We start from the raw sequence: 72,089 nt of genomic DNA on the forward strand, positions 1-72,089 counted from the left end.
ATGGAAACCATACTGGAACATTCATCTCTCCCAGGGTTTCCTCCAGCAAAATGATTTGGAATGGTTTTTAAATGTCTTCCCTGGAGAAGGAGTCCCAAAAGGCTTCTTCTAGACTAAACCTTTGGCTCTTCTTGGCACAATGCCTACAGTGGTCAGGCCCTGGGAAATGCTGAGGATCTCAGCAGGGGAGATACAACTCAAGACAGAGGCCCAGTTCCAGGCCCATCGTGACTCCAAATTTGTTTCTACGCTGGCCTTAGCACTGAGAATGGCCAGTCCCCTGACTCTGCTGTGGACAATGAAAGAGCTGTGTCATTCATTTATGAAGCTGCTATTCCCCTATCCTCAATGCCCATTTATATCTGTAATAATGGAAGTTGGATTTGGAGAGTACCAGCTCCTTCACTAAACTGCTGTATGATCAGGGATAAGTTACATAGTTCCATGAATGTTGATCTTCTCACCCAGAAAATTGGGTCATTTTTATCTATGTCACTTTATCTATGTCACTGGATTGGTTATTGCTTTATCTATGTCAATGAATTGATTATTGAAAGAAATACAACTAATTTCAAGGCAAATGTTTTAGACTCTGAAATGTCTGAAACAAACTAGACAATTTGGATTCAAATCTTGTTTCCACAGCTGTGCATCCTTAAGAAAGTTTACTTTCCCTCTGAGCATTCAATTTTACCATCTGTAACATGGGAATAATTTCTTATAAAATTATTAGAATTAAATTATATAATATATGCATGTCCTATCAGAAAGCCAAAACCTAGTTTACTACGTAAGCATTATTTCCTGCAGTCTCTTCTTAATTCTATCATGTCTTCAATGCTTACTCTCTCAGTTCTACCAAGCAGCATTTTGTAATTTATGTTTTTGGTACTTTTGATATTGTTGGACACATGAATGGAATTTTTCTAGCATAACTCTCACCTCTCTGAGATCTAGGGTTATATTCCCACACCTCTCACTCATTTATTTATTTATTTATTTATTCAACAAAATATTATTGAGAACCTACTAGATCCTAGACCGTGTGCCAGGCCCATGAGATATAATTACAACTTAAACTCCATCTTGGTCACTTACATCCCAGTGCTCAAGTTCTAACTTGGAAGACAGGCAAATTCAAAAAGTAACAAGTAGGCAATAAAATCAAGAATAAGGTTCTATTGGAAATAAAGCTAGATGGGATTAGTTCTTCCTACCAGGATTAGGATGGTTCCGCTAGGTCATTTGATCAGGGCTGTGAATGTACTGGCAGGCAAAGAGGAAATACGGTATCCTAGGCCCAGAAAAAAAGATGGTTCAAGGGCATGAGCACATATGACCTATTCAGGAGGGGTTGGACAGCTGACTCTGGCAAAAGTAAAGGGAATATAAGAAAGAATGGCTGCAAAAGTTGAGTAGGAAACTATATTTTAATGGACCAGTTGAAAATTAATAGAACCTTAACAAGGGAGATAACTGTAGTAACTACTCATTAATTCGTCCATTCATTCATTCCATTTTTGTTAAGGTCTACTATGCATCAAATGCTCTGCTACGTGCTAAGGACTTCAAAAGCTACAGCGCATGGGAGGAGAGGGCTGTTAAATAATCAACCACTCAACTAAATACTTTCAGTGAGGAGAAGGCGGTTGATGAGATACAGTGCAAGTGGGCAGCAGTGAGGGGCTTGGTTGGGATTAAGTACTTCCGGGCAATTAGGGGTGATAAGACTCACAGGCTGCGAGTGTATCCAAAGCCAGCAGATTTCGATTGGTCCTGGCAGTGAGCCAGGATTTCAACAACACTCCCCTAAGGAAGGGACCATGTGCAATAAAGAGGCATGGTCCCCATGTCATATAGCCTTTCTCAGGACAAACTGATGACCCAGGGCTCATGGTGCCATCGTTGGGCACTAGGAAGTGTCTTTTGCTGTGAGCTTGCACAATTTTCAATGGACAGACACTTTTTACCACTATTTGTCCTGTTTTATAGGATCCTCAACTCTTTGCCCCCAAAGTAGATTATATCCCAAGGAAACCAGACACCCTGTCTAACGAACCCTTCATCTCAACATTTTTAAAATGTTTTTCTCTCCAGCCCCCTGCCAATTCTAATCATGATTGGTATTTCTTTGTTACCAGGACTTTGTCAACCAACATTACTTTGGAAATATTTCTTAAAATTTACTTTTTTATTTTTAATATTTGAGTCTTTTTAGATTTCACACTTATTCTAAACTTCTAACTAACCCTTATGTGAGTTAGCGGACTCACTGGAAGAAAAGGTACACATATTTTTTTTTGAAGACGGACTAGCTTTAAAACGGAAGGCTCTAGTTTTAATGGTATTACTGGGGCCTCTAAAAATAAACATGCCACATAAATGTAAACTTCTAATCATAGTTTTTCATGGGGGAGCACACAGCAAAGACAACTTGAAGATAGTTCAGCTTTTCAGAAGGAGTTCTTGCCAGGCTGGATTTGGTTTCAAGAATATTGGTTCTCCAGTCTGTCCACACATGTCCAAAGCCTACATCTGGTGGGGGCCCAGCTTAGATATAAACACATCCATGAGGACTTTTCTGATAACCTTAGCCAGAAATGCTTTCTCCTAGCCAAACTTTTGTTCCTTTCATTTATACCTTCCTCACACATAACCAGGTGAGGGCACATCTATCTCCCCACCTGGCCAACGAGTGTCTTGAAAAAGGGGACTGTAGCCCTAGCTAGTGTGGCTCAGTTGGTTGAGAATTATCCGTGAACCTAAAGGTTGCTAGTTGGATTCCCGGTCAGGACACATGCCTGGGATGTAGGTTTAATCTGTATCGGGGTGCATGCAGGGGGCAGCCAATTGATGTGTGCGTGTGTTTTTCTCTCTCCCCCCTCTCCCTTTATCTCTCTGTCTCTCTAAAGTCATTAAAAAAATACTTAAAACAAGAAAAAAGAGGGGCTGTTGCTGTGTTAGCTTTGTATTTTCCACAACAGAGCCCCCAACAACCCCGTAAGGAGGGTCTCAGAACTACTCACCTTTTGCAGGTGAAGATGTTAGAGCATGGAGGCATTAGGTAACTTCCTTCCTCAGTGCTAGAACTGAGCCCCAGGGGGTCTACTTCGAGGAGAGGCTCATATCTTTGGTGCCACTTTGCCTCTTACCTAGCACAGTGGAAGTTCATAAACACACAGTGAATTTAGTTGGCCCCAGAGCATGGCAGTGACTGTGTATTGGTTTAGACAGAAGAAAATAGAAGGTGAATTCCGGCCTCACAAGTGCCTTGTGGTGGGCTTAAGAGAATGAGGGTCTTCATTCCAAGACTCCAGTGACCTCCTTGCTGTGATGTGTCCTCTAAGTACCACAGTGCTCCCAGGAGCATGACACCCTCTGACCAGTGGTCATATAACCACTGTCTCCTATAATGTCCATCCAGCTGCTTGAGGACTCCCCGAGGGACAGGCTGTGAGGACAGGTGGGCCTCTCGGAAGGGAATGGATACACACTTAAGCAGTTGGCAGAGATGTGTGTTTTCCATTCCCTTTATTAACTCCCAATGACTTCCATTATAAAAATGAAGATGCATCCCCATGGGATCAAACATTTGGCCCCACTACTAGACAAAAATGACCTGTACAAAGGAAACAAATCTTTCCAATCAGCTGTTTAAAAGAAAGATGGTAATGGATGAGAAAGACCCGAAGGAAGAATGGGAATGATCTTCAGAGAGCAATGGTGAACTACATAAAACATTAAGCAGGAAAAAATACCTTTTAGGAAACGAAAAGGAGCTGAAGCCAATGTGGACATTCATTTATTCATTTACTTTTTCACCCATTTATTCATTTATTCAATGTGTACCACTGTTGTGTGCTGCATGCACTCTGTTCCATACTCACAAGGAAAAGGCAATCTAGAAGAGGCTCAGGGAGTGACATGTAGAAGACTGTACTCGGGTGATGTGGGGGCGCTATGACAGCTTCTAGCATCAGCATTGAGGGGCAGCACAGGAGGGACTCTGGAATAGGATGTGTGGGCAGGAATCCTGTCCTATAGCTGACCAACTGTTACCCTGAGCAAGGCACTCAACTTCATTCTACCTCCATTTCCCCTTCTATAAAGTAGGAACTAGTCTCTGAAACAAAAAGGTTATTATAAGGATTAAATGAATTAATATTGGTACATCAGTTGAAAATGAAATATACATACAGTTCTACCACTTATTACCTGTAAAATATTGGAGGGAAATTCAGCTTATTCATCTATAAAATGGGTAAATTACACACCTCAAGATTAAATATATGAAAATCATATAATACACACACACACACACACACATACACACACACACACACACATACATGCACACTAGAGGCCTGGAGCAAAGATTTGTGTACTGGTGGGGTCCCTTGGCCTGGGATGCAGGGATAGGAGTCAAACCAGCTCTCCGACATTCCCCACTGGGTCATGGATTGTGAGAAGGCACAGGCCAGGCATAGGGACCCCACCATTGCATGATTGGGGATGGGGAGGGACCTCTGGAGTACTCCAGGGTGTGTCTGACCTGTCTTGCCCAGTCCGGAGCCAGATCCTAGCAGCAAGCTAACCTAGCAATCAGAGCATCTGCCTCCTGGTGGTCAGTGCACGTCATAGTGACTGGTCGAATGGTTTGACACTTAGCATATTAGGCATATATGTACAAGATAAATATACAAAGTACTTGAGAGTACAGTTTACCCAGAAATACTCAGAAATACACACACACACACACACACACACACACACACACACAGTGAGTGGCCAGATTATTATGCTTTCAGAGATCATAATAATCTGGCCACTCAGGGTATAACCAGTCATTGTGGCTTGAGATGAGAGGACCAGGACACTCACATACAGAGATTAGGGGGAAGAGCAATCTGGTGGGAAGTTCATGAGGTCAGTAAGGGCATGTGAGGGTGACAGGAAGTATTGACAGGAAAACATGCAGGTTGGGAATTGGAGTTTGAGAATGGAGTTTGTTATAGATTTGGGGGTTACCTGGAGTTGGATAGAGGACAGGGAGGTCACCTAGACTGCACAAATGGAGTGAGGAGCAATGGTTGATTAAGAATGGAATTTTGGTTTCTCAAAAAAATTAGAAGATGCAAGTAAAGGAAAGATTGCCATGAGGACCTTGAGGAAAAGGTCAGCAAAGGGGAGCCGGGATTCTGCAAGGAATAGGAGACCTCAGAGGATGGTGGGATAGGCACGGCCATGTCCTGCAGCCTGGAGAAGTGGACACTCAGCCAGCAGCCAAGGGAGGTGCGCAGGGTTTGTTACATCTGTGCTATGATCGCGGGACTTTAAGACACTTAGTGGTCATTGTGAGATTATTGCTGTCCCGCAGCATCTCATGTCCTGAAAGTCATTCACATTCTGCTCATAGCAAGTCCTTCCTTTATAGTTTGCTACAAGCTCTCTCTCTCATCTTGTCTGGGCCTCAACCCGGGGACCAAGCAGCACTGGGATCACTATGGCCCATTTACAGATGAGGAGGAAATAGGTTCACAGGGTTAAACACTGTCAGAGGCCCAGCAGATTTATTGACATCGTGCAACATACTTGCTGTTCCCTACCTGACCCTGACCTTGGAGAATTGTGTCTTCTGAGATATATTTGCAGAAATTATGTTTTGCAAGGTCTTGAAGGGGCATTTTGAATCCACATGACCCATGACATATGGGGAGTTAACTTCTTTAAATCCTTTGGCAACTGAATAAAGAAATGCATGGGGACTAAACCAGGTATTAAAGCATTTCACAATGGTGGACAGCAGCAGGAAGAAACACACCCCTATGTGTCATTACATCCCACCCGCTCCCCCACCCCCACCAGACAGAGCCACCAGGCTGAGCCTCCAGGGATGGCCAGGTCAGCAGGCTGCACATGCTCCCTCCCCTGTGGGGGATGCATTTCTTACATCCAGTGGGACAAGGACTCAAGCCCCTCTCCTGGATTCATATATGGCTCCTGCCAACTTAGGACCTCAGCTCTGACTCTGGGTCCCTTCCTCCTGTAGTTCAGTCGGACTTTCTTATTTCTAAAGGCAGCAGCTTCCCTACAGTGTAGAGACACAGGATGTCATAACTCAGTGGCCAAACAGCAGTAGCCGCCAACGAGGGGAGGAAGGAATGAAACGGTGCTGGGTGACTGAGCTGAATCAGGATGAAGGGTGACAGGTGCAAAAGCAGCTGCATTGGGTGTCCACTTAGCACCTCATGTTTAAAATCTAGTGTGTGCACAAAGGAGGTGGAATTTGGAACCTGGAAAATCAGAGCAGTGGTGTGGAAGGAGCTGGATCCTTACTAGACAGAGACGGTCAATACGTAGACAGGGTGGCTCCCACAGGACCTAGAGTGCTGAGCAGTAAACCGAGGCTGAGAACTTGTGATGAATGATGCCCATATAAAGATAAAAGATGCAAGGATTTGCAGGGCGCACACCCATACCCATGTGGAAACCTCCAGGAATCTGGCAGTAGACTCCTTTCACATTCCACAGGTTGGTGGGCCTGCAAGCTGGCTCAGGTCAGGATGAATGAATATGACCTTGTAGCCAGGACTCAGACTGGAGGAGCCAGGAGCTAGGAGGCAGGACCCCAGAGAGGTGCAGGGACTGGAGTTGGAGTTGTTCAAGTCTCCAGAGAGGGCCCAGTGTCCTGGTCTAAGATGTCCTGGAAGGGGGCCAGCAGTCCCTGCTGGTAACTCCCAGTTCAGTGTGTTAAGATGTGTCAAATTATCTTGGTCCTGTTCTCAGAATCTTTAAATTAACAAGGCAGACATTTGGCTGACTATGGCTTTGAGCACTTAAATTATGTTATAGAATTATATTATTTTCCCATAAGATTTTGAGTTTCAGATAGCTTGATTCATTTTTCAAATACATTTATATGTACATGTATAAATATTTATACATATAGCATATCCTATATAATAAAGAGCTAATATGCTAATTAGGCCAAACAGCAGAACAACTGTCCAGACAACCTTCTGGACGAAGCTGGGGCTGTGAGGGTTGGCCAAGGCTGCAAGGGGCTGCAAGGGCCAGCCGAGGCAGCCAATGCTGTGAGGGCCGAGCCACTTGCACGAATTTTGTGCATCGGGCCTCTAGTGTTTATATATATATCATATAGATAAGTTATATATATATATATAACTTAATTTTCAAAATTTGAACACTGAATTTTCAAAAATTGAACACAGTCATGGAACCAGCACCCAAATCCAACTCTACAGTACCCCAGTACCCCAGAGGTCCCTATAAAGCTTAACTCTTAATTTAAAAGAAAATTGCATCTTAGAAACTCAGCCAACACCCCAAATACCATTCTGATTTAGGCTGAAAACAAATCAGGAAATACTAACCAATATGTGGGCTCCCACTCTCCTGTTTGCTTTCTGTCCAGATCTATTCCACAGAGGGAGTTACACCAAGTCTCCAACTTGCCAGCAAGGTCCATGCAGGTTCACTCTGAGTGCACCAAGTGGACCCAGAGCCCTTGGCCGTGGCTGTTCTGTGAAGCCGAACGTTTTCACGCTGACAGCCAGTCTGAAGTTGAGGCTAGCCACAAGATGGTAACTACACCCAGAATGGTCACAGGATAGTGGAGGAAGCAGGGCATCTTTTTAGGTCTCTACTAATTAGTAAATCTCACCACCTCCAGCCAAGTTCACCCACAAAGCTTTTCTTCCCCAACAGACTGAACCGCAGCTCCTTACATCGCCCTCCTGTGTGGTCCTGGTCAATTCTGGCTGTGGTCTGTAGTCTACCAAGTTTATGATTTACTGCCTTAAAACAGTTACTGAATTCACACTCTCCCCCTCCCTCTCCTCTTCTTCTTCTTCATCTAAAATCAATAAACATATCCTTGGGTGAGGATTCAATGATAAGAAATGGTTATGAATATTGAATGTGTTTTAGTTTAGAGCCACCAGAAGCAGTTCTGAGATAGAGATTTAGCAAATGAGTTATTAAGGAAGCTCTCTCAAGTAGAAACTGTAAGGGTTTGAGGAGAGCAACACGAAGCAGGAGAAGGTACCAGGCAAAGATGTGGATTCAGCTGAAGGCTTGTCTCAGCCTGATGCCACAGACATCTCTGCAGCCCGGACATCCCACAGAAAGTATGCACCTGGAGTCAAGGGCCTCAGGTTTCTCTTCCCCCTCTAGTACTTGGCCATTGGCTGCTAACCATCTTCTTGGGGGGTTGTAGCTTCCCAGCATTTTTGGGTGAGACAGCTCCTGATCTCAGAGTAATTGTCTAAAGAAGCATCCAGCCATGAGTCACTGCCACCCAGAGAGCAGGACACCAACTCAGAAGAAGATCTGAGCAGGACACCAAGAGCATCTACTACAATTTGGAAAGAGATCGTTGTCCTGGACATGTGAACTAGATTTGGAAAACCACCTCGCCTATGTGTATGAAGCAACACAGAAGGGTTGTTTATTCAATCAACAAGTATTTATTGGATGAGAACTACGATCCTGGTAATGAGATGGATGCTGGGGGCTTACGGGTAATAACAATCAGGTGTGGGATCCATGCACCAAAGGAGCTTACACTTCAACTCTGGAAACAGACATTAAGCAAATGCTCCCTCAAGTAAACGTAAATGATAACTGTGGGGGGGGGGGGGCGTGCTGTGAAGGGAAAATGATGTAAAGAGAGGGGTTTGATAGACTGGGCTTCCCTAAAGCAGTGACACCGAGCAGAAGTCTGAAGCAAGAGTTGGGGCTTTCTAGGTGCGGGAATGGGGTTCATCTAGAAGGAGGAGGGGCATCAGGCAGGAACGCAGTCTTCCCTTGGGTCCAGCTGCAGGGAAGGCTTCTGTTTGGAGATTAGTCCCTGAGGCTCACGAAGTGGGATGGCTCCTGGAGGCCAGAGGAGTGCAGGAAAGAGGAAGCAAGGCAAGTTATCCTGGCTCCTCAGAGAACAATGCTTAGAAGGCAAGCCAGCTCTTCTCTATTTCCACTGATATTCTAGAGATCTCTATTTTGAAAACAACACTATTTTTAAGCTCTTCATGTTTTCTAAGATTGGTTATTTTCTGTTTTTCTTTGAAGCTCAGAAAAGTGGTCTTTGAAAATATCTGACTGATTTAGCTGCGCCAGGGAACAGAGGGGTGTGTCTTTACTAAATCCTGAAGCTAAAGGAGTGGGAGTGATAGGTTTCTATATATATACACATGGGTGTGTAGGATGCATAAAAATGTGTGTGATCCTGTGAGCACTTGTACATGAGCGTGTGTGTGTGTGTGTGTGTGTGTGTGTGTGTGTGTGACCAGGGTTGGGAAATGAAGAATGGAGGTGGGGGAGGATAGTGGACAAGCAAGCAGTGGAGGGAGGAGGAGGAGGGGAAGTGCTCATTGCTGCTGCTCAGCCCATTATTAAAGAGAAACAACATTCCCAGCAGGAGGCAGAAGGGCAATAAAACCAGTGGCTCCACAATTTATGATGCTAACTGAGATTCCATAGTTTGAAGTGAGACTATCCCCTGAGCATCAAGGTCAACAAGCCGGCAATGCCCAGGCTCCCCAAGAGCTCCCCTGTGCCCACCTATTAATCAGCCCATTGCTGGAAATGCACCAATGAGCTCTGCTCTGGGAACATCATTAATAAGCAGGGACAAGCCAAATTGCTAAGAATTCCAGAATAAGGGCAGGGAGGCAAGGAAAAAAAATATTTATATACACATATGTGCATGTTTGCGTAGGGGGTGTAGCCCATTATGTAGATGGAGTCATCTATTACAGAGGTCATATATAAGTGTGTCTATTCATGTTCCCTATATTTTATATTATATGAGGAATGTTTGAGCTTTAGAACCTTGCCAGATGAAATTAGAGCAATTGTTCTTCTGCAGAGACTTTGGGAAATTAATGAGGTCCGCATGCAGAGCCATGAGAAAATAGAAAAAAAAAAATTTTAAGTGCCCAGTTTCCAAAAATACAGCAGCCACAATCCCAGAGAGAGCGATCACTTCAGTGGCCAATCCAGAGGCCCATCAGTGGTACCAGCATATCTTTTAGGTTATTGCAGTTCTGAATGGAGTTTTAATCAGCTGAGCCCAGCCTGGGTGCCTAGAGCCTGCAGGCAAAGGGCATTTTCCTACAAATCCTCGGGAAACCATCTCCTCTGCTGTACCTAATGGATCCACTCTCTCTCTAGCTCCATCCTAGAGAGCAGAGCTTCCCTTTATTTTGTGTTTAGGGAAGAAGGCAGTAATAGGGAAGAAACCTGTGAGGTCTAAACCCCAAAGAGCATTGTCTTTGTACTAAGGTTTTAATATTGTCTGGGAGTTTGGACCCCAAGTTGGAAACCTTAACCCCAAAAATGTGTTTCTGTTTTAATGTTCTATCGTCAACACTTTTCCTGGAGTCTCTGTTTCCATCAGAGACCACCCTGAAAAGAAATTCTGTGTTACTTTTGTCACTTTCCAAGCCCCGCGGGACAAGTCTTTGGCCAATATGGCGACCTCCCATTCTGATGGCTTTGCTCAGAGAATGCAGGGGGGTGGGGAGAGGAGAGCCCTGGGTCCCCGCCTGATCAGATGAGCCAGCTGGTCTCAAACAAAACCACTGCTGGCTTGCTTCCTTCCCATGCTCTAGTCTTTGTCTCCAGTTTGGAACAGGAAGGGTTTTTTGTCAGCAATCACCCCCAAAGGGTGTTTTCCTATTGCTTAACAGACCTCAGAAACAGAAATGTTGTCTGTTTTCCCACTTCTTTAGCTCCAAGCAGCCCTGTCTTCTGTTTGGGAGAAATCTAGGGAATTTATGATATGTGGTGCTTAGTCTGAACAATAGAATATGGCTCTAGGGTAGAATTTTAAGGGTCTATTCTTCCTAACAATGTAAGGCAGGGCCTGTATTCTTTTGCATCTTTGTGTATGAAGTTTATATATGGGGGGATATTGTTTTAACTGCCATTTATTGAGCATGTACTATGTGCCATCATTATATTAAGTATTTACTTCCATCCTACAATAGCCTTTGATGAAATGGAAAATCAAAGAGCAATTTTTCAGGATCCCAGAATTGATGAGTGCAAGAGTTGGGGTATTAATCCGTGTGTGTCTGCTCCAGTACAGATTCTGTGTCCCCATGAATCCTGATCCACAGTCATCAAATAGCGGAACTTTCCAGAAAATAGACATGAACTCAAGCAAGACAAGGTTTTTTGTTCTGTGTTTCTGTGTGATAAAAAGATGGAAGAGAGGGAGCTTCCTCCTTCTACTCCAGTCTTTGCAGAAGGTCATCAACCTCTTCCTTGAGCAAACTCAGAAGGCACCCACTGAACTACCAAGGATGGAATTCATTCATTCCATTATCTCCCTGGGCAGGAGCCATCGCCTGCGTGGGAGGAAGGCAACTGGAGGACCAAAGACAACTTCCATGCTCAGTACATAGCCCAAGACCGCATGCCTTGTTGTGGAGTCCTGGAGAGGGCCAGGTCCCCCACATACATAAGCAAACAGAGTGCAGCTTCATGGGTATCCCTTGGAATGGTACTGACTCATAGACTTCCCAGAGAGAAAGACACAAGCTGTGGAGCCAAGGGAGATGGGGGAGATAGTGGCTACTATTGTTGCTTCTTTCTTGATCTTATTAAGGCTAGGGAAGGTGGGGCGGGCTTACATTATGCTCCTAATGGCTGCTGAGATGTGAGTTATGTTCACTAAATGGAAGCATTTGGGTTTTAATTAAAAACACAGACTCTCTGACCTTAATGAGATGAGCTAGAGAATGAGGAACCCAGACCCAACCTTCAAAGCAGCTTTGTGGGGGAAAATTGAGTCCTACCTAACAGTTCCATGACCTTGAATAAGCTTTCTTATTAAGCTCTTCTTTGGTTTTGCCATTAATGTGTCTGGCACTTAATAATTCTTCTTGACCTAAACTGTTATAACTATGACGTTTTTCCAACCAAATTGTAGGCATAGGTTTTGACTACCCTGGTATCTTCATTTTTCATATTGCTTCCCAGAAGGAAGAGAAAGGACACTAGTACTCACTGAGTATTGACTCTGTATCAGGTCCCACATCAGATACTTTAAGGCATTAATCCGGGTTCATCCTAGTATCTTTAGCCCCACACATAGGAGAGTTTCAGAGAGGTTTTGAATGTTATTTTATCTCAGACACTCTGAAGTAAAGAGCTGCAGTTCAAACCCAAGTCTATCTGAGACTTGTCTATGTTCACACTTTACATCTGACCCTTGACATCACAGTGACACATTTTTACACACATACCAAAGACAAGGGATGAGTCCTCTTGTGTTTCATTTAACTGTCTTTCTCCTTCTACATTACTTCCATTTGCAATGGACCCTGCTCACTTAATTGGTCCAGTTATTTGCAAATTACCATAATATGTTTATGTCCAGGTGCCCATTCATCTCCACTCATCTAAGCCTAAAGGCCTACAGAGGACATTTCTGCCATCCCTTTTTCACTTGAAGCTACTGCCCCACATCCAACTTGTCATTGGACATCTAGCTAAGTCAAAGGAGTAGAGCAGATGAGGAGAGATATTGTCTGGGTGCAGAAAAATGAGCATGCCTCACCCATGCTCCCAATCCACTTCCCCTGCTAACTTCCCATTTTTGGAATGATAGGATGATATTCTATCATTAGTTATGGTTGCAGGGCCAGTGCTATGTAAGTCCTCCCTTAGCCAGGGCTTGGGCTCAGGGAATGCTCAGATGATCCCATAGTCACCCATGGGGATAGCTTAGCAGGTATGATAATTGAGAGGTGCAGCCATTTTAAGAAGGGGAAATTAACTAAATAGACTCAGTGATTGTCTATCAAAAGTCAAGTGGCCATCCATCAATTTAAAACCTGATTTACTTAGCCTTTTAAGATAAGCCACCCATGCCTACAGGAGAGACGATGAAGAAAAATTAAACCATAAATATGCATAGGGGCTTCATTATTCCATTTCTTCCTACAGAGTTTTCATGGGTCTCCCCACCACTTAACATTGTCCCAACTCAAACTTACCTTCTTATGATGGAGCATGAAGGCTTTAGGTTTGAGGCCACGTGTCTATTACTTTAATGTTTATAGGGAGACATCATAGCTCAAGGAACTCTTGAGTTTTTAGAATTTGATCTCTTTTTTTTTTCTTTTGATAACAACAGGTTCCTGCTCTGCGTGGCTCTATCCGGTTCTGTCTGGCTGTGCTCTGTCCTCTGAAATAACTTCCCTGCTTCAGTTCTCCTTCTCCTTTCCAAAGCCAGCGCCTTCCTGCTTCTCTGCATTTTTGGGTGGCGCCCCATGATGTCTGTCCCAGCTGTTTATAATTACCTCCCTCAGGCTTTTGGGGGTGAGTGACTCAGCACTCTGCCTTGTTTTCATATTTTGTAAAGAAGCAGATATTTGTTTAACACAATTCCTCCAATATCCTGGCCACTGGAGGCCCATTTTTGTTTCCTGCATATAGGCAGCACCTCCAGCTCCTTGTGTGAAGAAGTTAGATTTTAGAATTAGAAGTAACTGAATTTGAATTCCACCTCTAAGGAATTTGTGCTAGTCATTCAGCCTCTCTGAGCCCCAGTTTTCCCATCTGTAAGTAAGGATCATGGCATGTATTTCACACAATTGTTATGAAATGAGAAAATGAATGTAAAAGACCTAAAACAGTACTTACTCACTAGATTTTATTTTTACTCCAAACATATTTTTTCATCTTAAATATGCAATCAACAATAAGTCAGACAACCTCTTGCTTCCAAATGCCTCTCATATGCTCCCTATTGTCTTCCATCTTTAATTTTGTTCCTTTTTAATCAAGGTCATAGTGCTGAGTTCTAAACTTTTACTATAATCCCCCAAGTGATTTTTTTAACTTCTCACCTTGGCCTTTTTTACACCAGATTAAGTTTCCTAAATTGAACATTCCACCCCTGCCCGAGTATCAGGACCCAACTTTTCAAGGTCACTTTTAGCTGCAGGTCTGAGTTTCATCTCTCTGGATTCAACTCTATCATCTTCCCTCTGAGCCGGCTTCTACCAAAGCAAGGGACTGGGGTTGCCTTGTGGCCACACACCGAAGTCACACTATCAGAGATTCTGTTGCACAAAGCTTTCACACAGGTCTCTAGACTTCTCATAATTTTGGCTTCCCTCTCTTCTGTTCTCATGACCTCCCATTTTATCTAGTCTTGTCTTTGCAGTCTGCAGTATCTTCCATCCTAACACACTGAATTTCAGAGTAAAAAGTGTGTTACCCACAGAGAATATGGTTTGAATTTTAATGTCTAAGGGATAACTTCTGCTAAGTCACTGAACCTCTCCATGGTCAGTTCTTTTGTGTATGAAATGGGGATGCCAATACCCATCTCAGACCATGTTATGGATACCAAATAAGAAAACAAGGCCAAAGTACCAACAGGAAATACCCATCTTTCTTTCTTTTCACTTTCATGTTCTATTTTGTTTATCATAGATAAGATAGTGTCCTCTCTGTTCCCTAAATTTTGTGATATATATATTTTTGGATCACCAACCCCCCTGTTTGTCATGTGTATGTTTCCCCCCACTGACTATATATATTGGACCAATCCACTCAGCAATGACAATGGGAACAAATAAAATTCAGAGCAAGCACTCATATATCTTTGGACACCAAATAGCATAGCACCAAAATAAATAATGAAGCAACTATAGAAATAAAAAGGAGGCATAAATGAAAGTACATAAGATGAGGGGACTCACTCTCACCTTTCTCAGCCTAATATACCTTGGCAAAATATATAGGTAGGTTGAAAATAGAAAAGGCTTTTTTAAAAATATCCATGTGACATCTACAAGTATCGTCCATATATTAGCCAACACAAAAATAACCTCAGTAAGTCCCAAACTCAAAAATAAATTAAACAATAAAAAAGCATTTGCATTATCCAGAGCCCAACTCTATGTCTTCTTTCAGAGAGGCTTCTCAGAACTTCATGCAATTTTGACATGATGACATATCTGGAACCCAACTGGCATTGTCTCCATTGAGAGGCGATTCCATGGTTCCTCAGTGGACCCATCCCCTGTGCTCCATCTTAAAAAAAAATCACAGAAAGTTTGTTTCAAACATTCATTAATTCATTTTCTCATTTAGTCATCCATTCATTTAAGCATTCAATTAATCCATTTAAAACATTCATTCATTTAACATAAATAACCATCCAAAGCATCCCTGATAATTAATGCTTACTCTGGGAATCATCTTGGATTCAACCCATAGATGGTTTGCAACTAACAACTCTGTGAAGCAACCCATTTTGGGCATGGTGGTCCATGGGTTTTAGAGTAAGGTGACCAGACGTCCCACTTTTGGCGGGACAGTCCCAATTTTGAACAATTTGCCCCGAGTCCTGGGGACAAATTATTAAAAAGTGGGACGTCTGGTCACCTTATTTTAGAGTGTTAAGAAAAGAAAATTAGGTCACATGCTTCCGGATGAAGGTGAGAATGGGTTAGTGTCATATTGACTTGGTATTTTGAGATGTGAAGAGCACCTTGACTCCTGGACTCTTTTCTGGAGCCACGGGGCCTCCAAGTCTCCCATGTTTCCTCTCATTACTCACTGAATGAGCATGAGCAGCCCAGATGGCTCTGGGTGCTTTCCTGGTCTTCCTATCATCCTATCTCATTCCATTTCACCTGTCTGCCTCTCTTTTGGCTGAATGGGCCACCTATGGCAGACCAGCCTTGCCTAGAAGAATCCCATCCTTTGGAACTCTGAGAGGTCTTTCCAAGTTCTCTGAGTCTTATCCTCTCAACCTTTCCCATATAATATCTCTTAACACTCACCACTTGCAAATATAGCCTTGCCTTCCCAAACCAGCCAGGCTCAACCTCTCCAGGTAGCGGGCTCTTCAATGAGTCTACACTCTTGGGCCTGGCTTTTGGCGCTGCAGTATGCCTTTACCCACTTGGCAGGTTAATTAATCATCACCTACTATGTGCCAGTTCGTGTTAAGGGTCCTGAGTTCAGAGATGCATAAGACATAACTTATGTCCTTTCAAGGATTTTTCAGATTAGTGGGAAAGATAAAATCCTTTGCAAATAATTATAATAAGTACAATGCAACTTAATAAGGACTAGGATAATGAAATATGTGAGTTTTGGGCTTTTTCTGCCAGTTAAGAGCCACATCTGCTCCTAATTCTCACTCACTCGTTCACTCAACAAGTATTTATTGAGCACATAATATATTCTAGGCACTGGGGATGCAATAATGAGAACCCAGGCTTAGTTTTCTCTCACAGAACTCTAGTGAGAGAGATGAATAATAAATGATGAAATATATAATTACAACTTGTAACAAATTAATCTATTAATTCAACAAATATTGATAGTTATTTAGTGCCCACAATGTCCCAGGTGCTGTGGACACAGTGACAAAACAATATATGTTTTCTAATATTCTAGACCTTCTAGAGAGCAAGAAATAAGAAATGGAATGGCAAGTGCAATCACCTGGAAGTGAGAGTGTATCTGAAGAAAGAAAAAGGCATCACAAAGATAAGGAAGAACAGGTCTTTCTACTTGAGTTTTCAACAAAGGCCTCTGTGAGAAGAAGATTGCTAAGTTGAAGTGGGAAGTGAGGCAGAACTTCTACCTGGGTTATATGACTGTGTTCCACTTAGGATTTCTGTTTCTCACTGGAACCGCTTTATTTGCCTAAAATTCATTCCTGATAACCAGCCTGCTCCAATGGTGGCCAACCCTTCCAGCTCCCTTCTCCCCAGAGCCTCTAATAAGGCTCCTGCTTCAATCCTAGATGTTACTCTAGCATAATCGTAGTCTAGAGGTTTCTGGCCAACCATGCCCACAGCCACCACTTGTAGAGATGAGACTAATCTATAACCTGTTAGCTTTCCCCACATCCATTTAAACAACTGGGACCCCTCCACCAGTGGCCAGCTTTCCCACCTGATGAGTTTCCTCTGTTTCAATCCTGAAAGCTCCTCCTGGCCCCGATGCCTCATGTTTCTAAAGTCCCAGAATGCCTTGCAGTTGGGTAGTCCTGGCAAAGTTATGACACATTCACACTTATCCTGAAAAATAACAAGGCAGCCCTATAGCTTCTGGAGACTTGATCATTTAAGGGGCTTCAATCTACTTGGACAGCTTACAGAGAAAAAGGACAAAGGAACATGGGTTATGATGAGTTACATTTCGTTCTCTTTTGCCATTTATTGGCTGTATGTCTCAAGGAAAGTTGACTTAACTAAATCTCAGTTGAATGCCTTATTGACTTGTCAGCTTTTGAAGGGTTCAATAAAGTAAGTTAATTGAAGTACTCAAATGAGTGTTTGTTGAATCTGAAACTTCAGTTTCCTCTTTGGTCTATGCCAGGGGCCAACAATCTATGGCCTGTGGGTCAAATATAAGCCATGGCTTGTTTTTATAAATAAAGTTTTATTGGAACACAGCTATAACACTAACTCACATATCATCTGTGAATGCTCTAGTGCTAAAAAAAAAAAAAAAAAAAAAAAAAAAGTAGAGGTCAATAGTTGCCACAAAAAACGCATGGCCCACAAAGCCAAAAATATTTACTATTTGGTCCTTTATACAATAAGTGTGTAAACTTATAAACCCCCAGTTTATATCCTAGTGGGCACTCTAGTATTATGGTTAAACACAGCTCTGGTATCAGGCTTCCTAGGTTTAAATGCTGGTTTTATCATTTTCCAGCTTGGGAATTCTGAGCATGTTATTTAACTTATCTGTACCTTAATTTCCACATCTGTAAAATAAAATGGGAATACTAATTTATCACAATGAGTTGATGAAAGGATTTACAATCTAGTAAAGTGTGTAGCACACTGCCAGGCAAATGATTAGTGTTTATTAAATAATGGTTATGTTACATTATTCAGAGCCCAACTCAATAGAATGTTATATAAGACTAGAGGCCCAGTGCATGAAATCCATGCACTTGGGGGATAGTGGGAGGAGGTTCCCCCAGCCTGGCCTGTGCCCTCTCACAGTGCGGGAGCCCCGACATTGATTGCTCCAAAGAGGTAGGCTGGAGCCGGGGTCCTGCCTCCACACCCTCTGTGAGGGACCCCCAAGCCTCTCCGGGCTGAGCTGCCAGGACCCGCCTCCATGCTGTGCACTCAGTGTCAAGCCCCCACCCATCTGCATGTGTCTTAGATCCACCCACCCACTGTGCACTCAGACTCCTGGTGATGGATTGTGATGGTGTGAGGGCATCATGGTGTGACAGGATGAGGACATTATGACCATTTGTATATTAGCTCTTTATTATATAGGATTATTACATAGACTACCCATGCACTTTCTCCATCAACTGAGGTAAGGGATAGTTTTTAGAATCAACTTGAAACCGAGGATCCTGTCTAAATGCTAATGCTAGTTGGTGTATACACATCCCTCAAAGTGCCTTGTGTATGTCCCAGAGTGGGGACAGGATCTGGCTCCACCCTATCTACTTCTCCCCATGGATGCTCCAATATATTTTGCTCCATCCATAGAACCTGGTTGGTCATCTGGCCTGATGATTTAGGCCTCTAGAGGGGGCCTTCGCTGCCACACCTTTGCCAGGTATGAGCATGAATCATCACTGAACCCAGGGCCTTTGCTAGTGAGAACACCTTCCTTCAGTCTGTCTTGGAAAGAGCACCTGGGTCAGTCATTGGTATGCATTGAACACCTTCTTGCCACCTTGAAGTTGACCATGCCAAGTATCTTCTAGTGGCCTCCGTGTGCATCTGAGGCCTTGGTGAGCATAACTTATAGCTGAAGGTCATGGGCTAAAATGATAGCTCAGCTGGGGAACAGAACTGAGACGGATCAAGAACAGGTACCTAATGTATTGAATGAGACCCAAGCAACTGGAAACTCTGGTTTCAGGTACTCAAGAGCTTCTGTTAAACAAGCCAGATGGTCATTGATAGCTCCAAAAGGACCAAGAGCCAAACAGTTGGATATAGACCCAGAACTACTTTTGAAGAGAAAATAGAGAGATATCCAAAGAGAACAAGAAGAGGAAGTGTGTGTGCATGTGTGTGTGCGCGCACACGTGTGTGTATGCACATTCATGCATAAACATCCATACTCTAGCCATTCAGAAAGAAGATGGTGCAAGACAGCATGGGTACATATGATTCATCCACAATGCAAGACTTCCATTCTTCCTCCCTTATCAAATAATGACACAATTCCTGAATCAACACAATCTAACAAAACATTCTGTGTTTTTTTTTTCTATTTTGAAATAACATTTGTATAAAAAGTCCTACAGAGTTATAAACCCAATCACACAGATTTACACGGCATTTGTATTGACAAAAACCACAGCCTCAGGTTTGTAGGTTATCCCCAAATCTTCTGAGACTCACACTCCCCACATGAAGAGGACATACACTTTTGAGCAGCTATCAGAATTCCTGAAGACTTCCCACGTGAGTCAAAAGAAGCTTGAGTAAGAGCCAAGCCACCTGTGGGGAGTGTAGCAAAAGCTGCCACCACCTCACCCTAAATGGATAAAAATATTCATGCTGCAAACCAAGGGCCTAGCACACACCCTAGGTGTGGCAATATTGGGAAGCAACAGTCCTGTCAAGGAAGGCAGGCGACTGTTGAGCTGGTTTATTTGAGCCAAGAAATTGTCTTTAGCAAATGAGGACACATCCTTAAAAAAATAAAGATCTCAGCCACAAATGCCAAGAACTATCTTGCCACAAAAATAACTTTGTATCTTAAACATCCAACCTAGGCCCTGTGGACTTTTCAAAGAGGTAATTCACTAAGGGAAGGCGGGGAGATTGATTTCTCCTACTAACACATTTTTTTTTCTTCTGGCTTTATTATCATTCCAACTACAGAATTTAGGGTGGGAGAAACTGAGTCCCAATGAAGGACCTCCCTAGCCCTGGAACAGAACCTGGGAATGGTAGGCTCTCAATAAACTTGTGTTGACTTTCTGATTGACTGGGTTTCACTTTGGACAAAGATTAAGTGATGCTGCTACTATGGCATGTTGCTTCAAACCTGTTTCTACAATATTTTTTTCCTAGTAGGAATAAAATACATGTCAATACAATATTCTGATAGATTTTTTTCTTCTCCTGATATTATCTAAAGAAATATCCAATCCAACTTAAAGATCAATTAGACCTGTGCTTTCGTTCAGCCTGTCCCTCTGACAGACTGATAACATGCTTGCATCATATAAGGCAATCCCTCTGCTAACCTAGCCAAACCCAGGGGTAGGGTTCAATGTGCTCAGGACCACAAGCAAGAGGTCCAGGATGAGCACGATGGAAGAGAGACTAGTATTGCCAAATTTAGCAAACTTTTAAAAAAGATATTCGATTTCCCACAAACATGTGATTTGTCCAGTTAGAATGCTCATCATCTCTTTGCACAGGTGCTGGTACAGGCATGGTTCCTTTGCTTGAATGGGCTACAGGGTGTGTCCATCTGAGGACGCCAGTTAAAGGCTGGCCCTTGACTCCTTTCACTCCATCAAGCCCCACAAACACAGAGGCTGCTGAGAAGAGAAGGTAGAATGTGCAGCCTGGAAGGCATTTAACCACTTGGCACTCAGAGATGTTCCATATTAGGCTGAAGCAGAAATTGAAGATAGGATTTAGGTTGCTGAACAGAATTATGGACGTGCTCCTCCCCAAGACAAAAAGAGGGTCTGAGTCAGCATTCAAGGTTCAACAGTAAGTATTTCGGGCACCTTCCCTTTCCAGTAGCCAAAGTGAGTCTGTCCTGAGTATAAACATTCTCCATGTGCCTAGTGTGAGCTCAGTGCAGTGCTGGGTGATTTCAAAGGGAGCCGCCTGTGTTTTCAAGCTATTTACCTCATTTGATCCTCTGGGCAGCCTCTCGCACCTGACTGCAGGAAAGGGTCTGATCAGACCCAACACTAGGTGCTGGGGATAGGTAGTGAGCAAGAACTAAGATGGATAACTCAGAATCTAGTAAAGGGATAGGCATTCATTAGATGATCACATGGACAACAGTGCTATTCCAAAAATTTTTTCAAATATATTTTTATTGATTTCAAAGAGGAAGGAAGATGGAGAGAGTATGTTAGAAACATCAAGGATGAGAGTATCATTGATCAGCTGCCTCCTGCACTCCCCCTACTGGGGATCGAGCCTGCAACCTAGGCATGTGCCCTTGACTGGAATCTAACCAGGGACCCTTCAGTCCACAGGCTGATGCTCTATCCACTGAGCCAAACCAGCTGGGGCGCTATTCCAAAAGTGAGTGAAATGCTTGGAGGGAAAGGACCAGGGTCCAGGGCAAGTTCTAGGAAGCGTGGCCTCATAGTTAAAATTGGAAACGTTGCAGCCAATTGGCTCAGGGTCACATCTCAGCTCTGCCAGCTTTGCTGTGAGGCCAGCTCATTTGGTCTTTCTCTGCCTCCTCTGTAAAGCACGGATAATGATGGGATCTACCTCATGCAGCCGTTATAGGATTAAGTGAGATCATATTTGTGAAATAGCTGGAACGGTGGAGTGGAAGAATGTAGCTCAGGAGCCGGAGCAGGGCAGCCCATCATTGCCATCTAGCTGACAAGGAGAATGTAGTTCAGCGAGATGGTCTGACTATCCCAAGGTCCTCTACTGCATGGGGGCAGCTACACCTGCTACCCGCCTCCCCCACCCAAATCTGGCCATCTACTCCCTTCATTGTGCCGCCTGCTGGCTCGGCAAAGGGACAGTCAGTGAGGCTCAGCCTCAGGCAGGGCTCCTATCTGCTCCACAAAGGCAGCCTGGTTATCATAACACAGCTCTGTTTAAGAAACATAAACCACCCTTCGGCAGTTTCTCAAGGATATGTCAGAGACAATAAAGTGCTCCCTCCCCTCACCCCACTTTCCTGCCTGGACTTTGAGACCCAGCTCTATGGGGAAACACACAAGAGCTACCCAACAGGTTTCCCCAACAGCCATGCCAGAGCAGGCAGGCCCCGAGGAGCCCCAGCCTGGGAGGGCCCACCCTCCTGGCTGCCAGTGCCCCCTCTGACCTGGCGCGGTGGCCTCCCTCTCCTCCTGTCTGAACCTGCTGCCTGGGAGGGGCTGATGTCACTAATCCTGCCAGGGGAAGCCGCAGGCCACCTCAGGTTCCCAGCACGGATTACCCACACCAGCTCTGCACAGGCCCTGCCTCCTCCCCGCTGGCACCCCTCCAGCCATGGCTGAGAGCCCGGCTCGATGAAGATACGGCCTGGCCCAGTGGTGAGTGTCCCAGTCGGGCAACTTGGCCCACGCACGACAAGTACCATCTGCACTCGTGTAGCCTGGCTAGAAGAGCCAGGCCAAAGAGCCAAGTTCCAAAGCTGGGTCGTCAAAGGACAGAAAAGACTAGATGGAAACTAGATGACAACCTCGGAAGAGGCTACAAATCTCTCAGGAGTTATTCTAAGAAGAAATCACACCCAGTTCCCGAACTGTGAGCATAAACGGCTACTGAGAAAACCATTAGCTGTGCCTACGTTGCCTTTTACAACTGTTAGCCTCCTTGCACCCCTGGACTATATTGGGGACAGATCAGGTTCACATTCTCTGAAGAGGGTAGAAGCCAAGGGCTCCTAAGGACAGCAGAGGTGGCCAGGAAGCAGATGCTAAGTTCAGAACTGACAGGACAAACTGGACTCTAGGGGGCCATCCAATTTACAAAAGAAAAACAATTAAAGTGAGAGCAATAACAATAACTGAAATTTATCAAACTCTTACTCTGTCTTGGGAACTATGCTAAACATTTACATGGATAAGCTCATAAAAACCTCCCAAGCACTCAGGAAGGTTGATGTTAAGATTTTCCACTTTACAGATGAGGAAGCCGGAGTCTGAGAGAGAAATGACTTGCCCAAGACTCTTCTGATGCAAAGTGGCACACATCCTTCAAGGCTGATATGCCAACTCCAAGGGCAGACCCTCAGATGAATGCTGGGGGCAGGAGTGTCCCTCTCCTCCTGTGAGCTGTGCGGTCCTGGTTCTACAATCAACAGGAACTGACCTCTTTGCTTCTGTTGCCTTCACCTGGATCTCTAAAGCTATAGATCCAATGCCAGACATGCAAGTCTGACACATCCTCCTAGTCATTGACAAGGTAATAGGCAGCATGGGAGTTTTGGAGTCAGACGTAGGAAAGTTTCCCAGCCAAGCACCAAATGGTCTTGGTAGTCTGGGTAATATCCACATACTCCTCTGAGCCATAGGCTTCCTATCTACAAACCAAGGGTAATCATTATTAGGCTAGTCAGCATGACAATAGTGGGGATGAGGTGGAGCATACATCTGAAATGCCGTGGTGGTCTAGATGGCAAACTCTCTGAAGGCAGAAAGCAATTATATTTTTCTCTGCTATAGCATGGCAACTAGTCCTTTACCCAATATATAATTTGCTCAATAAATTTTCGTTGAAGAATACAGTTTGAAACATTATTGCAAGTGTGCACAAATATACATGCAAAGAGTTACTGGTACAACCAGCAGAACATGCCTATAGCCATAGATGGGGCATGGCTAACCAAATGTAAGGAATCGCATGGAATAGAATGCTAAGTCGTCATTAGACAGAGTGAGGCAGTTCTACATTTAATCATGTAGGAAGGTAAGCAGGGTATAGAAAGTGGCTGAGGTGACCGCAGAACAATTTGTGTTTATGGTAACATGCTTGAAGAAAGGTCAAGAGAAGAACCCATACTAGTCCACTAAGAGTGGTTACTTCCACTTGAGATTAAAATTTCAACAAGGAAGAGTGTGTGGAGAAGGAGGTGTGGCGGCTAATTTAAGAACATTTTCACATTTTTAACCTGTGCACTTTTGCATTGCTTAATTTGTTTTGATAAAGAGTCTGAGATACCTTTGCTTTATAAAAGTGCAGTCAAAATTGTTCTTACATCTTAAATAAGTGAATAGAAGAATAAATAAACATCTCAAGTGCCATATGTAAAGTAGGCCCCATAAGTGTTCATCCCCTTCCCTTTCTTGCCTCTAAAGAATAGTTATCACATCTCTGCATCTCAATGACCAAAATGAGATGTGCAAAGATATGCAAAGTCCTGCAAAAGTCCTTTGTCCCTCAGTGTGAGATAGCCCTGAAAAATCTGATAGCACGCAGGCTTCCTGGCTTTGTCTTAGAGGGAAAGGGGTGAGAGCAGAGCCACCGGTTTGCTCCAGAGCAGAAACAGAAACTTGGATGCTTTAGCTTAGCCAAATGTGAAGTAAAAAGTTTGGGTGGGCTCCTGGGGCATTTGCCCTAGAAATAGTTATCATCCAATAATTTTGAGGTTTTAATGTGGCCTTTGTGCAAAGGAATATTCATTATCCCAAATGTCTCACCAAAAATTATAACTCTAATTTGAGAAGTTTAAGGTCAAAGAAGGGTCAAGTAGCAATGCAGGATGTTCATTTCCAGAGGCTGAGTTTCTTCAGAGGATCTGGGTTCCCTTACAACTAACAGGTCCTTGGTTGACTGCATTTTGTATCTAATTAACCAGGTAAAAGTGTACAACCTCTTTAGTCTCTGTTATCTTGGCCCAGTTGTCTCCAGAAAGGCCCTGAACTTGGAAAAGGGAGACATAAAAACAGGAATGTAAAAAACAAACATCTTGGAAGCAGCTAATATGTTTCTGGAACTGCTGTATATATTAAACACAGATCTATTTAAAATTCAAAATATCTTGTGAGATAGATTAGATTACCCCCATTTTACAGATGACTCAGAAAGATTAAGTAAATGTTTCACAAGACTTAATGGCAAGACCAGAAAGGAAATTTAGATTTGTCTTTCTCCAAAGCCCAACACAACACACCCAATGCAACACATGCGCGCGCGCACACACACACACAAACACACACACACACACACACACACACACACACACACACTTCTCTTTTCCTTACGGTAACTACTTATCCAATCAGATCAGGTTATAATGGGTGTTTTATACTCACAATATTTTACATTTTATATTCTTAAGAAGAATAAAAAACACAATTGTTATGGAAGGCTATCACTCTGTCATGCATCTCATGCATATGAGATTCTCAGAAAATCACTTCGATATTGCTTTTGGAGGTCCTTTGAATTCATATTCCTAATATTATACCATCAGCCAGGCACTATTCCACAGGCTGTGTAGAACATGGAGCCAGACATTGACAGGGGACCAGGTTCCTATTCTCTGCTCTTCCCCAAAAGTTGATAGCCTGTTAGAGGACTGTGGCAAAATACATTCTACTATTCTTATTTTATGTTCTTCACAGATACTGTTAGAACTTCAAAGTTCCTGAGAGAGCATGAGCACCAAACACTTCAAATTACAGATGCAGAAACTGAAGACAGAGGAAAGAAACTCCGTCATATCACTCATCGTATCAGTAGAAGATTCTAACTTGTCCTCCATGGCTCCCCAACTCCCTGGCTTGACAAACAGACGAGTCTATCATGTGTGTTTCTAAACAGCTGTACTGAGATGCAATTTATATCACATTGAATTGAATTAAATGTATTTTTCAATGACTTTTTGATGATTTATAAAGTTGTACAATTACCATCAGTATTTAATTTTACAACATTCCTATGATCCCAAAAATAGAAATCTTGGACCATTTGTAGTCACTCCTCACTCCTATCTCAGGCCCATACAACTACTAATCTACTTTCTATCTCTAGATTTGTTTGTTCTGGACATTTTTATATCTGGACTCATATAATATGTGGTCTCATGTATATGAATTATTTCACTTAGCATAATATTCTAAAATTCATCCTCATTGTTGCCCATTACTTTTTATCAGCAACTAGTATTTCATTATAGGAATTACTAGATTTTATTATCTACTCACCATTGATGCCTATATGAATGGTTTTAACTTTTCAGCCTATTATACTTTAACACACATCCCAACACCAAATGACTAGTAACAGCTATATAAGTAAAATAAGGATCTTGCATCATGCGTGTTACGGATCTCATGGCTACATCTAGACTCAATGGAAAGAGTGACCTTAACAATGAGTAATGTTGGCCATGGTTGAAGGTGTAGAGAATTGTGGCATGCATGCCAGTATGCTGACACCTTTTCAAAAGAGGTGTCTTCTTGTCCTAAGTGAAATAGTTACATTTTCCCCAAGAAAAGTGTTAACAGAAGGCAAGACTTGGCAACTAGAAAGAAAGAATCACACCCATTTGGGGTGAAGAACATACCTTTTATGGTACAGTTGATTATTAAGCAATCAGTAGCTGGGGCCTCTTTAGCATATTTTTCTGGAAAGGTAATGGAGCCTCACCATCATGACTCCTTCAGGCCAACTTTTTACCAGGCTCAGGATTGGCACCATTTATGTGACCAAGGATTGGCAGACTCGGCCACAGTTATGCCCCCAAGTGGCTGATGAGTTAGCATTCCTGGTGATCACATCAACAGTCAAGACTCTTCTTAAGTAAAACAGGAAGGTTTGTTCTCCACTTTCCTCTTGGGAATGGAAGAATAGATTGAAATGCTTCAAAACTCAGTGTGCTTGATAGTGTCTTTGTGTTGTTGGCTATGAGAAAGTGGGCTCGATGGAAGAAAAAGGAAATTGTGGTTTGTGTGAATATGTTCCAAGCTACTTAGGGGAATGAAAAGAAGACATTGCTGATGTCAGGGGGAAATGGGTAGGAAAATCAAAGTATTCAAAATAAGTGAGGAAGAGGAAGAAAAGGCAGAAATAGATAAGTAAAAAAGTCAAATAAACTATAAATGTTAAACTGGTGGTTTATTACAATAGCTAAACCCATGCCACAACCACCTTTCTATTGTTCCACACTGGTTTGTAAAAGAAAATGAATTATTCTAACACTTAAAAATAAGGAGACTTTATATAAATTTCTGAGATTTTTAGAAAAGGAAAAAGAAAGAGGTAAATAAAGGGGGGACAGAGGGGAGAAGGAGAGACAGAGAAAGAAAGGAAGGGAGGGACAGAAAGATGGCACAATAATGACTGCTCCCATGTGTGCCTCAGCCATAGCCGCCAGCATACCCTATTATTTATATTTAGCAAGTTCACAAGTTTATGGGACCTTTTGTGTCTAAACATCTGAAATAACTATGTCCATCTTGGTTCAGTCATCCCAAACCTCCTTCTGGACTCCTGTGCAATTGCCCCACCTTTCAGAGAGTAAAATGAAATTCACAGAGGTTAAGTGACTTGTCCAAGATCAGCAGCAAGGGTCAAAGCTGTTTCTCATCTCAACGTAGCTACCGTTTTCTCCAGTATAAGCCTACCTTGGCAAGAAGTAATTGACTAAACATGAAACATAGGATGGAACAGAAATTAAGGCAAAAACCAGGGCAGAGAGAGAACAGGCTGTTTTTAAAAGAACGGTCCGTTAATTAATTGGAAGTGACGTTACAGCTTGGACTCTCCCCAGTGGGGGGCCAATCACAAGCCTCTTTGCCCATGTCTCTAGAAACAAGTCCAGGTCTCCCAGACAGAAAACATTTTTTCCTGGACTCATAAAGACAGCTCTGAGAAAGCTTTGGGGAGTTGGCTTAGGAATAAAATAACTTGTTCAAACTCGCAAACATTTCCCAAATGTTTCTTAGAGAAAGAGTCTCCCACCAAGCTCCCTGAATCGGCACGCTCTCCAGGTGGCTCCAGAAGCTCGGCGGAGGCCACAGTTGCTGTGTGGCGGGATAGCCCATCCCTGCCTCGGTGTCTGGAACGGGCCCAGCACTATCACCTGTCACGTTTATGAGGGCAGCAGAGGACCCTGGTGCCCATTCCTTCGGTCCTTCGCAGAGAACCTGAGAGCTCCCCTGAGGGCCACCACGTGTACAGAAATAGAGAACAGAGAAAACAAGCATTTCTTTTTGCAACTTCAGGATCTATTTCTGGGGTTGAACAGAAGCCATTAAAACATTCCCATGACTCCCTGCCAAGCCCCCAAATTACTAATGACAGACATGCTGGCTCAAAGGGAGTCATTGCTGGCAAATATCCTTGGTACCCTGTTAACAGTAACAACCCTGAGCCTTTCATTGAAAGATCTCAAAGCACAGGGTGAGATTTTAATTGACCCCCCTCCCCCCCAAAACATCCTGTACCTAAAAAAGTAATTATCATTATAGCCCTCGGACAGTTTACACAGGGGTCAAATGGACGATGGAGGCTGAATGATATATCCTTGTTTCATATTCTAAGTTGAAAGGAAAAATCTAAATAATGTCATCACTTGGGGTGAAGTCAGCTGCATGACCTGCTGGGACAGTGGGATGGTCGAGGCAGACAGAACCTGAGCTTGGGGAGGCTGACATAAGCAGAGATGCCTCTGACTAGTGGCCACAGGCCACACACCATACACAAAGGTGCTGCATGGAACTTAGTGTAGCCTTCTCAGTGGGAGGCCCTTTATATAATGTGTATGGAGTTCAAAGTCAGAGTCCATGATCAGTATTTTGGAAAAGAGAAGGGCCTATCTCACTGGCACGACAGTGTGGCAAGAGCTGGAAGTGTTGCCTGGTCCCCAGATAGGAAAAGGGTTCATCTCTGTGGAGAGCTTGAATGTCAGGCATGGCATCTGGGGGAGTCACCCACATGTGGGACCTCAGCTACTATGAACATGGCAGCGCTGACCTCACAAACCTGTTTCTCCTCCTGTAAAGGCTGATCTTAATAAATACAACCTCTCCTCACTCAGGTGTCCTCACCAAGGAGCAAGGATTCATCCTTTCCATCACCTTTTGTATTTGATTCCCACCTTCTAATGAGACAATGTACCTTCCTGATCAGTCTTCTTCTTACCATCTCCTCCTCCTGTGACTCATTTGAGACCCCATCACATCTCCACTGGATTGTTCTAACAGCCGCCTGTTTCTGTTGCGTTTAGACTTTCCCCAAGGCAAACAGATCTTTGTAATACTGTCACAGGATATTCCTGAAACATAAATATAATCATGGCACTTATAAACTCCCCTGACGAAACCCTTCAACATCCCTTCCACAGGGAAAAGTACAAAATAAAATTGCCCACTTAGAATGCCATACCAACAGAACCATATTTCAAAAATAAAGATGAAATAATGTTTCAGATAAATAAATGCTAAAGTAATTTAACACTTGCCAACCTGCAGTACAAGAAATATTAAAGGGAGTCCTTTAGATACAAGGCAAAGGATACCAGATGAAAAATTGCATCTACACAATAGGGGGGAAAAGCATTAGAAATGGTATATATGTGAGTAAAACACCATTTTTCTTGCTTTTAATATTTTTAAAAAGAGGGAATAAATGTATATGTATGGTTGTAAGATTTTCACATTATTCATGAGGTGATATGATACTATTTAGAGGTAGACCAAGGTCCTTTAAAGATATACATGATATTCCCTAGAACAATTACTAAAAATAAAAGCAATGAACGGCTAATAAACCAATAGCGGAAATAATGGAACACTAATTAATAATTAACACAAAAGAAAACAGAAACACACAAAAAATAAAGAACCAATGGGACAGATAGAAAGCAAAGAGGAATATGGCAGATTTAAATTTACATCAATATTACATTTAATTATACTCATCTTAATACTTCATTTAAAAGATTGTGAGAGAATACAAAAATGTAACACCCAAATATGTAATAACTATACAAAGCCACTTTAAATATAAAGTCCTATATTTATAAATAAGGGAAGCCATATACAAAGCAAACACTTGGCAATAGGCCAGATTGTTATATTAATATTATATAATGTAGATTTCAGAATAAACAATATATCAGGATAAGGTGGGGCATTCCATAATGAAAAACTGGGGAGTACATCCAGAAATCATAGTATTTCCTAAATGTATATGCAACTAATAATAGAGCTTCAATGATGCATGAAGAAAAGATTGGTAAAACTGAAAGGAGAATAAAATAAATTAATTATGATAGCCAGAGAGGTCAAGAATACTCACTAGTAGCCCTAGCTATTTTGGCTCAATGGATAGAGTATTGGCCTGCAGACTGAAGGGGCGCAGGTTCGATTCCTGTCAAGGGCACATGCTCAGATTTCAGGCTCGATCCCCAGGAGGGAGTGTGTAGGAAGCAGCTGATCAGTGATTCTCTCTCATCATTGATGTTTCTATCTCTCTCTCCCTTTCCCTTCTTGTTTGAAATCAACAAAAATATATTTATTAAAAAAAGAATAATCACCAGTAATTATTAGAATAGGTAGGCAAGTAATTATTAGAACAAGCAGTAAGGGTATAGAAGACTTGAATGACATTTGAACCAACTTGACTTAAATGACATCTATAAAATTCTCCATCCAACACCAGGAGAATATACATTCACAAGAAAATTCAAAAAATATTTTGAAATGAATGGTAAAGAAATCAAAAAATATCAATATTTGTGGAAAGCAGATAAAACAGGACTAGTGGGAAATTGATATACTCTGTAATGCTTACTAGAATATTAGAAAACAAAAATAATACAAAATGAATGACCTGAGACTCTAAAAATAAAAAATAATATAAAACCAAATAGAGATAAATAACAAAGATAAGAGAGGAAGTTAATAAAATAGAAATCAAACAAGCATTAAATAAAAATCAATAAAACCAAAGCTTTTTCTTTAAAAAAAAATTAAATATTAATAAAAATTGATAGGCATCTAGATGGACTAATCAAGTAAATAAACAAAAAGAAGCTACATTTCTAATAATTAAAGTACAGTATTGACATTACTACATACCTACAGCCATTTAAAAAATAATATAAGGCAATGTAATAAATTTGTGCTAATAAACTTAACAACTTAGGTAAAATGAATAAATTCTTTGAAAGACACAAATGATTAAAACTAGCTCAAGAAGAAGTAAAAAACTTGAATAGACCCATATCAAATTTTAGAATAAATTCTTTTTTTATTTTTTATTTTTATTGATTTCAGAGAGAAAAGGAGAGGGAGATGGAAACATCAATGATGAGAGAGAATCATTGATTGGCAGCCTCCTGCACACCCTTACTGGGGATCAAGCCCACAACCCAGTCATGTGCCCTTGACTGGAATCAAACTGAGACATTTCAGACTGCAGGCTGACACTCTATCCACTAAGCCTAAACCTTCAGTTGGACATCCCCTAAAGGGTCCCAGATTGGAGAAGGTTCAGGCTGAGCTGAGGGACACCCCCCACCCCCACCCCTATGCATGAACTGGGCCTGTAGTTAATTAAATAAATAATAAACCTACACAAAATCTTTTAAAAAGAGAGTATGGATAAAGATTTTTCAAATTATTTCATGAGGCCAATTTCAAACCAGGCAAAGATATTATTCTCAAACCAGACAAAGATATTACAAGAAAGCAATCTTCAGATCAATATACCTTATGAGCAAAGGCACAAAAATCCTTAATGCTTAGCAAATTATAATCTACCTATGTATAAAAAGGTAGTAAATTATGACAAAGTAGGGTTTATCCCAAAGATTAGTGGCTGGCTTATCATTTAAAAATTATCACAGTATTTAACTATATAACCAAAATAAAGAGTAAAAGCACAAGTCATATTTAAGTATACACATGTATTCATACATGTGACCTTTTTAAGATAGAAATTTTCAGAAATCTAGGAATAAAAGAAAACTGCCTCAATGTTATAAAGATTATCTATGAAAATTCTATAATGTCACATTCAAGGATGAAAGACTGAATTCTTAATCTCTGTGTACCAAGGCAAGAATATCATCTCTTATCATTTCAATACTATTATGGAAGCAAAATAAAAGGCATGCAGATTTTAAAGAATTGAAACTATATTTTCATACAGCATGATCATGCACATAGAATATCCTAAGGAACCTATTAAAATGTTATTAAGAATAACAAGTGAATCCAACAAGGTCACAGAATGCAAATTCAAAATTCAAAAATAAATTTTATGTCTATATATCTGAAAGAAAAAAATTTAAATGTGAAATTAAAAATACAATGCCATTTACAATAGCACCTTGAAACATGAAAGTTGTAGGGAAAATTTAACAAAATAAGCGCAAGACCTCTAAACTTAAAACCACAATACAATATTAAGAGATATTACAGAAGCCCTAAATAAAATGAGAACTGTACCATGTTCATGGATTTGAAGATTCAATATCATTATGATAATTATCCCAAAATTAATCTATAGATTCAACACCATCTCAATCAAAACCCCAAGAGGCTATTGTGTAGAAATTGGCAAACCATACACTGAAAATGGTAAATTTTACTTTTTGTAAGTTACACAGCAATAACTTTACACCAATCAAGTAATTTTGAATTTTTAAAAGGATACAACAACAGTAAAAGTAAACTCATCAGGAAGTTAGAATAACCACTGTGTGAAGGTGAGAAAGGTCAGGAATAACATTATGAATGTAAGTATTTAACTAAGACAAACTAAAATTTAAAATGGGAAGGGGGTATTACTTTGGGTTAGCAAGATTAAGTTTCCTGCCAAGTGGAAATGGAGACTAAAGAGTTAAGCTAATTTCAGTAATAATGAAACTAATATTTTTTTGCACAACTGAGTATCTTGCCCATGAACATTCCTATCTTATCCCTCTTCAACTAGGGAGATATCTATCCCTCACAGTTAAGGCATGAAGAACACTATGTTCTTGGAAGACCTGGCCCCCAAGATTATTGTGTGACTATATGAGAAAGGTTAGGACTAGTACCTGGGGTCACCTCCAGCTTGGAGGCATGAAATCTGGGCTAAAAAGACACAGTGATGACTGGAAAAGGAAGGTCTGACAATGAAATCCACACTAATGGGGTCATTTAAAGGACCTCCATTTCTTGATAGTCTTCGGTTTGACATTCTCTATATTTTTGCCCTGACTCTTTGATGGTGGCACAGGTCATAGTTAAAGGGATAGATATCATGTTTGATCTTGGCACAAAATAAATAAATAAACAAACAAACAAATAAATAAATACTTCTTTTTGATTGCTACCATAGTGATTAATAAGAAAAATCTCTAAACCTAGCCTAATGATGGGTTCATGCATGGGAAGTACTTAGAATAATGTAGCACTTCATATGTGTTGGTATTACTATTTTTATTTATATTAAAATGGAAATACTATATTTCAACTCTAAAGGTGTCTAGCCAGCTTCTCTAGTCCTTCAGCCAAAATTGTCCCATCATTGTCCTGAGAAGGCAGGTGAACCTCAAATTGTTCTTGCTGGGCTAAATTCAGGGTCCCCTGCACCCGGAGCAGGTCTGTCCATGGCCACCCAGGCAGTCATTCTATGTGGTGGGGAGTGGGTTTTGAATCAAGCCTGCTTTGCACTCAGGCACCTTGTTTAGAGCTGACATCCCATCCTGACCTCGAGCCCACTTGGCCTGAGCCCTGACACCTGTCCAGCCTTAGCGGCCTCTTGCCACACATTGATGCCATTCCTCAAACCGGGCAGCCTGCCCGGAGCCTGACCTAGCTTGACTGCCACTCCTAGGAGACCCCTGCTGTCCTCTTCAGCCTCCAGATCAGACCTCTTTAGACTTTCTTTTCAGGCTGGCTCAAGTCCTGGTTACCATGCCCCTTTCTCATCAACCAATACCAGCTCTGTCCCATCCCAGCAGCCTGAGCTGCTGGATTCCCAACTGACCCCATTTAAGACGTGAGATTCGGGACCTTAGAATTCCAAGCTCCCTTTATAGATGAGGACCCGTGGTTCAGGGAGGGGAAGTACATTCTTCCGTGTCACGCCCCAAGTATGTGACAGATGCTGGATAAGTCCCAGCCCCTGAGAAACATTTGCTTTGGAATACAGTTACGAATCCAAACAGCTATGGCTTAAGTTTCCTCAGCTTGTCCTCACGCAACCTGTGAGAGGGCTTCTTTCTGAATCCATTCTGAGCAGGTAATTCCTTCTCTTAAAACTAGCCCAATCTCAGATGTAAACACCTCTTCTGTGCACTAGCTTCAACATTGTCAAATGGTGTGGTCTGTTGGTAGCCTGCAGGAACTGAATAATCATTAGAGTCCTTAAAGCAGAAAGATTATCAAATGCTTCCCTTGGTTTTCTGGGAGCTGGTGAAGCAGGTACAGGACCAATTGTGGCAATTCCCCACATTCTGTGGGCTTTTGGACAGAGACTCCTAATTGATATACTGAGATATTTACACACTTATATGAGTCCTCGTGGTTACTACCAGAACAGGGTAGCGACGCGCCGAGCACACAGAAAGCCCTGGGTCAGGTCTACAGCACCCTGAGTGTTCAGCAGTGGGGAAAGGTCCCTAGGTATTCCAATCTGTGTGGCTAGATGATGTTCCTAATCCTGAGCATTTCCATGCCTGCTGTGCTCTGAATTGGGCCAAAATAAAGCAAATTGGAATAATGTTGTGTCCCAGCTTCTCCATCCATTGGCTTCTGATTTTCAAATCACATAAACCCTGTGGACTACAGTGTCTTGCTCTTAAACTAGTTTTTAAAGAAGTAGGAAAAGACAAAATATGTCTTGCTTTACACACAGAATTCAACCACCTAGCTTGACCAATTATGCACAGGCGCTTTGCACAAAGTAGAAAAGTAGCAAAAATGTTCAGCTTCCTCTCTTGAGAGGCAGCGTAGATCCTCCAAGGATAGCAAAAAATGGAGGGATAGAGAGTGCAATGCAGGGTGGGGAGTTGAAATACACTGTCTGAAATGTTTGGTTTACTCACCTGCAAAATGGAAGCAAGACGAGGGTCCCTTTAGAAGGATGTTGTAAGGTTCAGAAGACCATGGTGGGCATATTGTGACCATCTTAAAATATGATTCATGTTTTAAAAGCAAGAATTATAAAGCATTCCTTGCCACTCCCACTAATCTTGGGGAAAATGTTTACTGCACCCCTGAAATGACGAGGCAAGCTCCTTCCGAGGATTCTGCCGTGATTTTGAGACAAGCTTCTAAGATCCCAATGTGTCTTTTTAGAGCCCTTAGGTCAACTGAAAGGAAGGAACAGGCAAGCAATTACCAGAAAGGCTTGCTTACACGTGAAGACTTCCCACCTTTGACTTACAGAGTTCAGCACACCAGCCTCTTCCCAGTTCCCATCACACCTCCCATCAAGGATGCCATCTTAAACCCCTGAACCCCTGGATCATCCTAAAGACATCAAGTTTCCTCAAAGTCTGAAGCCAATGTGAAGAGGGGGAGGTCCCTTGCCATGCCCCCAAAGGTGGAATTTCTAGGTTAACAGGTGTGCTTCCCTCCTTCAGTGCATACTAGGCCCACCCTCAGGGACATAGATTTACCAAATACACCTGAGGAATGAGTATCAGCTCTCTGAAGCTGAATATCGACACTCGGTGGAGGAACTAGAGAAAGCAGTTTCCCCAGAGAAGCACCGTTCTGATACTAGAAGCTAGGGTCACTATTGGGTATTTCTTATTGTCCCGCAAGAAATAAAAGTGGCAGAAAATATCTCCACAGAGAGAAATTCTGCATCTCAAGAAAGATATAAATGGGAAGGAGGAATGTTGGAACCATAAAGCTGGGGAAATGGGGAATCACCTCTCTAATTTAGGATTAAGCTGCATGCATGCCACCTGAGTGAGGACAGCCAGTAGAAAGAGGACTGAGGAGACAGAGCTCTGTGGAAGGATCTGCCCAGCATTATGAGAAATCCTGCGTTTCACCTCACTCCCCCGCTCCCTAGCCAGGCCTGCCAGTCTATGCATGTGTGTGTGTGTGTGTGTGTGTGTGTGTGTGTGTGTGTGTGTGTATGTGTATGTCTGTCTTTACAGCTTAGACAAGATAAAGGGAGAAAAGCGCTCCTGCCACAGGCCTTTACCTGCATCCGCATAGCATTCATAATAATGACCCTGTCACTCATCAAAGATGCTCTTCGGGCCGGCTTTGCCAGGCCTCAGCAGCTCTCTGATCCCGCAGCCAGCGTGGCTGTAATTGCGAACACCCTGCCCCCGGGATGTGTCAGCTGATGGGAAGACACTGGGACTTTTCTGGTTGGTGTCTGTAAATGCAAGTTCAAGGGAACTTTTTAACATCAGAAGCAGAAATGTAAGTCAAGAGGCAGGTCCCCTGCGCCCTGTGGAAGATCACAGTAGAGATAAGAAGTGGGAGGCAATGGCTCTGAAGGTGGGAAAAATAATTTGAAAGCAGCATAACAGACACAGGATAATTACTGCTCTGACACGGTGCAAGCAAGAGGCCCTTGCTTTGGGGAAAATGAGTGAGCAGACTGAGCCGGACGGAGAGGCCTGGCTCCCTGAGCTGGGTGAGAAGTCAGAGCTGACTTGCTAATAGGAAGGCAGGGCGTTGAGAGGAATGATCCCCCAAATGTCCTTTCCTTAATGATTTTTGTGAGCCAAGTTAAGTGTGGGTTTTTATCAACTTCTCTCTATTTCTCTTTAGGAGAAAGATGTCTGTGTAGGTGTGTGTGTGTGTGTGTGCATGTTGAGATGATAAAAGGGACATGAAGATTTGGGGAAAGGGAACAAGAAAGAGACGTTAAAAAGGCTACATACTGTCTGATCCAACTATGTGATAGAGAAATGACAACACTATGGAGACAGTAAGAGATCCGTGGCCGCCATAGGTTTGAGGAGGGGTGGGAAGAATAGGTGGGGAGTTTAGGGAGTGGAACTCCTCTGTGAGATACTGTAGCAATGGATACATGACATTATACATTTTCAAAACCCATAGAATGAACAATACAAAGAGTGAACCCACGTGTAAACTACAGGTTTTAATAACAACAACAACAACAATTTTATATTGGTTCATCAATTGTAAAAGATGTACCATAGATAAAACCTTGGCAACTTTGTAACTAGAGGAAAATTGAACATTATAGAGCGCAGGAAACACCCACAAAGTGAAAATAAATAAATAAATAAATAAATAAATAAATAAATACTGGAAGTATCTGAAATTCAAGTTGGTCATAATTGAATTTCAGATACTTCCAGTATAGAAAAAGTAAGGGAGCTTCACCAGAACATTATATGGATTGGGCCATATGACTTTCTTGGGTCAATGGAAGAGAACAGATGTGCTGTTTGCCATGTCTCAGAAGGCCTAAGAGTCTTGCAGGTTTCTGCTTTCTGCCCCAGGAACAGCATGCCATATGGGAGGCTCACAGTCTGGGACCTGGAAGGAGAAAGCACAGGGAGCAGAGCTATAGCAATCAACCTATAGCTGAGTGACAAGTTTGTTGTAAGTCAATGAGATCTTAGAGATGGGGGATGTTTGTTACTTTAGCCAAACTGACTAACACACTTGGTGTTTTACAAATGAGGAACTGAAGCTGAGAGACATCTTTTCAGTTCATACAACTTCTAGTGGTGAAGCCTGGATTTAGTCTGCGCCCTGAGTATCAAAACCTTCCTGTAAAGTCCCAAGAATTTAAAGTAACTCACATAAGGCTACTTCCTAGGCAGGAAAGCAGACCACTGTCTCTAGAGCACCATTCTTTCCATGGTTCCATCCTTTAAAACTCTGGCAGAGCTCTGCACTCTCAGTGAATTTCTCTTGGCTTCTCCCAGGCTAGTGTCCCTTTCCCTCCTCCTATGCATCTTCTTTAGAAGCTTGGTGATGGATGCTTGTGCTTAGAAAATAGACAAGAATCAATATGGTATTATACACAGAAGAACTATACACTAAACAACCAATTACTTGAGTGTGAGGTAAATAAGTATTTGAACTTAACAGGAGCAGATTACAGTTTATAACACCCTCTTTGTTACTTTCATGGTCAGAAAACACAATCTCTGACACTACTAGCTGTTCAGAGCCATCATCTCTTTTCTAGCATTCTGTAACAACCTCACAAGTTCTCTCTCTGCCCCTACTCTTCCCCTACAGACCATTTTCCACTCTGCAGTTAGGGTGAGCTTCTAAAAATCATCATGGCATTCCTTGGCTTAAAACCTCTTGACGTCTCTCACAGTTCTTGGAACCTACGAAATCCTAAATGGCGTGGTTCCTGCCAACCTCCTCTCCATTCATCTCACAGTGCCTTGTTCATTATGCACCAGACACAATGACACCCCTTTAGTCATCAAATAGGCCAAGCTGTATTTCCCCCAGTTTACATACTTTCCATATGGTATTCTTTCTCTCTTGAAAACTCTTCCAATTCATCTTTAGGTCTTGGTTCAAATGTCAGAAATGATGCTTATATTGATATATAGGGTTGACCAAATCCTTTTTTTATGTTCCTCTTCTGAGTCACCCAGGAAGCTTTCCAGCCTGCTTGTGATTAGGTGTGATCACATGACTAGTTCTGGGCCATTGTGATGTGAAGTGGAAGAGCCTCCTTCTTCCACTCTCCAGATCCTGACCACACCGTCCTCTCAAATTTCTACTACGGTGCTGTCTTTGGTTCATTTATAACATTTGCTCTATCTGAAATTATCTTCTTAATTCACTGTCACCAGATCATTTCCTTTCTTCCATGCTAGACTCTAAGCTCTAAGAGGGAAGGACTTCCCTCCATCTTCTTCAGTGACATCACAGCATTCAGCGTAGAGTCAACCTATAATAGATGCTCAAGTAATATTTCTGGACTATATAAACATATAAATGAGAGAATAAGTGAATAGAAAATGAATTAATTTATGAAAGCAGTTAGCACAATCCCTGATAAAGTATAAGCACTCACCAAATATACATATTATGAGCTTGAGGAATTGATCTGGAGGAATTTGCTTACATTTGTGTACTATGGAGAGGAAAGGAACAGGGATGAAGGAGGGTTTGAGAATAGAGGTCTGTGGGAAGCAGTCTCAGCCTTAAACATTAGAAGCACACACATAGACCGAGCAGAAATGGCCAGGGAGAGCAGGCCCTGGGAAGAAGCAAACTGAGGGTAAAAACAGACTCCTCTCCATGAGTCAGAACTTTTCCTCCTAACAGCAACATAGCACTAATTGCTAAAAAGGGTTGCATGGGCCAGTCCAAGACATCATCCACCTTCTGCTTTGGTAGCACAGAGCCCTTTATAGGAGTTATTCCATGTATTCCATACATTCAGTATGCACTCACTGAGCTTATGCTGGGTGTCAGAATTTGGATGAGTTTTGCAATTTAAAAATAAGTAAATCTCCATCCTTGTCCTCAATAATTCAAGAGGGAGAGACAGATATGGAAAAAATATTAAAATATGACCAGTAGTATGACAGAGGGATGGTCAAGAGGATATAGGAGTACAGAAAACAGAATTACCTCTGTCTCTGGGTTCATGAGGGCTAGAAGATGACCTCTCCATTGGACCTAAAAAAAAAAAAAAAAAAAAAAAGTTAAGCTTTTTCAGGGCACTGAGGCAGAAGAGCATATGTAAGGCATTGAGTCATGAAAAGCCTTCACAAATCTTAGGAAGAGAAAGAAGTTTTGGGGATTGATTGACATAAGTTGAGCATATCTTGAGTGTAATGAAATGTATGGTCTTGCCTTTTCATTTAAAAGACATGGAAAAGAAACAATAAAAAATGTAAACAGCGGGAAAATTTTTCACACTGGTGAAAACAAAAAAGATTTATTGATTGTTTTTTTGGAAATTTTGACTTAGTTATTCAAGCTGAAAATAGAGATAATTTCTGAGCTGCAATCTTGTTTGGGTTCTTTTTAAAATGTATTGCTCAAGCAATGTTATACCAGCCAAACAGAAATCACAAAATTAGAAAAGAATGACCCAGAATACCACCACCCTAAGAACCACGTGTTCATATTCCCATGTTTCCTTCAAGGCTCCACTCTGACAGCCCATCCCTCTCTCAGGGGACCTAACAAGTGGAAACAGGATTGGACTACATTTTAACCATGGCAGAACACTGCAGGGGCCCCTGAAGGAGATTCATGGAATGCCTGTCCCTTGAGCACATACACTAGAGATTGATTATTTATAAACCTGCCTTACAAAGGTTGTCCATTGTCCACTCTTCAAGTTATAGATTTCTATAATGCAGAGGGTCACTGTAAGCTCTAGTTCATACATTTTTAAAACTTGGATCCCCAGACATATGACCCTCCTTGTACATTGGGTGTGGAGGTGGGAGTCCATGAAGGGTCTTCAGGAATCCAGGAGTGACGTGAAATTGTGCGCCAACATTTTGTAAGCACACACATTTGTTTTCTGGGGAGAGAATCCCCTGTTTATCATAGTGTTGCAGTGTGATTTAAGTCTGACTTTTTGTTTAGTTGTTTTCTGTTTATTCCCTAGACCACATTGGATCAGCATGTTTCTTAACTTATTGTTCTGAAGCTGGGATCTATCTGAACAAAACTGACCCCTGGCTCTTGGCAAAAGATTGAGCTCTTTCCTATGAAGTCCTTTAGAAAGTCCCTCTGATTTTACTTCCAAAAACATCTCAAATGTGTCACATGTTACCATCTTTATCACCCAACCCTTGGCCGGGCCACCATCATCATCTCTCACCAGAACAAATGCAACAGATTCCAAGCAGATCTCTGGTTCTACCTTTCCCTGCTGCAATCTAATTTTCAGAGTATCTTGACTTCATTTAATGAGGAAAATTATGTCAGCACCAGACTGAAAATTCTCCAATGGTTTCTCATTCGCCTTCAATGTAACTCAAGTTCCTCAGTGTGGCACATAGCCCTAGCTTTCCAATCTCCTTTTCGTTTCTATAATTTTATCTGACGCCACCTTCCTCCTCACTCACAAGGCTCCAACCAGGATAGAGTGATTTCTGTTCCTGAACTTGCCCACATCTGTGTTGTTCTAGCTTCTGGAATGCTTTTCTCTTCTTTTTACATGGTTAGTTCCTTGCTATTACTTAGGTATGTTTCAGCTTAAAAATATCTCCTCCACAGATAGATCTTTACTGGCCACCCTATCTTGGTAGAGTCCCATCCTCAACACATTTATTTTTGTGTTATTTGTCACATTAGAAAGAAAGGGGGGGGAGAGAAAGAGAAAAAGAGGAAAGAAGGAAGGAAGGAAGGAAGGAAGGAAGGAAGGAAGGAAGGAAGGAAGGAAGGAAGGGAGGGAGGGAGGGAGGGAGGGAGGGAGGGAGGGAGGGAGGAAGGAAGGAAGGAAGGAAGGAAGGAAGGAAGGAAGGAAGGAAGGAAGGAAGGAGAAAGACTTATAACTATTTTTATGCCTCATATTTATGCAGATAACCAAAGTTTCCACCCCAGTATGCTAAGTATGCTAGGATATGCTAGGATAGCAATGGTAGCCAGGTGGAATGTTAGTTAGTGAGAGTTGAGAAGGATGTGCTGAGGATAATTAGAAGCTGTCTATTAGAGGGTGTGCCTACAATCCAAACCACTTGATCCTCAAGGGCTTGGTGTGCCTGGGTTTAATTAAAGGCAATCTCTGCAGCTAGGGAGACGGAGGAATGGGGTGAGTGGGAAGGGAGGAGGGTCTTCAGCCTGAGTATACCAAAGATTTAGAAGGGAAATTTGGGAAGTCTTTGGGGCATTTCCTTGATAAACATGAGAGTAGTTTTAGAAGAGCAAAAGAACAGTGGGGGTGAGGTGTGGGTGGTGGTGATGACCTAATAGTCATCTAGGACTCACCACAAATGGTACAAGGATAAGAAGGACACAGGGTCACCTGGAACTCTTCTTCTAGCCATCTTGACAAACCTACATACCTCCCAGTGGAACCTGTGAGGATCTCCACCTTTTATTCCTTACCTCCTCCCTGCCCAGTCCCATCAATGCCAGTGTCTGATTTCTGCCCTTACTTGAGAAAACTGAAGGACATGTTTTCATGAGGTCCCAGGCTACCTTAGCCCAGCTTGATATGTTCCTAACTTTGGTTCTCTCATGAGATGGGAGTGTTCTACTAATCAGACTCTGTTCCTTGGGGTCAAACTACCTTTGTCCTGCAGTATAAAATCTAATCAAGTGTGGTCATGTCTTAAAGGAAGAATTTAAGGGTTAGTTCCTATTAACTTTTATAATTTTATACCTAAGGAGGCAATATAATTTACTGGTTAAAAACATGGGCTCCTTGATCTTAACTGAAACCCCAGCAATTCCACTGAAGTGCAACTTCACCAAAGTGACTTCTCCTTTCTGAACCTCAATTTCATATCTATAAAATGGGTGTGAATAGTCCCTTCCTCGTATAAGGATTAAGTGCTCTGATGCCATTGGTGTCTTCAAGGAGCTCAATTGAATTTCTAGCTCTTACCATCAGCATCTCAATGCTGAAGGGTCGATTTGTTTTTAAAATTTGGCTAAAATTTCAGAAATTTTTATTTTGTGTGTGTTCCTGTGTACACACACACACACACACACACACACACACACACAGGCACACGGAATTCCAGAAGTCCTAGGGAAATACACCCCTAGAGCAGGCTTCAGCCAGTGACCTTGGCATCTGCTGTATAAATATTCCAACTCCCTGCCTCCCATGTGGGATGTCTGACTTTGTGTTCTGGAGTTTCACCACAGGAGTAAGCTTCAATTGCCCTGTTGTGATAGCTGGCTTGATACCACAATCTTTATTGCTGCCCTCACTTCCCCTATATTTCCCCAATTTCCTTCTCTGTGTTCAGCTTCCCAGATAAACTACTTGCACTGGAATCTTGGTCTTGGGGTCTACTTCAGGGAGATTCCACCTGAACACAAAATTCTCAGCACAGTGCCAGGTTCCTTACAAACCCTCAGTATTAAGCATCTCAGTTCTGAATGTTACAGGAGATACCTGATCTCACTCCGTGCCACCCAAACACCACCCAGACACACTGCTCCTCAGAATGAATAATCAATCTGAACCTGTCAGCAAATTCCAGCCCTGCCTGCATGTACCACCAGACAGACCGCCTCCTTGTACTGTGAGCTCAGAGCCTGCGGAGGGACCCACCAAGCTGCTCCTCCCGGGCACAACCCTCCAGCCTCCAAGGAAGCCGATTGCAGGCCTGTGGATAAACCTGCCTCTTCAGGTGAGGCAAACAGCTCCCCTGACCTGCCCTGGCTGGCCGGAACAGGTCTGTCCAGTCGTTGCTCCTTTGGTCCAGATGCCAATCAAAGGCAAAGCCAAAGCATTTTGTCCAACACTTGGATTAATAGCTGCATCTGGGCACAAATGACGCCCATGAATCTGCATGTCTCCCTTTGCCCCTTGCCCATTTTGCATCCTCAGAAGTCACTCCCTATAATTTTATCTCCCATAAAGAAAATTGCAGGAGTTATCACCACCAAAGACCCTTCAATTCCCCAAACCCCACAAACTCTGAGCCCAGCCCAGCTGTCCCGAAAGCACACTATTCTGCCAGCAAACCCTAGGTCTGGTTCTGGGCTGAGCACACGCAGACACAGGCTCTGAAGAATCATGTATGTTCTTGGCAAACTCCAGCCTCAGGTCTTATGGATTCCCCCAGTGTTCATGGAAATTCTTTGAGCCAACTGGCTGGTTCCTGGCTGCCATGAGTATTTTTAACTATGAGGGCAAGGACTTTTCCACAGAGAAAATGCAGAGACTTAAATAATGAACGTGTTTTAATTCCTCTATAGTCTGAGGACACCTTTGCTTTAGTTCTGCTTGTGAAAACACTCCTGATGGCACACTTTCCTGGAAACCCCCTTTCACAGCCTGATTCCAGATTCTCACCACTCTTACATCTACTCCATAAAGAGTGCACCTTGTCCACTTCTTCATCTGCCCTACAGATTGGTAACACCAATTAAGATGGACCATTTTTACATTTACTTTATTGTTGAAAGTATTACAGATATTTCCCCTTCCCCCAACCCTCATTAACCCCCTTCACATCCTCCTTCTCCCCTCCAGGCCTGCACCACACTATTGTCCGTGTCCATGAGTTATACATATATGGATATAAATTCTTTGGTTAACCTCTTCTTCCTCACATAAATTTAGCATCTAGTGCATGTTTAGCAATGCTTGATGTATTGTATGGTCCCTTGGAGGGCAAGCTCTGGAGTCAGATTACCTACTTCAAATCCCAATGTTGCCTCTTCCTCCCTCTGGAAACTTGGGCAGGTTAGTTAACTTCTCTGATGCCGTTTTAAAACATGGTACCTGGTCTTAGACTCCTCTCTCATTGAGGTATGTCTCCTCCTCCCAAGTCTGAGGACTTGGGACTGCTTGGACCTATACAATTCAGTAGAAATGACACAGAGTGACTTCTAGGGATAGATCATGAAAGGCCATGCAACTTATTCCCGGTTCTATAGCAATACTCACCCTTGGATTCACCACTTGAGAAGGCTGAGTCCTGAGACCACTATGCTGGCATGACCATGGGAGATGCCCCATCTACAGCTCCAGCCGAGCCCAGCCTGAGGCCAACCCAGTCCAAGTCCCAGGCATGAAGTGAAGAAACCATCTTGGAAGTTCCCAACCCTATTTGTTCAAGTTGCTCCAGACACTCCTAAAACCCCAGCCTCTGTGCCTTTCCAAATCCCTGACAAACAAAATCTCTGAGCTTACTAAAATGGATGTTGTCTCATATTACTGAGTTGTGTGTTTGTTACACAGAACATTCCCTAAACCTCAGTTTCCTCATCTGTAAAATGGTACCACTAATGTTGCCTGCCTGGTAGAGCTTTTATGAGCAGGAACTGATCACCCTGCATCTGGCACATCATAACCACTCAAATGCTAGTGATCATTATTATCATTCCCTTCATTGGTTCACTAATTGAAGAACACATGGGCTAAATAAATCTGATGAAATTCCCCCAGTTGTTTTTTATGTAAACTGTCTCTTCTAATTAGATGAATTAGAGATATTTATCAAAAATATTTATGAAAAAGCTGCAGAATGTGATTAGGTCTTTAAAAGGTGTTAATACAGATTAGGGAAACATATTTGTGGTGAGGGATGGTATCCATGTAACTGTGACTTCACATTTGTTTTACATTCTCCCCATGCATTAGCTTGCAAATTGATTGATGTAGACATAACAAGAAGCAACAGGATCATGTGGATGTACATACACTCACAGAGCAACTGCACATGTGACGAACCAAAGTGGTAACTGACACCCCCATTAGGGAACACTTCATTGTTCCCTTTCCAGCCTAAATGCTTTTATTTTCTCGTCCACAGATCGATAGGGCTGGCAGGTAAGTGTCTGTCTGCCGCATCAGTACAGTGAGACCCCAGCGGGTCAGAGGGCCTCAGCCTCTCCTGGGGGCCCGCAGGCCCAGCCACGCCAAGCAGGTGTCTAAGATGCAGGCTAGACCACACTTGAGCACTGAGCCGTCAGCGTACAAAATCAGATCTGATCGGGCCTGTGGAAGATAAATGAGCTGGAGTCCCCCAGCCCCAGATTTGGTCATCTCTTTATGAGCTCTGAAGGGCCTATTAGCAGCTCTGATGAGTACTGGGGGAGATGAAGTCGGCTTCGAACAACGTTAGCCAACAGAATCAAATCACTCCCAGTCCCCCAGGGAGAAGGAGACGGGCTGGCTTTCAGACAAGGCTGCCTCTCAGCTCCCTCGCCCAGAAGGTTTATATGAACACTTAGTGGGGAGAGGAGTGATGGGGGGGGGCCCGCGGGGGGAGTAAGCACTTTTTTCCAGTACAATCGCCTAAGAATTTCCTCATATATCTAATAGCTTCTCCTCGGGCAATTTGATGGCCCTGCATAGACAGGTGTGCTCTCATTTCCCCTCTCAGAATCTACTGAGGAGGGGCTGAGGGCTGTCACCATCTGGAGAGGCTGGCTAGAGTCAGCTCCCTGCCTTGTCACCCTGCTTGAGTCCTGTGCCCCACCTAATGCAGCCTTCAGGGTGCCGGATTGATGGTGGGGGGCAGGAGGGCACCTCACAGGTATCAGAATTCCAGCTCTTGGTCACTGGGAGGCTGTGGGTGGGCGATTAGCCCTCTCCAGCCACAGTTGACACTTCAGTAAGATGGGACAGCTAGTGCCATTGTGATATGACTATCATGAGGATTAAATAGAATCACGTGTATACAGTTGATGAGGTTCTCATTGAAGTTCCTTTCCTTCCCTGTTCTCTCATCCAGCATTACAGTCTGGGTATGAGCAAGGGGCATCTGGAGGAGACAAACAGTTACCCCCAGGGTTTCACCAGCCTATTAGAGAGATAAAAAGGAAGATAATTAAGTCTAGGGTGAGATTTGGGGAGAAAGAAGCACCTTCTGATGAAAAGAAGACTGCAGATTAAGTAATACACATGTTGTCCCTACCCCACATCTCTGGGTCACTTCTGTAGACCAAAGAAGATATGAATTCAGCTGTGTGATGGTGGCCTGATCACTTACCTTCTCTGATCCTCAGTTTCTATCTCTGTAGAATAAGAACTTACTTAACATTTACTAATATCAATAATATTTACATTGAAAGACTATCGTGAAGAAAGTGTGCAAAATACGTGACAGAGTAGCTGACACCTAGTTCATGCTCCACGAATGTCAATCACCTTCTCCCTTCTTTTCCTGTTTCTGTCTGTGGAAGGTGGAACTGTGTCTACCTTCCTTGCTCCACCCTCTTGCTCCTCGATCTGTGTCTGTCCCTTTGAGCCTTGGTTTATTCTTCACCTGCTGGGGGCAACCTGACTGCTGGCAGCCCTCTTGCTCAGCAATCCCTCTGGCACCCGGTTATTCAGATATACATCTGTCACAACGATGCTCACATCACCTGTGTGATCATTCTGACTCTTCTACTTGATTGCAAGCTCCCTGAGGTCGGGACTGCTTTTTATTGATTAAATAAATATTTGTTGAGAAGTCTTAATATTTGCTTTTTAAATCAAGAGGTTATTATATGCCAAGCGCCGTGCCCAGGAATAGGAGAGAACAGATAACAAAACCGACAGGGAACCAGCCCTCTTAGGGCTTCAATTGAAAGTGGGTGGGAGACAGGAACTAGAACCAAAACACAAGTAAACAAGAAGATAATGGATGTCTGCAACATGCCTTCCAGCTTGAGAGGAAAGAAAGTGAAGGAAGCAGCTTTCTGTGGGCAAAGCTTTCAAAGGAGGATGTCACAAAAGACACAAAGGTTGACATCTGATGAGCTCCCATCTATAATAATAAAAGTGTAATATGATAATTAGACCAGATGTCCTTCTGGACATCCTTCCAGACAACCTTCCAGATGAAGCTGGGACTGTGAGGGAAGCTCGGGTCCCCGGGTGCCAGAGGGAAGCCAGTGCCAGCAGCCAGGGGAAGGAAGGACTACTCTTGCTTGAATTTCATGCATTAGGCCTCTAGTTACAACATAAAGAATGAAGAAGCACCTTTCCAAATTCCAAGAGGAGAGAATTTCCTCTGGCAGAGGGAATAGAATATGTAAGGGTCCTGAGGCAGAGGAGAGCCTGGTGCTGAAATACAGTTACAGGAACCGGAGGGGAGCTGTTTATGGTAAACAGGAGGTGTGGGCAGGGAGAAGGTCATGGAGCATGTGGCTCAATAGGACAAAATAAGGTATTTAGATGAGAGATCGACACACTATGGCCCTGCCCAAGACTGCCCTGCTGTCTAGTATTATAAACAAAATTTCATTAGAACACAGTCACACCCACCTGTATACATACTGTCTGTGTCTGCTTTCTAGCTACACAAACAGAGTTGAGCAGTTGTGACAGATGCCTCCTATCCCACAAAGCCTAAACTATACACACTCTGGCCCTTTACAGAGAAAGCTCACCAATCCCTGGTTTAGATTATGCAAAAGGAAGCCAGTTTGAAGATCTTGTAGATGAGGAGGGATGGGATCTGAAGAAATACTCAGAACAGTGCCTGACTCGGGCTAGATTCTCAAGTGTGCTTGTTGAATGAGTGAGTGGATACTTAGATGAATAACGTTTCATTATCCACAGCTATATAACATTATCCCCTCCGGGAGCACAAATAATCGGGAGTTTTGGGGACTGAGTGGGAGTTGCCCATCCATCCAGGCTGACTCCGTTTTTCACAGCACTAACAGCTGATGGATACTGAGAAAATTGAATGTTTTATGCAGCTTCAGATTGGAAATAGCAGTGTGGTTTTCACCACAGGGAACCCTCTTAATGTAAATCCAACCCAATTACACACACACAGGCAGGCGCCAAATTTGCAGCTAGACTGAGTTTTGCCCAGCAGCAAATGAGGCACAGCTCAGGGAGGGGGTGGAGGCCTGCTGGGGAGGGTGAGGAGCTGTGGAAGGCACCTCCGCCCTGGGGGCTGCTGCCTATGACTCATATGTGGAGGGTGCTGGGTGGCTCACAGCACCCAGGATAAAAGTAGCTTATGTAAATGCCCGGCAGGCCACATTCTGCAATTGCAAAATCATAAATAGGGGAAATTGCTCCAAAACCATAACTAACTTTTGGCCTCTGAAGGCCATTCATCTGGCCAGTTACAGATGACCAAAGTTTTAAGGAAGGTTAGACTGGGACTTTTTCCCTAAATCAATAACAATGAGCTTTGCAAGATACCTGCAAGATGAGGTGAGTGATGATGGGTGTTCTCATGCCAAGGAGACCGGACACATGTTTGTATTAGTTTGCTAGAGCTGCCACAACAAACTACCACATACTGAGTGGCTTTAAACAACTTGAATTTATTTCACCACAGGTCTAGAGCCTTGAATTCTAAAATCAAAGTGCAGGAGAGTACATGCTTTCTCTCAAGACTCTAAGGAAGGATCTGTCTCCAGGTCCTGGTGGTGGCTGGCAATTCTTGATGTTCTTGGTCTATAGCTGCACCACTCCAATCTCTACCTCTATGGTCACATGGCCTTCTCCCTCTAAGTCTCTGTCCAAAGTCTCTTGTCTCACAAGGATACTATCACTGAATTAGGGTAGACCTCATCTGAACTTGATTACATCTGCAAAGACCCTATTTCCTAATAAAGTCCAATTCTAAGTTCTAGGGATTAAGATTTGAAAGTGTGTTTTGGGGAGACACAATTCTACCCATGATAGAGAGATAGGTTGTATTGGAGGGATCCTATAGAAGGAAGAATCCAGGGCATGGAATAGGTATTATTCTCACTGGTAGAAGGGCACTGGAGAAGCAGGCATGTTCCCACTTGTGTGAAGGCTTTGGGTGTGGGTAATGACAAGTATCAGACAGACAAGACCAGAGCTCAGAAGGCTGGATTCCCAAGCCAACACAGGTAAGGAGACCCAAATCACCCCCTTCCCACAGGTCCTTTCCTCAGCCCTCTCACTCATCACCTCTTCAGACAGACACCTCGCTCTCCACCTCTTGCCAACTCTGTCTGGGTCTCTGGCATTCAGACGCTACCCTCTACTCTGCCACCATCCCCATCTGTACCCACATCAAAGGCCAATTCTCTTCTTTTTCATGCTGTAGCCTCTGGCGGCCCATGGAAGAGCCAGGTGATGCTCAAAACAACAGCTCAAACTGGTTCCCCATTATCAAATGTAGGAAGGGCTCCAGCATTCTTTTTAAGTCATTACAATAAAAATGACAATAAACACTGATTGATCCATCTTTCTGGAGTGAAGATATTTTTCTCCCATTGTAAGAAAAGCATCTTTCTGTCCAAGAAATGCCTGATTGGCAATTTCTCATGCAGCAAAGGAAATATTGTAGGTTGAGAGGCATAGCAATGAAGATTGGAAATTTCTTGGCTCCTGCAAATGTTTGGCAACCAGGGTGATGTGCATCTACCCTCGAAATGTTGTACAGACAGGTAGTTTCCTGAAAGGCCTGTAACCTAATTTTCATGGAAACTTCCACTCAAAGCTAAGGAATCAGGAAAAAAAAGGGGGGGAGAAGGAGGAGCCATCAGCATCAATATGTCTCAAACCATAATGTGCCCCCCCCAGTCACCTGTGGATATTATTAAAATGCAATTTCTGATTCAGGAGGTAAGCTGAAGCCTGAGAGTCTGCATTTCTAACAAGGTGCTACATGATGATGATGATGGTTCCCCGACCACACTTGGAGTATCGAAAGTCTACATGAGCCTCTTTGAAAGAGATGATCCTGTCTATAATTGCTCACCCTGAAGCATGCAGATTCAGCCATGACTAGGCCAACTGTCATGTCACTTCCTCTTAATCAATAGGAGAAATCATAAAATAAAAAAAAGTCAAAAGCATCTCAGGCCCCCTGAGATTCTATAAAGCTACCCTCATCTCGACTGAAAAGTAACGGTTTGTAAACATGTTTATGTTTTCTTTAACTGGCATCCATGTCAACCAAGTTTCTGCCACTACATATATCTTTATGAAACCCTATGTTTCTAGGAGAAATAAAGATTTTGTAATTTCACAATGAAGCTAATTACTGCAGAAAGTAGAAGGGTTTCATATTGACACTTAAGTACATGCAATTGCTCTTAACCTTCACTAAAACCTGACAGGAAATATGAAGAAACTGAGGTTCAGGGAAGCTAGATCCTAAATTGGCTCTATGTGCAAAAATTATTTCACTGGCCTTAGTGGTCTCTGTTGATTAGTCCCTCATTGGCTTTTCCTCATTGATACATAGGACTGATTCCTCTTTGTGGGGACCCAATGTAGAGTTAGACAGAAGCAAGTTTAATGCCCCTTTTCCCCAAATCTCAGCTTGCTCACATTAAATTAAAACTGGGAATATTCATAAGATCCACTTCATAGAGCCGATGAAAGAATGAACCATATGAGAAACTGCATGGAGACCACACAGAGGGGACATTTTAATGACATTCTTTTCCCTCTACCCCACCATGGAGTCAGAGAAAAGGAAAGAGCAGGAGACACAATCCCCAGTCCTGGGGTCCCAAAAATCCACCATCCAGTCATTTCCTGCATGTGCTAACTTCCTCCTCAGGGCGCCCAGCTACAAGGCTCCACAGCGAGCAGGGAGTGGCCAAGGCTGAAATGAAATCGTGACTAACTTCTGAATAAATCATGGGGATGCCGGGATTCGGATATCCACCCCCACCCCATAACTCCCTGACCTTTTCTGAGTGGGGGTGGAGGAGAACTATCCACAGAAGGAGGGAACCGAGTATATTGGGGTATCTGAAAATGCTGATTTATTCACTCCTGCACATGGCATCTTCAATGGTTAATACCTCAGCTCTGGAACCTGGTTTGAAATCTTGGCTCTTACCTTCCAACCATATGACCCAGGATACAGGACTTTTTGTGCCTCAGTTTCCTCATTCATAAACTTCATAAAGTTATTGTAAAGGGCACATAATATAACTCAGTACTGCACTTACTGAAGCCCATGGCTCATATTAAGCTCTTGATAAATAATATCACCATTTTTATATCACTGTCAGTTCTCCCTGCCAATATAGCTCACCTTTTCCCCATAGCTCCTGTATTTTTCACAGTCGAATTTAGACACTCTAATTTCCTTTTCCCCCTCTTCTTTCTCTCAGTAAATACAATTAGAGTCCCAAAAGTTTTCTTTTGTATGTGTGCATATTTAGTATTTGTTTTAATTTGGCAAAAGGCAAATACTAAATATTTTTCAGTTTTATGAAGATATAATGAAGAATTTTTCAGTTTTATGAAGATATATAAAATTGTATTAGAGTAAAGATAAAATACAATGAGCTGATTGATGTACACCCAGAGCTTTCAAGTGGAATGGCTACTGGAAATAAATTCCCTTGAGTTCTGGAACAGGTTAATATTACATGAAATACAAGGAAATCTGATTTTTAAATGATAAATTTTACAGAAAGGTGGTATGTTCCAAAACCATGGTGTTGGTACAGATGTTAAGGTCTTACTTGGACTCAATTTTTTTTTTAAAAAAAGGTGATTAACTGAATATGCTCAATACAGAAATGGGAAAATAGCTATAAAACAAGCATGCTTCTCATCTTGTTTTCCATCAGAATCAAAAGAGTTGACTCGAATTCTGACCTTACCCCTTCATGGATGGTGTGGCTTTGTACAGGTATCTGACATTCCAGGTCCAACCTCCTTGTATTTAAGAACAGAGGCTGCTCTTAATATTCTATAAGAATAATGCGTGCAATTTAGATTTAGATACAGAGTAAGGATTAATGGCATCAAATCTCTCCTTCTCTTCCATTCATACTTTGCTGTCCCTCTGTCCCTTACTCTTTCATTTCCCCTTTATGCTTTCTTAACACTGGCTAATCTTCCCATTCCTTTCCCCCTTGCTTACTCTGATAGCTTAACCCTACACAATTTCCACTTGAGCAGGATTATTTCAGCCCTTCTCCCAGAGAACATGTGTTGACCCCCAGTTCTGAACCTACAAGATCAGGAAATCTCATCACATTGCAGCCTTGCACAAAATGAAGTCTTGTTGCTAAAGCTTAACCCCTTAAGGTCTCTGCTAGCTATTCTGGAAAACAGATTAGCCATTCAGTCACTATCATTGATTGAGAGGCTCCTCCAATGTGCCAGCCCCATCCTGGTCATTGAGGGTACAGAAATGAAAGAAATAATCTTGTGCTGGATATGCACAGGACTAAATTACCTTCGAGGGTAAGGACAAGATTTCTAGGGAAGGATGAACTGGTCTTAAAATTTATTTCAGCAGAGCACAGATACTCCATGAAAGGCATGAGAACGCCCAAGCATAAAGAGCATAGAATCCCAGAAGTGTGTGCCTTCTAGTACCACCAGTCCTTTTTGGAGTGGCTTTTTCCTCCTTAGAAGACCATCTTTCCCTTTACCGCCATCCCATTTCCTAGAACATCCTCTATGCCTTCATCCCATAATCTAGGTCTTACCTCTGGTCACCTTCCCCAGCATGAGTTACTTAGCCTATGTCCCAGGGTCTCTGATCTAACTGCCTTATAATCCACTGAGCCAACCCAGTGAATGCCAAAGAGTAACCCAAAGGGAATCATTTGGAGAGTTTATAAAAATGGAGGCTCAGGGCTTCACCCATAATTTACTGAATCAGAATAGCAGGGAGGTGATCAAGGGGGTGGGTCTACCTTTTCTCAACATCTCCCAAGGACTCTCCACTGCACACCCAAGATTGAGAACTACAAACCCATCCCTGCTAAAGGCACACTAGCTGAAACCAGCTTACCTGACCTGGGAATTTAGTGAGCACTTTTTATAAACCAGGCATCTCTTTAAAAATTGTAAATTCTATAAGACAGCTCTTCCTCCTAAATAGATTGAAGCTGGAAAGCAACACAACTAGCTCTGGTGAGTGTATATATTTATGCCCCAGAGATGTGTCATGTGGGCCCTAGCCTGAGCCAAGAGCAGAGAAGAAGGAAAGCTACACACAGGGAGGTGGGCTGGGCAGGCAGGAAAGATGCAAACATTATCCCCTGAACTTTTATTTCAGCCTGTGGGCCTGTCTTTGATAAATAAGATAGTCAGATAATGACAAGGAATATTCTTAACAACTCTCTGGCCAATGTGTGTAGGGTATAGGGCATCTGTTAGTAAGAGAGACACTGATTATCTGAGAGACCCAGAGTCAGGTAAGATCTGGACCAAAGGGTTTTAACTAAGAGGAAGCAGAGATACATGCTAGTGCCCAGAATACTTCAGGGTTTCAATAGAGGATGATGCTGGGCTTCACAGACCCTCACTCTAACACTCACACTCAGCCTCATTTCTGCCTGTGCTCAGAGAACCGCCATGCCAGAACCCCATTTGCAGACCCTGATTGTCTGCTGTCTCTTCCCTTTGTTTTTCCCTAAAACTAAGACCCACTCAGCAGGAAGGGAAACCACAGACAAGAGGCCCTCGTTACTTGAGGATCAGCATAAACTCTGAGAAATCCCAGAAAAACACCTGCATGGCTTTGAGTGGGCTTCGAGACTGGGGACTGAATGAGGGGTGATGTGACACAGCTCTCGCCAACTGGCTGCCTTCTGTCTGGCTGCATCGAAATTGTGGTGCTGAGCAATCCTGACCAAGCGTCTCCCCCATGAGGGCATGGTTTGCCCCTCAGTGCCATCTTGCCTCTCTCCTCGTGTCTGGGAATGAGATGCTCCCTAGAATCCAGCTTTGTGGCTGTCAAGAGTCCCAAAGCAGCATGAGAGCTGTGAACCAGGATCCTGGGCCCAAGCCAGCAAGACAAGAAGGCCTTCCTCCCCCGAGCCCCATCAGAGCACCACCGCCCTGCTGCATCTTCCTGACAAAGCTCAGGAACAATGTGCCACCTGCATTCCCTATCGGAAGCTTTTACTCACTCTTATCTCAGGTGGCTGGGCCTCTCTGATGAGTGTCCACAGCCAGGTGTGGAACCCTGCCAGGCTAAGCCAGGCTTGGCCAGTGAGCCTGGAACCTCGCCCCTTTGTTAGACAGAGGCAGTGCCCATGGCTCCTTTACTGAGCCACCATCCATCCATTCCCACCAGGCATCTGGCAGCTGACAGAGGCATAACAATGAGGCAATGTTTCCTGAGCACTTACTTAGTCCAGGCCCTGAGCAAAGTCCTTGATGTTGATTATCTCATTGAATCCCTTCTCAACTGGGCAGCCTGAATGAGCTTTTTGAAGCACTAAACTGATCATACAACCTCCTTGCTTAGAGCACTTCAGTGAATTCCCAGTGTGCTTAGAATAAAGACCCAAACCCTTAGCTCAGCCCCAGAAGCTGTCCAGGTGTATATAGACCTCCTTCTTCTCTCTGCACTCTGAAAACCAGCATTGTCAGCTGGCAGGGATTTGGCAGGGCCAGGTGTGGGCTTGTGCTCACTCTGAGAAAGTGGGGGAAGTTTGTGGGCTATCTCTGATATTGAGTGGCTGTCCCCACCTCCGTGGTTGTCATCCAGGGTGGAAAACACGAAGCGGCCAATTATTATTCACTGTGACTTCACACTGCACACCAGCAAGCACGCATACCCGGCACGTTGGCTTTTAAGATTCTTCAATATTGCTCAGACTGTAACTTACCGGAAATTCCCAGTGATTCTTCCAATTAGTAGAGTTCCCTGTCTGGGCCTCACTGCCTTGCTGGCTGGTGGAAGAACCCACCCCTCTGAATTAAAGGGACACTTGCTGCCCAGAACTCAGATGCAACTTGCTCTGGAGGAAATGCAGTGATTTCCCTTCTCACCTGTGCAGAAATGCTTTCCCTTCCCCAGTGTCACCAGCCTCATGAGACAGCCAAACTGACCCATAGTCAATTATTATACCCATTTAACAGATGAAAAAAAACTGGGGCTCATAGGTACGAAGCAATTTGCTCAGGTCCTGTGGTCAAGAAGCAGAAGCACTGTGCTTGAACATGTGCCAGCCTTTAAGGGGAAGGCTGGGCCTGAGCTGGAGAGGCTCTCCCGAAAGTGTGTGTGTGTGGCGGGGGGGGGGGGGGGGGGGGCGTTGTACACCTGAGCCCTGCCCTCCTGCCTAGAGGTGGCGGCTATAGTGACCAGAGGCTGAGGGTTTGCCTCCCAGCCTTTGCTAAGCATGAGAGAGCAGACTCACTCTTTTTTGTTGTTGTTGTTTTGTTTTTGTTTTTCTGTTTGGTTGTTTATTTCTTTGCAACTCTATACTGCCTGATAGGGTTCTCAACTTTTTCAATATCCCAAGATTTGAGTTTAGTGTTCTGACTTTCCGCCAAAGACTTCCCACACCTAGCTGCACTGTGGTATGCGTGATACTCTGAAAAGGAAGGTAATTTCCAGTGTGGATCCCTCACAGGAACTCCAAAGGCTACAACCAAGCGCTGTCTGTCCTCTCCATCTTCAAGATATTTCCTATCTGACTCTCCCTCCAAGGCATTGCTCTGTGTCCTAGTCCAGACCTTAGCACCATTTGGCTGGGCTGGGGTTCCATCCCTTCCTGCCTCCAGCCTCTCCCCTCCCAGCTGCCCTTCCATGGTCCTTCCAGGCAGAGGTAGGGCCCTGCGCATGGTTGAAAGTGCAGCTGCAGCACTCTGTGGTGGCTGAGGCCCCACACACTGGACTCGCAGGGTCCGAACTGGGTCTCTGCTCCACCATTTACTCATTGAGCAAATTACTTTCTGAAACTCAGTTTCTTTTCCTATTAATTGAGGATAACTCTCTGTATTTTTTCTAATTAGAGTGGTTATGTGAATTAAATGTGTTAATAAGTCTTTAGAATAATGTCATGTATTTAGAATGTACTACTGTTCTTTTATCTCCCTTTCTAGAGCCTCAGGGGCTATTACTCTGCTCCCATCATTGCAGAAATTGCTCCTGGTGATAGCTCCCCAGACCCCCCCTTTCATCGAATCTTCCCGCTCATCTCCAGCTCAAGTCCCAAAAGTGAAACCTTTATAACTGAATCTGTTCTCTCTGCCCAGCCTCTGATGGTTCCTAACAGCTGTGGTCATCCTTCAGGGTTCTTATCCCAGGCTCCCCATTTATTGCTTCTCAGATTATCCCCTCAAGTCCACTAATGCTGGACCCATGATCTAGCAAGCCCAAGCCCAGGATCCTCAGACCCCAAACCCCTCCCCTTCCTGGGGTAGGACCTACCTCAACCCTTAACGCTGCATGCTCTCTCCATCCTCATCTTTCCCCCGTGCCCGTGAAATGCCACTCAAGCCCTCAGCCCAGGAGCCCTCTGATCCTCTCTCATCAGGGGAGCATCTGCCCTCCCTCCCAGATACAACTTCTTTGCCATCCCCTCCAGGTAACCGCCCCGACTCCAGAAATCCAAGCTGCTCGTGCTGTTCTCTTTGTATTTAACAGCAATTTGCTTATCATTGTATGATGCAGCTCAACTTCCTCATTGGGCCTGGGGATCTGAGCCACGAAATCAGGGTCTTCTGCTTCAGATCAGATGGGAGGGTAGGACAAGGGCCAGAAAATTATCTGTAGGGAAGGTAGCCCTTCCTGAGCAGCCACTGTTCACATTTGCATTTACTGATGGCTTTGATCCTTTCTCCTAAATGCGAGGTGAGGGTTGTCACTCAGATTTTATAAGTGACGAGACTGGAGCTTGCAAAACCATAATAGAAAGACTGCACCACTGGTAAATGGCAGAGCTGGGCGTCAACCTCAGTGTCACCTTAGACCTCTATAGAAGCCAGCTATAATAGGTCCTATAATATCTGCAGAAACCAATGGAACACATCACTCTGATTGTCGCCATGGCCATAACACACGGACAAGGAGCCAAAGACCTTGATCCCCTTCTGTACGTGTTTAGTCCCAAAGGACCCCTCTTAGCCTGTAGCACATCCATGACTCTGAGCCAGGCCTAACTGACTATGTCCCTACCATAGAAATCCTTTCCTGTGTTTAGAGTTTGTCCAAAGCACATAGCTGAGCTTTTATTGTGGTTGTCTGGATGTGTGTTTCAGTTTATTTTTTATGTATTTTTGGTAAAAAAACAAAAAAGTGAAGAGACTCAGGGTGACCGTGGTATGAACCCCAGCATCATTATCAGAAGTGTGGGATCTATTCACCTCTTATGTTTACAGACTTGCTTTCTCCTCCCACAGAAACACACGCAGCAATGACCCTCACACCAGGCATCCATCAGAAATCTGCGTGATTTGCCTCTTTATGGCGGGGAAGGAAGGGCTGGCCAGCCAGGCGGAGGAGAAATTAACTTGATGTCAGGTTTCAATTGCTGAGCGACTAATCTAATCAGTGGTGACTTTAGTCTGTTAGATGTATGGCTTTCCAAAAAATTAGAAATATCCTCTTTTTCCAAAAGACTGTTGGAGTGGAGATAATTACCCCAATACAATCTGTGCTTATTCTCATAGTTGTGTGTGTTTTTTTTAACACGACAACATTTTCTACATGTGTTCAGTGAAGCTGAAAATGCTATTTTGATAATGGGCCCGGAGAGCGTTTAACAGGCCTGGATGACAATGTGAGACTTTCTTAAGGAAAGAGAAGGCAATGAAAAGCTATTATAGGAGCCATTAATGGGAACCCGGAGGTCTGCTGGAGACATCGCTGCACTTCTCAGTTTTGCTGTTTTCTTTAAAAAGGCTCTTTGAAGATCAGATCTGAAGTGTGGTCTCACCAAAACGTAGAGCCATTGACCCACCCTGTTCTTACTTAACCTGACCCTCTCCATTACTATGGTTGAGCCCTCCTTCCTCAATACCCCCCCCCACCTCAATTAATAAGAATGGTCTGAATAACTACCATGGGCCAATTTCCCTATTATATGCTGGCAGTGAGTTAAAAATAATCTTTGTCCCTGCACTTCACAGCCTGAGGAAGATGGCCCAGCATGATGGGCTCCATGACGGGGCAGCATCACAGATGCAGAAAGTGGGGAGCAACTCAAGTTCCTGGTCTCAGAAGATAAGGAGGACATTCCCAGTGTGAGACACTGTCTCAGTCTCACACCCATTTCTGAACCAACTGCTGAGGCCAGAAGTGTGTAAGACACTGATACATCGTAAGTGGTGACCTGCTTGGTGGGCAGTTGCTGTTGCAGCCTGTTCCCATCTCTTCCCCTGCTTCTGGGAACAAGACCATAGTGCTTTTTGGGGAATCCAACTCTCCTCCTATGTTCAGGCAATGAGTTTCCTAGGGGTTGACTTTGTTGCTATTGCCAAGGATGGGCATGTGACCACTGGCTGCTCACAACGCTGAGGAGGGAAGAAAAGTGGCAGGAGAAGGGGGAGCATGGAGGGAGGAGAGGAGAGGCAGCCCAGTGGGTCTCGCAGCTAGTGAAGCTCTACGAGATGAAACAGTCATTTGCAGGAATGGGGTCTCCTAATATCTTCAAATGATTTTATGTCCCTGGGATGGAAACCTGTCCTGTGTTTAGAGTTTGTCCATAGCACATGGCTGAGCTTTTATTGTGGTCATTTGGGTGTGTGTTTCAGTTTATTTTTTATTTATTTTTAGTATTACAAAAAAAACAAAAAAAAAAACAAAGAGCCTTTGTCTGATGTTGAAATCAATGTGGTTCAGAACAAAGATTGGGTGTTAGAGAGCAGGAGGCCATAAGCCAGAGACATGAGGATTCAGGGAGATCTTGGAGAAGGTTGAGAAAATGGGATTGGAGGCCATCTTTTCCCAGTCCCAAGGAGCTGGCTGACATCTGGGTTACAGAAATAAGGAAAGAAGAAGTAAATGAATTACTCTTTGTTTAATATCCTATTCACTGTACTTCGTTGATAAATCTGGTGACATTTATTTATTTATTTATTTATTTATTTATTTATTTATTTATATTTGCACACATCAGGCTTTTTAGCACCTTTAACTTTATCCATGTAACCAGGCCTCCAAAACATCTTCCTTCCTACACAATCCTTTCTGTCCTCTGTGATTCTGCTTTCCACTCCAGTGGTCTTTCTATAGCGACATTTGCCCAAAAATGTACTATGAACTTCTGGGCATTTAGCATGTGAACGTAGCCCTGCAGAATGAGAGAGAAATCAGGAGGATGGGGAAGCCACAGGTGGAAACTGAGCGGAGACGTTCAAGGAAGGCAAAGCATTGATCCCACAGGGCAGGGATGTGACAGCCCCACCACTGAACTCTACGAGGTCAGGCATTCTATCTGCCTCATCCATCAGTCCATCAGTATGCCCACAGCACCTGGAAGAGTGGCTGAGAAATGCATAGGCCCTCCATACATATTTCTCAAAAGAATAAAGGAATGGATGGGCCCCTCGGAGCTCTAGGAGCTGAGCATTATGTCTCATAGAGATGCATTATGACTCACAAGGGAGAAGGACCTGAGATGAGTGGATTTCTCCAAGTCACAGAGTCCCAGGCCCAGGACAGGAATTCAAGTGGGTTTGGCTGCAAAGCCTGTGTCATCTTCAGTCTCACACCGCTGCCTCTTTCTTCCTATTTAAAGAACGCTGCTTCCTGTTGCCTTGTCCCCAACTTGCTGTTGGCAGTGATCTAATCCTGGGCCCATTGCAACACTGAAAGCGGTGATTCTCCACCATTTGCAGCATTAGAATCACATAGCGACTGGACTGGCATGCAGGCTTCTGTGCTTCAGGGTTTTACTCCCACAAAGGAATTCCATTGGCCTGGAGAGCTGGACATGTGCAGGTGTAACCTGGGTCCCTTACATGAGTGAGTGACCTCTTTCTGGAAAAACAATTGTGGTGGTGCAGCCAAATCCTTGAAGACCCCTTTTTACTGTTTGGGTTTGCCCTTTGGCATCCTTGTGTTACTTGAGCCCACTCTGCCCACATGCACAGAAAGCTGGAAATTCCTGGAAAATTCCATCCCCCTGGAAATCATTAGACTATTGTCTGAACCCCCAGCTCTGCTACTTCAAGTCAGGACACTTCTGAGGTTTAACTCACACACCAGCATCCTTGTAGGATCAATCTGATGTCAACATTTGTAGGATTTTGCCTGAGATCACACCTTTGCTGGACTCCCTGCCTGTTCCTGTCTATTTCCCCTGCCCTTACCAATTTCCCTTTATAAGTTACCTTCAAATGAAGTCTCATTTCAGGGTCAGCTGGACATCTGACCTATGACATGCTTCCTGGTTTCAATTCTCCATTGTGTAGGCTCTGTCCACAGCGCTTCTCAGAGCTTGATCCTACAGAAAGCTGAATGTAACCCCAAATCAACACAACTTAAAGCTTAAGAGTAGGTTCAAGTTGTGTTGAACCCTGGGGACCATACAGATTTTGAGTTGAAATAGGGAAAGACAAGCTGGAGTGTGGAAGGGGTCATGATTCTCCCAGAAAGGCAGAAATTTCAATTTCCACCCTCAGAGTTGGAAGAGTTGGGTCTGAGCTACCAATGGAGGCTAATGCTACACCACCTATCTCCTGTGAAAGCTCCCCTTCTTTCAGATAAACCTGATGTCAGACCCATCTAGTTAAAACCCACTAAGCTTAGCCCCTATTTATCTTCCTGGCTCCTGTAGGAGAAAGACACAGGACCTCTTCTTAAAGATCCAGAAGTTTGTCTGTCATTATTTCCTATGCTTTCAAAAAAGGATTGGGAGAAGAGAAGACAATGTATTTCTTCATAGGGAACTGCGTGATCAAGTGACACATCTCTGTGTTGTGAAATCCAGCCACTGTCATAAAAGACCTAGAAGAAAAGGGAAGAGAGGGACAAGGTGGCCTTTAGAGGAAGCTGGTGTATATTTGCATTTCTATGGAAACAGCCTTGGGCAGACATGGTCTTGGTCCTCTGTAGTCAGGGGGACATGAGGTCAGGTGCCCAGCAGCTGGCAGGAGGCTGCTGTAGCAACAGTTTGCAGGGAATAGGATGGCATAAGAAAACAGACTTCAAAGGCCTCTGAACCTTCTATCAACAGGAGCCAGGAACTCCTGGGCTTCACTCTCCACATATCCAGCTCAGTCGGTGACAGTCTCTTCCCACATGCACTTGCGAATGGGCTTTCCTCCCTCTAAAAGGGCTGCACAGTGGAACAGGGGATGCAGACACTAGAGTCAGAAGTCAGGTGATCAGCTACAGGGCCAATGGATGGAAGGGAAGGAGGAAACGGTTCATTTGTACTAAATGGGCCAGGTAGAGTTGATTCCAGTAGCATTAGGGTGGTTGCATATTAGCAATGTTAATCATGCGGATTAGTAGATTAAAGAAGAAAAACGCTGGGGGATCACTTGGAGAATTGCTTTTAATAATAATTAATTTATTATTACTTCATTAACCTTGAGACCCTCAGGTCTGGAGAATTCTGCTCTTGGGACAGAATATAGTCAGAAAGACCCACCTCCAGACAAGGAGGGAGCGAAGTCTACTTTGTTTTTTCTCTGGAAATAATAGCCTCTGTGTTCCCTGTCCCTGTATGGCCAGAACATGTACTTTGGAAACAAGAAAGAGAATGGACTGTCTACCATAGAATCACTATACCTTGGAAGATGGTCTCTCTCAGGAACTACACGGACAGCTTTTGACCAGCCTAAGAAAGTGGCAGGTTACTTTTCCTACTGAGCTGTGAAGACCAGTTAGAGAGGTTAACAAACCAGTGGACTGGATGAATTACAAAGTATTTAGGAGATACAATATATAAGAAGTTATGGATACAAAGAAGAAAGAAATGCTTTTACTTAGGGTTGGATGCACTGCCACCTGTATCAAATGCACCCCAGTGATTTGGCAAGTCCTTCTGACACACAACTTTGTCTGCTCTTTCCTGCTGCAGAATTCCTCGTGTGAACTGTGGGTCATCCACATCCTTCCTGTAACCCAGCTCCTGTGCGAAGCAGAGATTCTCCTGGAAGGAAAGCCTGCCCCGCCATCTCAGTTGCCAGGCTGGCAGTAGAAGAGTGGAATCTTGCAAGCTGCAACCCTCCCAGGGAGATGCCACCAAGTCATATCTTTCACTGGGTCTTCTGTTTCCAGCAAACTAAGCTGGCATGTCCGGAAGCAGGAAGACAGTGCCCCCTGCCAGGGTTCCTTATTAGATTTTCTTCCCTTGTCTGAGGAATTTCAGCTCATGAACCTGGTACCCTGCTTTCAGGAAGACATGACTGTTCTGTGGAAGGGGAAGTTTAAGGACTATAGGATGCACATTTGGTGCAGAGAACAGTCGCTGGGTGTTTGGTCATTAAAACCTTGTGAGTAGGCAGTATTATCCTTAGACAAGTCCACTAGCAAACTCTTCTTGTGGAACTATTCTAGCTGTTGATGAGTCAGGCTCTGCACAATTGATCTGTCTAGAGCTAGAGAGCAAGACAAGGCCTCAACTTTAACAGCTCAGTTAAAAGGCTTTAGATACCCCTCCACACCGACAAGGAAATGCATACCAGATACACAGGGTGTCCCCAAAATGCACTAGTATACATACTTTAACAGCTGGCAGCTCTATTTTGAAAATGAAATATATTTTAATTAACACTACCTTTATAATTATATTAGAGGCCTGGTGCACAAAATTTGTGCAAGGGGGGGTGGATCCCTCAGCCCGGCCTGCACCCTCTCCAACATGGGACCTTTCGAAGGATGTCCTACTGCTGGTTTACAGGGATCAGGCCTAAACCGGCAGTCAGACATCCCTCTTGCAATCTGGGACTGCTGGCTCCTAACTGCTCACCTGCCTGCCTGCCTGCCTGATTGCCCCTAACCACTCTGTCTGCTGGCCTGCTGGCCCCCAACTGCCCAAATGCCCTCCCTGCCAGCCTGATCACCCCCAACTCCCCCGTGCCAGTGTGCTCACCCCCAACTGCCCTCCTGCTGGCCTGCTCACTCCAAACTGGCCTCCTACCCCCTACCCCACTGTATTACAAAGTAAATATATACTAAGTGTTTTATATAATCCACATAAGGTTCATAAATTTTATTTTTTTTAAACAACAAACTATTTGAGGTGCCTTTACAAAGAAAAGGCTTAAGTTTTGCCTTATTATGATGTGGACACATTTAATATTTAGCCGCCACCCCTCTCCTCCCCTCTCCCCAACAAGCACACCAGAGTTCTCTCAATGGGAGGCCATCTTCTGAACTTGTGGTTCTCAACCAGGGGCAATTTTGCCCCACAGGAAACATTAGGCAATGTCTAGAGACATTTTTGGTTGTCTCAACTTTGGGATGCAGTGCTACTGTATCTAGTGAATGGAGGCCAAGAATGATGCTAACTATCCTACAATGTACCCACCCTACCACCACAATAAACAGTTTTCCATCCCCAAAGGTTAACAGCGCCAAGGTTAAGAAACCTTATCCTGGACCGAGAGGTTTAATATGTTTATAAGTTAATTCATGTCCATGCAATGATTGGACCCAAGGGCCATCTCGTTTAGCCAACTCCCCCAACTCTGCTCATGGGTCTTTAGGCATCAGCCGTATTTTAGAAATCTCTGTTTTAACAGTTTTGAGAAACATTTACTGGACAGCTTCTTATGAAGCTAGACTTTCATAATCATTCTTTCATTTAAGGAATATTGCAAAATCCCATTTTACTTATGAGGAACCTGAAACTCAGAGAAGTTAAGTCACTTGCCAGAGTTTCACAGCTGGAAACTGCAGAGTCATGGTTCCAGCATGCGTTTCATTGAGTCATGCTCCAATATCCTTCTTCTGGCTATCAGCACTTCATTTTCTTTTGAACAGTTTTGTCTTAAATTAATTTTCTCTGTCTGGAGAGCCCAAGCTGCCTTCTGTACTTTGGTGCTCAGAAGAGGCCTCTGGTTTATTCAAGAGGCAGAAATGCTTGCAGCTGCCAATGCGCAGCTTCTATCCCTGTGTGTCTTTTTATTATTTGCACTTTTTGTATTTTCACAGTTTTGAACAGTTCCAGATCTCTTCTCCCAGCCCCAGTGTCTGATATTATGGAAAGAGCACTCTACTGCTTTCCTAAACTCAGGAGAAAAGACTTTCCTGGGAGGTTGTATCTTGGCAAATCCCCACTCCAGATCCCCAACACCCCAGCACCTTTTTCCAATAAGACGACTCCACTGTAGCTAAGTGACATCAAAAGTTTGCCTGCCATGGAGAACCGTTGTTGTTCCCAGTCCCACTGAGAAAATCCTTAGACTTTTTCCTGACCACCATGTGCAAGTTATGTAGTCAAATACATAGGCACCTGGTAAGTTCTCAGTTCACCTTTCAAGTCCATCTTGAAACTAAGGAGACAAACAATGAGTGAATAACTCATACATCCAAATATCCTGAAAGCACTGCTATTCTTAGGGGATGGACATGTTAAAGGGTTTCTTTTTGTTCACATCATCCATTTATTCAACAAATAATTATTAGCTTCTATCAAGCTCGAAGCCCTGTTCTGGAAGCTAGAGGGGAAAGATCAGCACAAGCAGACAAAGGCATTGTGCTCATAGAGCTCACAGGCTAGTGGCACATCTGGATTTTGGTCAAGTCCTTTGTTATGCATGAATATGAAACATGATAAAAGGCCTGAGAAAGAACCATGGAGTGTCTGAGAGTATTTTTTCAGGAAAACTTCATCAGGTCTGGCCAGGCTAAGCAGGGAAATGCTCCATTAAAAAGGACATGAGGCCCTGACCAGTGTGGCTCAGTTGTTTGGGCATCATCCCATGCACTGCAAAGTTGCCAGTTCGATTCCTGGTCAGGAAACATGCCCAGGTTGCAGGCTCAATCACAGATACGGGGTGTGCAGAAGGCAACTGACCCATGTTCCTTTCTATTATTTCCCTCTCCCTTTCTCTCTCTCTAAAAATCAATCTTAAAAGAAAAAAAAAAAAAAAGAAGAAAAAAAAAAAGCCCAGCTGTTGAGCATTGACCTATGAACCAGGTTGCGGGCTGTAGGCAGCCAATCAATTATTTTCTCTCATTGATGTTTCTATCTCTCTCTTCCTCTCAGTTCCCCTCTGAAACCAATTATATATATATATATATATATATATATATATATATATATATATATATATATTATTTTTAATAGCACTTGAGGACTCAAGCTTAAAGGAAGATTCTTCATGTGAGTGTGGTCAAGAGCTGGAGCAATGGACAGAATGGCACTCTGAGTAGGAGTGTCAGAGACTCCCTTACTTTCCAGTTTGCCAGGATCAGTGATCTTCAAACTTTTCCTACTTACTCACCAAAAGAACTTTGAAAAGTTTGGTTCCCCCTTGCAAATGATATAATTTCTAGTATTCTGTAAACAATGACATTTTTCAACAAAACTGTAAAACACCCATTAAAACTTAGTCAATAGATTCTAAAAAATTATAGTAATTCCATAGCCACCTTAATCCATGAAAAAAAATGAGACCCAAAGAAATTCCAAAACTAGAGAAGACAGATGAGCCTGGTTCTCCCTCTCCTTTCACTTCCCGAAGTCTCCTGCTTCCTCTTCTACTGCTGGCCTGTGTATGCATAGCAGAGCAGAACCTTTTTTACAAATTGTCCAGGCTACCAAACATTTATAGTTATGCTGTAAAAACCTCCATTTTATATTATTATCTCTATTCCTCTTTTTATCTCTTATTTCTACCCATCACTTTGTATATTCAGATATGGGTTTTCCTAAGAAGTGGATAAAAGTCTATCAAACCCCCCACTGCATTTTCAGAGCTTTATAAGAAGTCTGCAACATCCCTAGAGGCCTCTCGGCTCACCCTTCCACTGCACACTTCAGTTTGGGCCACCCTCTCCCCATCAGTGCTTTACCCCACTCAGGAACAGTAGAACCAGCTTAATGGTGTAGTTAGGATCTCAGGTCACTCTGCAAAGAGCTACCGAGGAGAACATATGAATTGGACTTTATACAAGCAGGGAATAAACCTGTATTCTGTTTATCCACTTAAGTTGGAAAAATTTCTGTCTTTATAAAATAATATAGCCAACTCTAACTACTAATAAAACACCTATTCATACTTCAAACCCCACTTAAAATGTTTCCATCTCTGTCTAGGTCTCCTGAGTACCACAGGTGAGATTAATTCAGATTTGTGTTTTCCTCTGAAATGTTCTTATCATCTTACTTAATAATAGAGAAATGTAAATTGACTGTACCTCCACTATGCCCACAGCCAATCAGAGTGAGTATGCAAATTAACAAGATGGAGGTTAATTTGCATACATACCTGGTTCCTGGGAACCTCCTGGCACCCAGGTCACTCCCAGCTGGCCATCGGAGGGGCAGAGCCTGTGATTGAAGGGGCGATGGGGGAGGAAAGGGAAGGAGGGGGCGCTCCCAAGCCTAAAGCCATCCAGAAATCAGTGCTGGATTGCCCAGCTGCAGCCTGGCAACCCAACACTGACTGCTCAGGTGGTGAAACCGAGAAAGTGTGTCAGGGTCTAATCTGCAGCCTCAGTGGAAGTTGTTGATCACTGTACTTACCTTTCTCTTTCTCTCCCTCTTTCTTTCTGATCTTCACCAGCAGCCAGGCTTTTCTTTCTCTACTGGCCTCCAAGCGGCCCCTACTGCTTTGATCAGGCCCAGAGATAGGCCTGGAGATGCTGACTGGTATAGGAACCAACCAATCAGAACCAAAGATGGGTGCTGTGGGGAGTCAATGGCTGGCTAGGAGGTGGAGCTTCTAATGCTTACTAGCATAGGAACTGACCAATCAGAACCAAAGGTGGGTGCTATGGGGAGCCAATGGCTGTCTAGGAGGCAGAGCTTCTGATGCTGACTGGCATAGGAACCAACCAATAAAAACCAAATCTAGGTGCTATGGGGAGCCAATGACTGCCTAGGAAGTGAAGCTTTTGATGCTGGCATAGGAACCAACCAATCAGAACCAAATTGGCCAGCAGAGGCGGGCAGTTAGGGGTGACATCAGGCCTGCAGAAGAGGGAAGTTTGGGGTGATCAGGCTGGCAGGCAGATGAGCAGTTAGGAGCCAGTGGTCCCAGATTGTGAGAGGGATGTCTGACTGCCAGTTTAGGCCTAAAATAGCAGTCAGACATCCTGCAAAGGGTCCCCAGTTGGAGAGGGTGCAGGCTGAGTTGAGGGAATCCTGCACCCCCCCATGCATGGATTTCGTGCACAGAGCCTCTAGTAGTATATTATAAAACATATTCCCACATCCTTTCCTCTCCCACTAGATGGAAAGCAACATAAGAGCAGAGCTTTGTTTTACTTACCTTTGTAAACTTATTGAGAGCCATATCTGGAACATTCTAGGATCTCCTGGGAAATGGTAAAATCTATATTGAACCAAGTTCTGTTTAACTGGCATTTGTATTCTTATATTTTGTTTCTCAGACTGAGCTAGAAGGAAAGGCACCCAAGGTTCAATGGATCTGAAGTGCAGTCCACGTTTCAACAGTTCGCTTTGAGTGCTAAGTAGATCTGAGGTCCTCACAGAAGTACTTATATTTTCTTCCTTCTACAGTATCCCATGGGCATAGTTACAGAACCTCAGCCAAAGATGGGGACTAGCTCAGCTTCCAAAGAAGCTGATAAGAGCCAGTTGGGAAGAATGCCGACCTCCCTGGGTTCCAAGTTTGGGGAGTGATCATGACCTCCATTCATCTGCAGTCAGGACAGATAGTCCCTGCCCAGATGTTTTCTGTTCAATAACAAAATGCCTTTTAACGCAGACCAAAGGAGAAGAAACCACATACCCAGATGAAGGGCTGGGAGAGGGCTCCTGGCAGTGGCCTGGGAGGACCTCTCTCACGCTGCTGCCTATATCCACTTTTCTGGGAAATGCACTGCAGACCTTTCTCAAGATGGAGAACTCCAGAGTACAAATGTGCACCCGCAGCAGTTTTCAAGATGTGCTTTCCTCTCTTTTTTACTGTAACTCAAGGAAAGTCAATGCATTTAGAAACCAGGGTGGTTTTCTTCAGATGTTCAAGTTACATTTTTACTTCCTCAGTTCAGCTCTCAAGTGCCTCCTCTTCATTGGCCAAGAACTTGTGAGGGGGAAATGGAGAAGGATCATCCTGAATCATTTACCTAGAACTTGGACTGTGTATAAACATGTCAAAGGGCAATGTAACTTCTAAAAACTCAGAACGATGTGAGAGTATTGAAATGCAGTCTTCCATGGCCCTGAGGTTCCCAATTGCAAAGACTGGTTCGGTGATGCATGGAGACAATGAGCACCTGAATTCTGGAAGGTCCAGCCCTAAACTACACCTTGCAGGTGCGTGTAAAGTCTTCTGTGTCTTAAGAAAAGGGTGAAGGCACTCCCAGTTTACAGAGTACCAACTTGTGCTACTCACTGTTCATTCACTTAACAACAGTTTGCTAAGTGCTTACCTTAAGCAACTTGGCCACCAAGTTGAATGTGATTTGGTTTCTGTTCATAAAGAGTTCAAATTACCCAATTGAATTCAATTTTCTCTAGAAAGTTATTCACTGAGTCTACTTAATTTTTTAAAATATATTTTATTGATTTTTTTTTTACAGAGAAGAAAGGAAAGGGATAGAGATTTAGAAACATGAATCAGCTGCCTCCTACACACTCCCTACTGAGGATGTGCCCACAACCAAGGTATATGCCCTTCACTGGAATCAAACCTGGAACCCTTCAGTCTGCAGGCTGACACTCCATCCACTGAGCCAAATCAGTTAGGGCTACTTAATGTTTTAAATGGGTTTTTAATACCCATGGGTTACTAGTCTAAATCACTGTAATTGGACCAAATACTTTTATACTGAAGTTGAAGGGAGAAGAGGGAATGAGGGTGGTCTTGCCAAGAAAGAGGACCAGGGTTCGTAGCAGGTTTAGGTGGGGTCTGAGAATCCCTGGGCTCTAGGAAGTGGAGAGAATTTGAGCTATTCTTCTCCGCCGTGTTTTCTGGAGTGTTCTGCTGAACACCAGCCAACAAGATGCTCTGGGTGAGAGTGTCCTGTGGTCAAGGATGTTCAGAAATCTTCGTGTATCATATCATGGACATTTATAAGAACATGACAAGGACTCTAAAAAGTTTTGCAGGTAAGTAAAAGAATCGTGTTCCCCACATTCCCAAACCTGGACATCCTAATTATTCTACAATATAATATGTTGTTACATAATACTTACCCACATTCCATAAATCTGGTATTTTTCTCATTCTATTTTTATACAACACTGAAGCAGTTCTCCTCTAGCCAAGGGGAGCTTTCAGTAGTCAAATACATATGCTGTAATTATATTTTTTTTATATATTTTATTTATTTTTTACAGAGAGGAAGGGAGAGAGATAGAGAGCTAGAAACGTTGATGAGAGAGAAACATCGACCAGCTGCCTCTTGCACACCCCCCACCGGGGATGTGCCCGCAACCAAGGTACATGCCCCTGACTGGAATCGAACCTGGGACCCCTCAGTCCGCAGACTGATGCTCTACCACTGAGCCAAACCGGCTTCGGCATGCTGTAATTATATTTATTAACCTCAGCTTCTATGAATATTTGCCAGCAGTGACTTCTTTGTGCCCTGGCAAAGCAATGGCAGGAAGACTTGGACTCTTCAGCACAAAGATTCCCAGAGAAAGAAACAGTAAACAGCTAAGGATCAGGGTCAACTTCCTGCTAAAAGTTGAGTGCCCTCCATGATCTCTGCAGCTAAAAGATTTGGGTGTTTTTTCTTCTCTACTTGGTTAAAAGGTTGAGATCCAAACTAAAAGCAGGAAAGGTTAAGACCCAGTATGTATCCTGAGAGCATCTAGGTGAGAGGGAGCTTTTCACATTCACTGCTTACCAGGGTAACAGGAGGCCAGGTGGGAATCCACTTAAGGGATTCAAGCAATTATGTAAATTAAACGAATACACAGTTTGAAAGACATATAATATTTAGATAACAGCATTCAGTTTTTAATCACCTCCCAGCCTTTTAAAGATATGCATTTCTAAAGACTCATTATAAATATTATTTCATAAAATGTTGAAGGTGCAGAGGTCTGCATAAACTTCTATTAGATAAAAAATATTTGTTATTTTAATGAGTGAGTAAATGGATGTTTGAGAAAATAAAATTAAAAGACTGTAAATTAGTTTTTTTAAACCTAGGGAACTTTCAATATCAAAAACTCATATTCTTTGCAATACTAGCCTATAATTTTTTCTTTATACATATTACTAGTGAGATTTAGTATCTCATTTTTTTTACTGACATGAGAAAATAAATACTAATTATCACAGGAGGTTTAATTGATAGCCTGATAACAATGGGAGAAAATAAAAAAAAATAATTTAAATTAAAAATTTTAAACCACAAATATCTGGTAGCGTTCAATATAGAGACAAGCAACCCTGTAGCTTTGATATTCATACTAATGACTTTTGGTTATCAAGAAAGTTTATGATGTAGCTACATATTTTAATTTAAAAGACTGGGAGATGTATTACATGTTAACATTTCCATCGTGTTTTTGTTTTTAAGTGTTGGTATTTTATGGGTTTGGCTTCCATCATGGGTAAAAGTCATTTGGCCAGAAAGCCTTCTTTCTCCAATAACTTGGGTTGCTAAATTTAGCAAATAAAAGTATAGGGTGCTCAGTTAAATTTAATTGCAGATACTCAATTTTTCTATAAATATATTGCATTGAGTATTTGGAGCATACTTACATCCCATTCAATAATTGGGACACACACTTTTAAAAATTGTTTATTTGATGTTTATATTTATTGGGTGTCCTGTGTTTTATTTGGCAACCTTACCAATGACTCAAAAGTAATCCTGTGTTGCCTCTCAGAGTTAGTACATTCTGGAATTGTTGCACTTGAGGAAGCCTGGTTGATTCTATGAGTCAGCTCCACAGTGCTTTTCAGGAGAAATCTATAAACTTTAGGACAAAATAACCTCCTAAAATACTAACCTCCTCTGAAAGTCTGAGTCAAGTGAGATCAAAGTTTGAGATAGATCTGCTGGAAGTATGCAAATAGAGATGACAAGCTCTAGGAAGTAGGCATGGAGTAAAGCAACTCTCCTGGCAAAACGACCACCATTGAACTGAGTTGCATAGTGAAGACTTTGGCTTTTATTAAAGGAAGCCACAGGCAAGAGCATCATGACACCCATTACTAAAGCTGTCATCAAATGTTATTGGGGACACTGTACTCTGCTTCCCTCCTCCTTTCTCTGGAAGCTCCCATTTTAGTCTGAATTTTGTGTTTTCATAATTACCTATCTGTGTTGTTCACTCACTGTATTTTTTAAAGGACAGGGAATATATCTTTTAACTTTGTACTGTATTCCCAATGTTAGAACATTGACTGACATGCAGTAAATACACAATATGTTCTTGAATGGGTGGTTGGGAGGATGGATGGATGGATGGATGGATGGATGATATAATTGAAAATATTACATTGTGTTTATGGAGAGGTAAAAATTAGATCATACTTTATATAATAACTAGAGGCTAACAAATTTGTGCATGGGTGGGGTCCTTTGACCTGGCCAGCAATTGGGGTTGATCAGGCCAACTCGCCCAGGCCCTATCAGGGCTGATCAGGGCCTGCTAGGGGGAAGGACTATAGGAGGTTGGCCAGCCATGAGAGGTTGGCCATGGGAATGCACTGAGTTGGGTATGGGGAAGATTTTCTAAACATAAAACAGAAAATCATGGGGGGGGGGGGCAGCTCCTGCATTGAGTGTCTGCTCCCTGGTGGTCAGTTTGCATCAGAGCGACCAGTCCACCGGTCATTTGATCACTTAGGCTTTTATATAGAGAGGTATTCATAGTCACTTTATTCATATTAGCCAAAAACTAGGGGGAAGGGGGCTGGAGGGGGAAGGAAGAAAATATGTTTACAGAAGGAGACTGGATAATCAAACTGTGGTATATTAACCCAATAGGATTCTACTTGGCAATAAAAGGAATAAACTGCTAATGCACACAGTAGAAATAAACAACAAAAATCTTATACTGAGTAACAGAAGACATAAAAAAGAGAACATGATGCATAATTCCATTTTGTAGATATCTAAACAGACAAAAC

The sequence above is a fragment of the Pipistrellus hanaki genome, assembly GCF_964339955.1.
Source record: "Pipistrellus hanaki genome assembly, chromosome: 6".
In the NCBI taxonomy this organism is placed as follows: Eukaryota; Metazoa; Chordata; class Mammalia; order Chiroptera; family Vespertilionidae; genus Pipistrellus; species Pipistrellus hanaki.